Source organism: Protopterus annectens, chromosome 9.part0, assembly GCF_019279795.1.
Source record: "Protopterus annectens isolate FY-2018-M chromosome 9.part0, PAN1.0, whole genome shotgun sequence".
Taxonomy (NCBI): domain Eukaryota; kingdom Metazoa; phylum Chordata; order Ceratodontiformes; family Protopteridae; genus Protopterus; species Protopterus annectens.
The window spans coordinates 106,172,498-106,244,586 of NC_056743.1; positions in this window are offsets into that span (position 1 = coordinate 106,172,498).

The following is a 72,089-nucleotide window of genomic DNA, read 5'->3' on the forward strand; positions in this document are numbered from 1 at the left end:
CCAGGGATCCATCGCCCCAGGTTTCCCCACTGGGAATTTCCTCCTCTTCCGAGGTTTCTCCTGACCCTGCAGAGGACGTGTAAGAGGAAACACACAGACTCCCCTGAGTCTACTAAATCTGATACCGACTTAGATGAGTCGGAGGGTTCCCCACGGACCCCCTCTGAGGATGTCTCTTTTTCAGACATCCTTGAGCTCCTCAAACAGAGGGGGAATTGGCCAGCCGTTGATCCCTCCGAGGATGAGTCGGTATACCTGGAGGCTTTTGGATCCCGACCCTCCACCTCCTGGGTGTCTCCGCCTTTCGACCCACTTATGCAGGTAGTGGCTCGGAAGGCGTGGGCGGCTCCAGATTCTGTGGAACCTGTCCCCAGAAGACCATCCAAGTTCATTACGGCCCTTGGATAAACAGTTCCTTTCCAAAGGTGTCTCTGTGGATGATATGGTGGTGGCGGCCACTAAGAAGGAACTGGCGGATCCTTCAGTACCTGTCCATCCTCCTAACAAGGATTCTAGGACCATGGACAGGTATGGAAAGCGGATGTTTTCTTCAGCGACCTTTGCTATGCGTCGCTGAATTACCTTTGTCACTTCACCAGGCTTCAACGAGATATTCTCAAGGAACTGGGTGAAGTAGTCCAGGATCCTTCTGCTGCTGGGGCTCAGGAAAAGATTGCCTCACAGCTTGCTATCCTGAATTCCATATCTAACTCCTCCATGCGGCTCATATCTTATGCGGCCGATGGAGCGAGCAGGGCTGCAGGCACAGGAGTTGCTCTTAGACGCCAAGCCTGGATGCGGCTGTGTAATTTTGCGGACCCCTTTAAGGCGTCCTTCACTAATACCCCCTTTGATGGTTCGGCTTTGTTCGGACCTCAAGTGAAGGATACCTTGACCAGGTGTGAGCAGGACGGTAAAACTCTTTCTGCCGTTGGAGTCCAATTTTCCGCTCCTTCTAGACCATATCCCAAGGGTCAGAAAGGGGGGAAGATGTGGTTCCGTAAAGCCCAAGGAGCTACACCAGACACACATGGTCAGTTTACCCCCAGAGGCAGAGGGGTAACAATAATAGACGCCGCCCTAGAGGCAGGGGGGGTCCTCAGAATCAGGGCAACAGGGAGTCTCTTCCTGAGAAGCCCTTTCAGCATCCCTGAGGTGTTGCCCGACTGTCCACCCTTGGAGGCAGTCGGGGGAAGGATTTCACTGTACCCCGTAGCCTGGCAATCCCTATCCCAAGAGAAGTGGGTACAGTCGATTATATCCGAGGGTTACAAGATCCCCTTCGTAAGGTTTCCCGTACCTCCACAATCCCTTCCAGACATCTCACCCAGTCAAAGGGATTTGGCAAAACAGGAGGTTTCAAAACTCCTAGAAAAAAGAGCCGTCCAGACAGTACCGACAGACCAAGTAGGATCCGGCGTCTACTCAAGATTCTTTTTGGTCCCCAAAAGGACGGGAGATTGGAGACCAGTATTAGACCTGAGCAATCTGAACAGATTTGTCAAAAAGGCAAGATTCGGATGGTCACGCTTCAGTCCATTCTGCCTTTTCTGGGCAAGGACAACTGGATGTGCTCTATAGACCTTCAGGATGCGTACTATCGCATAAAGATTCACAGGCGCTCCAGGAGGTTTCTCCGCTTTTGGCTAGGGACCAGTCATTACCAATTCAGAGCCCTGCCCTTTGGCCTCACTTCAGCCCCCAGAGTGTTTACCAAATGCATGGCAGTGGTCACAGCTCACCTGAGACGTCTAGGATTCCAGGTGTTTCCTTATTTGGACGACTGGCTCCTCTCCGCCACCACCAAGTGTCAGCTTCTTCAGTGCAGTGACTACACCCTTCAGCTTTGCAAGAATCTGGGAATTTCAGTAAATTTCGAAAAATCTTCTCTGCTGCCTTGCCAATCTATCACCTTTATAGGTGCAGAGTTAAATACCGTCAAAATGTTAGCCAGACTAACAGATCAAAGAATTCTGGACATCCAAAAATTTGTTCGGCTTCTGTTACAAAGCAACAAGATCAAAGCCAGGTTTGTCCTGAAGGTTCTAGGCCTAATGGCTGTGGCCATTGTTCTTCTACCACTGGCTCGCTTTCACATGCGTCTCCTGCAGTGGATGCTATTCACGCAGTGGTCGTATCACAATCTTCCGATGAGACACGAAATCTTAGTAACACAGTCGTGCAGGGCTCATCTGGGCTGGTGGATATCTTCCCCTCTTCTTCATCAGGGCCGACCCTTTGTTCCCCCTCCTCCAGTTGCCACAGTCACCATGGATGCCTCTCTGATCGGGTGGGGGGGCATTATCAGGGCAGGATGGTCCACGGGACGTGGCAACCCATAGAATACCATCTGCACATAAATGTCCTGGAGATGAGAGCAGTGCTTTTAACGTTGCAAGCCCTCGACGACTTTCTTCCCACGGAGACTATTGCAGTACAGACGGACAACATGTCCGTGGTCTGGTACATCAACAAACAGGGCGGAACCAGGTCCTATCCCTTATGTCGAGAAGCTCTCAGACTTTGGCAATGGGCGATCTCTTCTCAACGGTTTCTGATAGCAACGCACATCCCCGGCAGGTCCAACCTATTGGCGGACAGGCTAAGCAGATCTATTCTGATGCCTCACAAGTGGTCTCTCAATCAATCTGTAGTGGATCAGATTTTTCTGAAGTGGGGCACTCCTTGTTGCGATCTTTTTGCTACCCCTCAAAACAACAAGTGCCCAGACTATTTCACTCTATTTCCTTCCAGGCCAACCCTGAGAGACTCTCTAACCCAGGATTGGCCTCGGGGACTTCTTTATGCTTTTCCTCCCTTTCCATTGATTCCACAAGTCATTCAGAAAGCCACCATTTTGAGAGCCAAACTGATCCTCATTGCTCCTTTTTGGCCTCGACAAATTTGGTTTCCGTCTCTGCATCGTCACCTTCTGGTGCAGCCCTGGCATCTGGATCCAGTTCCGGATCTTTTGATCCACCAGTCGGGTCAGCAGCACCGGGCCATTCATTCTCTCAACCTCACTGCTTGGTTGCTCCACTTCCTTCCCTAGCCAGGCTACCAATGATTTCTGACTCTGTCAGAGACATTTTAGTGTCTTCTTTGAAGTCGTCCACTAGGACTATTTATGCTAGCAAGTGGCGACGGTTTTCGATTTGGGCAAACTCCAGAAATATTGATCCTTTTACTGCTCCCGTACATTCTGTTTTAGATTTCCTAATGGAGGTTTTTCATTCAGGATCCTCGTCATCTACAGTCAAAGTACAACTGGCTGCCATTTCTAAGTATCATGTTGGCTTGCATGACAATAACATCATGTCTCATAGATTATGCAAGGCCTTTTTGAGAGGAGTTTTTCTCCTAAAACCACCTATAAAGCATCCTCCTCCGCAATGGGATCTAAACTTAATGTTAGCATCCTTGATACTACCTCCTTTCGAACCATCTGTTTCATGTTCTTTGAAGTTATTGACGTGGAAAACTATATTTTTACTGGCTGTCACTTCTGCAAGAAGGGTTTCCGAGATTCAAGCTCTCTGTATTCGTTCACCTTATTTGGTTTTTCATAAGGACAGGGTATCGTTAAGAACTAACCCTTCCTTTCTCCCCAAGGTTGTATCTCAAACCAATATTAACCAATCTATAGATTTACCAGTCTTTTTCCCTAACTATTCTGACAGAGCTGAACAGAAATTGCATTTTTTGGATGTCCATCATCAGCTCAGGTACTACTTGCATAGGACCAAACAAATTAGAAAATCGGACCAATTGTTTGTCTCTTATGCAGAAAACAGGTTAGGTCTTCCAGTTTCTAAAGTGACCTTATCCAGATGGTTGACTTCCACCATTTCCTATGTGTACTCTCTCAGAGGCAGACAACTATCTTCTAAGCCAAAAGCACACTCGACCAGGAGTCTATCCACTTCTGCAGCCTTTCAGGATAGACTTCCCATTGATACCATTTGTGCAGCAGCTACTTGGGCCACGCCTCATACCTTTGTTTCTCATTACAAGTTGGATTTGGCCTCCAGAGATAGGGCCAGTTTTGGTTCCACAGTTCTCAAGAGTCTGTTCCATTGAGCCACCCGGGATACAGGTGCTAGGACGGTCCCATCCAGCAAGAATGAAGGCGAGATTGACAACTTAACATTTAGAAGTTATGTACCTACCATAACGTTCCATGTTAGTTGTCTTCTCTTGCCTTCTTTCTTGCGTCCCTCCCTCCTTCCCCCTGGCCTGGACAGATCTTGAAGAGTTCCTATTAGTTTGTTTCCTCTGGATCTTTGTTATGAGGACTTCTTTAGGAAACTTTGTTCCTAATTTGGTTAGGATAACCTTTAGCAGGGTAAGTTAGCTGCCAAACGAGATCTGAGGTAGTTCCGCCTTGCATCATGGGATATAGGGTTGCCTCGAGCTGGTAAAAGGAGTTCTCGAGCTAAAGCAAGTGCCGAGTCCGAACCATCCAGCAAGAAAGAAGGCGAGAGAAGACAACTAACATGGAACGTTATGGTAGGTACATAACTTCTAATTTTGTGCTTATTCACACAAGCCAGTAAAAGCAGAGAGGAAATGAGATATATGGTCAAATTAACATAAGGGGCAGGCAACTAGAAAGACAGTGGTGTTTAAGAACACAACAGTAACTGGGTGGGAGAGAAGGAAAATTTATTTATGACTGACTCACAAGAGACAGAGCTGTGGTCTGTCCATTTTAATATCTAGTTAAAAGCAGAATACAAGTAAAACACAAGGTACAGAAAAAAATCACAGTATTCAAAATAGAAAAAGACCATAAAGTAATACAAAATACAACAAATAAAAAGCAAACTAACCTTTCCCCTTACAGCAAAGTGTAGCAGAGTTTGGGTGAGCCTTTCTAGAATTGATACTTTGCAACTACACCATAGTTGGAGATGCACAAAAATTTGCATTTAATATTAAGACATTGTTGAAACAGTAGATGTTAAGTTGTCTATCTCGCCTTCATTCTTGCTGGATGGGTTCGGAGCCGACCTCGGCTCCCACTCTAAAGCTCGAGAGTTGGTTCCACCGGCTCGAGGCTCCCCTTATATCCCACAATGCTAGGCGAGAGTTACCTCAGATCTCGTTTGCCGCTACAGCTTCGAGGTTGGTTATTCTACCGGTTCCTGGTAAGTTTTAGCTTTTTCTATAAAAAGTTACTCTTGTTCCCCCTTTTTTAGTTTAATTATTCCTAATTTAGTGTAGTTCATTAAACTCTATCCCCGAACCTAATTTTCTCCCGTTTCTTGTTAAAAGAACTTTTAGTTCTTTCCTTTGGGCCTTAGGCCTTCCCTTCCCTAGGGAGTGTTTGTGTAGTGTACTACTTTTTATTGTACTTATTTTTAGTATATTTTTCTAAAGTTTGTTATTCTGACAGAATATAACTGGTGTGTTTGAGTGTGTGTTTGTGTTCACCAGTTAGGCTATGTCTAAAGAAGCAAAGGTCTCTGGATTCAAGAAGTGTGATGCGTGCTGTCAGAAAATGTCTCTGACAGACGCTCACACTTCTTGTGTCTGTCTGGGGCCTTTGCACCTGCAGGACTCCTGTGCTGTCTGCCATGGCTTCAGCCCCAGGGTCCTGCAGGAAAGAAAAAACAAGCTCATATTGAGAGGCTTGTTGAAGCCTGAGGATTCCCTGTCTGTCTCAACAGGGAAGCCCTCAAGGCATCGTCTTCGGCTCCGGCTTCTGAGCCGAGACCTCAGGTTGTTCAACCTTGCCTTTATCGGCTCCGGCTGGAGCCGATAAGACTCAGTCCACAGTTTCTGTGGCTTCTCGGCTCCGGCGGAGCCGAGGTTATCGAGTACCGTGTCGGCTCCGACAAGATCTTGAGCCGACAACCAGAAAGAGGTCTAGGTCACCTTCTCTTGGCTCCGTTCATTCGGCTCCAGGATCTCCTGCTGTCTGAGCGGGCCAAAGGTCTCATTCCTCTAGGTCATCGAGGTTGTCCGATCATGACCTTCAGAGGGTGGTGAGTCGACTACTCAAGTCTGAGGCACTAGCCCAGATGCTTCAGAGCCCGACTCATCAGTCGGTGCCTGTCCCGTCCATCAACTCCTTCCTCCTTCGACTCTCTTGAGCTAGGAGCCGGGTCGTGTCGGAACCGAGACTGTGGTCACCTCGGGCCGAGACAATTGTCTTCGGCTCCGTCGTCGGCTCCGTTTTCTTCCATGGAGAAATCTCGCCGGACTTCCCTCGTCGGCTCCGAGGGGTGAGTGGCATCGGACCCTTGTCCGACCCCTCTCCCTCTCGGTGCTTCGGCTGGTGAGTTCGGCTCCGACATCGCCTCGGAGCCATCACTGTCGGTGCCGAGGGGTCCTTAGCTCGGAGCGGGGACCTCTGGCTCTGCCTGACAGGGGTGCTTTCGAGGTCATGCGGAGTGTGTTAGAGCCTGGCTCTACTCCACAGTCGGCTCCGTCAGCCCCTCCCTCTATGTTGCCTCAGGGTAAGTCGACTCACTCCCTCATCCCGGACCGCAGAGAGCCAACTTCTCAGGAGCTCCCTTTAGGGATTTCATCCTCTTCCGAGGCCTCTCCTGATTTGGCAGAAGAGCCCCCTCGGAAGAGGAAGTGCAAGAGGAAGCACATTGACTCACCTGAGTCTATCACGTCCGACACAGATCTGGATGATTCTGAGGGTTCCCCCCGTTCCCCTTCTGAAGATGTCTCATTCGCAGACATTCTGGAAATCCTTAAACAGAGGGAAATTGGCCAGCCCTCAACCCTTCGGAGGACGAATCTGTGTATCTTGAGGCGTTTGGCTCTCGTCCTTCCACCTCCTGGGTGTCCCCCTTGACCCCCTCATGCAGGTGGTTGCTAAAAGGCATGGGCGGCCCCTGATTCAGTGGACCCCACTCCCAGGAGACCCTCCAAATTCATCACAGCTCCATCAGACAAGGAATTTTTATCAAAAGGAGTCTCTGTGGATGCTATGGTGGTAGCTGCCGCCACAAAGAAGGAACTGGCTGATCCTTCAGTGCCTGTCCATCCACCTAACAAGGAATCTAGGTCCATGGATAGGTGCGGAAGCGGATGTTCTCCTCAGCGACATTTACTATGCGTTAAGCTGAATTACCTGTGCCATTTCACTCGTCTTCAAAGGGACTTGATCAAAGAAGCGAGTGAAATGATGAACAGCTGCGGGTTTCCAAGAAAAAATGAACACGCAGCTGGCTATCCTAATTCTATTTCCAACTCCTCCATCGCCTCCTCTCTTATGCGGCTGATGGGCGAGCAGAGCCGCAGGAACAGGGGTGGCCTTACGTGGCACGCCTGGATGCGGCTATGCAATTTTGCGGAACCTTTCAAGGCGTCTTTCACGAACTCCCCTTTTGATGGATCATCTCTTTTTGGTCCACAAGTGAAAGAAACCCTGACTAGGTGCGAGACGGATGGCAAGACCCTTTCTGCCATCAGTCCGTTTTTCCACTCCTTCTAGGCCTTACCCCAAAGGCCAGAAGGGGAAAGATGTGGTTCCGTAAACAATCTCAAGGGACTTCGCCTGACGACAGAGTCGGTTCCCGCCAGAGGCAGAGGGGGGAACAACAATGGTAGACGTCGCCCTAGAGGCAGAGGGGGTCCGCAGAACCAGGGCAATCGAGAGACGTCCTCCGATAAGCCCTTTCAGCATCCCTGGTGTTGCCCGACTGCCCATCTCGGAGGCAGTCGGGGAAGATATCACTGTACCCAGAAGCCTGGCTATCCTTGACACAAGACAAATGGGTACAGTCCATCATTTCCGAAGGTTATTCTATTCCCTTTCTTCGTTTTCCAAGTCAGTCAAAAAAATCCCTTCCAGATGTTCCACCCGCTCAAAGGGATATAGCAGCTTTGGAAGTCTCAAAACTGCTTGCAAAAAGAGCTATTCAGCCAGTGCCAGCAGACCAACTTGGATCCGGAATCTACTCAAGGTTCTTTTTAGTTCCAAAGAAAACAGGGGACTGGAGACCAATTTTGGATCTCAGTATCTTAAACAGATCGGTCAAGAAAACAAGATTTCGGATGGTCACGCTGCAATCCATTCTTCCCCTATTGGGAAAAGGAAACTGGATGTGCTCTATAGACCTTCAGGACGCGTACTATCACATAAAAATGAACAGGCGCTCCAGAAGATTCCTCCGCTTCAGGCTGGGAACCAGTCATTTTCAATTCAGGGCCCTGCCCTTTGGTCTCACCACTGCCCCCCGGGTGTTTACCAAATGCATGGCAGTGGTAGCTTCTCACCTGAGACGACAAGGATTCCAGGTGTTTCCATATTTGGACGACTGGCTCCTCACAGCTCCCACCAAGCATCTCCTTCTGATGGCCAGAGATTACACTTTTCGCGTCTGTCAACAACTGGGTATCTCAATAAATTGCGAAAAGTCTGTTTTGTCGCCTTGTCGTACTATTACCTACATAGGCGCAAATTTAGATACTGTAAACATGTCCGCAACACTAACGAACCAAAGGATATCGGACATCCAAAAATTGGTGTCACTTCTTCTCAACAACAACAGAGCCAAAGCCAGGTTAGTTCTAAAGGTGTTGGGAATTATGGCAGCGACCATACCTCTCCTCCCATTGGCCAGATACCACATGCGGATCCTTCAGTGGATGCTCTTTTCTCAATGGTCATACCAGGAACTTCCAATGTCTCACACCATTATGATCACGCAAGCGTGCAAAAAGCATCTCATGTGGTGGATGTCTTCCCCCCAGCTCCTGTTGGGGAGACCATTTGTTCCACCTCCTCCGGTTGCTACTCTGACAACGGATGCCTCCCTGATCGGGTGGGGGGGGCATTATCAGGGCAGGACTGTCCAGGGCACATGGCAACCAAACGAATGCCACTTGCACATAAATGTTCTGGAGATGAGAGCAGTGTTTTTAGCGTTGCAAGCCCTTCAAGACTCTCTTCCCCTGGGAACGATTGCAATCCAGACAGACAATATGTCTGTAGTGTGGTACATCAACAAACAAGGCGGAACCAGATCATACCCCCTGTGTCGAGAAGCACTCAGACTGTGGCAATGGGCGATTTCTTCTCAGCGTTTTCTGATAGCAACGCACATCCGGAAGTCCAATCACATTGCGGACAAGTTGAGCAGAGCTATTCTCATGCCTCACGAGTGGTCTCTGAAAGACTCTGTAGTGAGAGAGATTTTTCTCAAGTGGGGTCAGCCTTGCTGCGACCTTTTTGCTACTCCCCAAAACAGCAAGTGCAGAGAATACTTCACTCTATTCCCTTTACCAGGCCAACCCAGCAGAGACGCGCTAGTCCAAGTTTGGCCCCGGGGACTTCTGTATGCATTTCCTCCTTTCCCACTGATATCTCAAGTAATACAGAAAGCTATCGCTCAGAAGGCCTCATTGATCCTCATTGCTCCTTACTGGCCTCGACAAGTGTGGTTCCCCTTTCTGCATCGATTTCTTTTGGAGCGACCGTGGAATCTGGACCTAGTTCCAGATCTTTTGATCCATCAGTCGGGTCAGTTTCATCGCTCCCTCCCCTCTCTGAACCTCACTGCTTGGTTCCTCCACTTCCAACCGTAGCCAGGCTTCCTCAATTATCTCACTCTGTTAGAGATATTTTGATAGCTTCCCATAAATCTTCCACTAGAAAGATTTATTTGAGTAAGTGGAAACGATTTTCATATTGGGCACAAGGAAAGGACATAGATCCTTTCACCGCTTCCATCCAACTAGTCCTCGATTTTCTTGCTGAACTCTTCCATGCAGGTTCATCTCCATCTACTCTTAAGGTTCAATTGGCAGCTATTTCTAATTTCCATGTGGGTATTTCTGAATGCGGCCTAATGTCCCACAAACTCTGCAAAGCCTTTTTGAAAGGAGTTTTCTTCTCAGACCTCCTGTAAGAAATCCTCCTTCTCCTTGGGACCTAAATTTAGTTCTTGCTTCTTTGATTCTTTCCCCTTTCGAACCTGCAGCTTCATGTTCCTTAAAGTTATTATCATGGAAAACTCTCTTTCTGGTGGCTATCACATCAGCTAGAAGAATTTCAGAACTTCAAGCACTCTGTTGTCGTTCTCCTTACCTTGTGTTCCATAAGGACAGAGTTTCCTTATGAACTAACCCGTCCTTTTGCCTAAGGTGGTTTCAACATCAAATCTAAACCAATGCATTGACCTCCTGTCTTTTTCCCGAATTCAAATAGGTCTGAACAAAATTACACTGTCTGGATGTTCATCGTCAGTTAAGGTACTACTTGGACAGGACGAAACAATTCAGAAAATCTGATCAGCTGTTTGTCTCCTATGGAAAGCAGAAAGGGACTTCCAGTTTCAAAGGTAACTTTATCCAGATGGCTAACATCTCTGATTACCCTTGTTTATGAGATTAGACACAAGAAACTGCCTAATAAGCCTAAAGCCCATTCCACCAGAGCTTTGGCTACTTCTAGCCTTCCAAGACAAACTGCCTATTGACACCATTTGTGCAGCGGCTACTTGGGCTACTCCTCACACTTTTATTTCCCATTATAAGTTGGATTTAGCTTCTAGGCATAGACCTAATTTTTTTTCCTCTGTTCTCAGGAGTCTGTTCCGTTAGGCCACCGGGACAAGGTGCTAGGGGCGGTCCCATCCAGCAAGAATGAAGGCGAGATAGACAAGTTAACATATAGAAGTTATGTTCTTATCATAACGTTCCATGTTAGTTGTCTTCTTCGCCTTCTTCTTCCTCCCTCCTTCCCCGGCCTGGACAGACCTAGAGGAGTTGTGATCGTGACCTCTCTTTCTACCACCTCTTTCTTAGCTATATGCTATTATGCATATTTCTTGTTCAGGATGTAGGTCACCCTTCTTCTTCCTGTTGTTAGAGGTGGATTCTGTTTTTTCACAGTTATACTGTTTTCTGTTATAAGCTGGGGTTAGCTTACAAACGAGATCTGAGGTAACTCTCGCCTAGCATTGTGGGATATAAGGGGAGCCTCGAGCCGGTGGAACCAACTCTCGAGCTTTAGAGTGGCGGAGCCGAGGTCGGCTCCGAACCCATCCAGCAAGAAGAAGGCGAGAAGAAGACAACTAACATGGAACGTTATGGTAAGAACATAACTTCTATTTGTCATCCCCAATTAACACCATAAGGTGCATACAGTACCCAAAGAACAGGTACTGTCCCATGCACAAAATTCTCTGTCTATAACTATATATATACTGCAGAAGTGTTTGTACAACCTGTGACAGAAAAGCAATGTAAGACAGAGCTATTTCTTGATTGTGATGGCATAAATGAAGTTTATTTGAATACGTGTAAATTTTGTCAGTCACTACATGTAGATAGAATAGATAGGAGACCGTGAAATTCAGTTGCTGAGCATTTGAATGCTATAAAGAAATATAACATTAATAAGCACTGACTAAACATCATGTTGCCACTAATATGAAACACTTGTTTATTTTCCGTGTCACAACAGGTTTGTTTTGAACTCCAGGGCAGGAATATTGTTAAAAAAATGAATATACTGAATGTAAGTGGATAGTTGTTAGATGCTACTTCTGCTCCCTGCTCCAGTGCTCCAGACCAGAATAAATCTTGCAGCTTAGTTCCATTTTTGTAGTAGAGACCATTACGATACTATTTGACATCTTTATGCTTTAAGTTAACTGCTATATACGCATTCTCTGTGTGCTTTTTTTTTTTTTAAATTATTGGCAACATGTGCACACAAGCTTATATTGTATTCCTAAGGCTTTGATCTACACCTTCAGCAAGCCATGAAGCAGAGACACAAAAAGCTAGGCTGCCTCTAGGAGAAAAGCACTACCTTACTAACTCTGCTATACAAAACTTTGCCATTTCTTTCCTACTCTTAACCATATTATACAACTCTCCTATCATAACCAATCTCAGCTCCTCTCTATCAGCCAAACTAGAGCAATGTTGTAAAAGAGTAGCCAAAGTCACAACCAACCAGCCAGCCAACAATATAGATCATATCACTACTTCTTTCTAAAATAATTAAACTGGTTTGAACTAAATTTGCTATTGTACTCGCAATTAATTATAGCCCTGAAAACCTCATCTCTCTTCCTTCCATCATTCAGTTATACACGACTAAGAGACCTCTACACTCTACTGACAAATCATTACTCTTCATAAGTAACCAAAATGCAGGACACTCCCTGTATTCACACTGCATTGCTGATAGCTGGAATACCATTCCACTCCACTTAAGAACAGTATGCAACCTGAAAGACTAAAAATGCCAGCTGGAACACAACACCTGATAGATAAATGGTTCTGTACCTACACCACCCTTGTTTAAACTTTCTGCTGTACAAATCTTAATGTACTCTTATCACAATTATACCCTCTTCTGTTACCTCATGTTCTTCATCTTCCTTGTGCAGCCTCCCTTCCTTTTCTTTGGACTGCTCTCTCTATCTTCAAAATGTATTCGTAAATAATACATTTAACTGTTGTTTTTAATCAAAACTGGAAATGATGCAAATAATGTCAGGGATGTCTGAAAAATGGAATTGCTGCTCATGAATGAAATTGACTGTAAATAAGGAAACAATGTAAATGATGTCCACAATGTCTGTATATTGGAGATTTTCTTCCTGGGCCTCTGCCGAAAAAGGGCAGACTTTCCTAGCAAACAAATGCCGATAAAGAAATAAAAGATTCTGACTTTATGACTAAGCAGCAAAATCTGGACAGAGGAATAACACAATACACCAGAGTAACCTTAAGATTAATAAATATATATAAAATCTGCTAATATACAATGACTGGCCATTAGTATTCAAAAAGTAGTATGCTGATTGGCCAGCCCAACCAGCGTGTCCATTGTAAATCCGAACATATACCAATGGAAAAAGATCCAGTCACCTGGACTTTCTTCCATTAATATATGCAGTAGAAATGTACTTTTCTTTTATTTAAAAAAAAAAAAAAAAAAAACGGTCAAAACTGGAGACCCAAATGAATGAGACAGGGCACAGAAAAAAAACGATAATCAGGTAAGTTATGCAAAATTAAAGAAACATACCTGATTATCCTTTTATTTTCTGTGTCCCGTCTCTCCTGTATTTTACATCTCCCAGTTTCTTTTTTTTATTTTCTCTTCTTTTATTTTAATTGAAAAAAGCAATGGAGATTTTCCTTTCTCCATTGTTTCCTTTACAAAGCACTGGTGTACTGCAAAAGCGTGGGAATGCAAGTCCCATACACATGTGCAGTACATCAGCAATGCCCCAGGATACCAAGAGAAAAGTGGAAGAGTACCACGATGCCATTATACAAAGACATTATTTAAGAAAAGTAAATAATTTTTTCTTAATGTCATTGTATAATAGCAATAACCAGCTCTGTGATGTGGTATATTTAAGATTTACCCATGTTTGGCTTTATTTATTCACTCGGGCTTCACCCTCATGATAAAACCACATCAACCATGGGTAAATCTTTAATATACCATACCCACATCATTGGTTATTTCTATATTAATTACTAGCAACCAAAATCCTTCCATTTTAATGGCTTCCTGAATATGCATTGCAAGAAGAAAATACCAGAGCATGTGTGGTGGAACCTACAAGTAGTTAAAACATCTTACATATACAGTAATATCATGGTTGAGTATATTGCTAATTTTCATACTAAATCAAGACAAAGAAATGGAAAACACGGGGTTTGAAGCGCTTAAATGGGTACCCTCTCTTACGTCAAGCTGTTTCATTACTCCCAAAATAGCATAATAATAATTAAACTGAGACTAACCATGACTAGTGCAGATTTGAAAGTATTAATTCATTATCCATTAGAATCCAGCTACTCAGTTAATTTCTACAACTGCATTACTTAACATTATTTATGTAGCACAGAGACACACTGCCAGCAGTCAATAATCTTTTACAGTTGTCAGCTTCCATTGATAGTTATACTTACCAGATTCATGCATTTATAGTTGATTTACGTTCACAGATTACAACCTAAATTCAACCACAAATTAGCAGTATGGAGATTCAATTAAATCCATTGAAGTACTCAAAGTAAATATCAAAAAAACAGGGCTTACATGTTCTTAGAATGTATGGATATGTTCCTTAGATCCAAGTAAGCAGTACATCTATCAGATCAATAATAAAATTGCCAGCAGATAGACACTTTGTATGCATACTGTGCAAACAGGGCTTTCTCTCCCTTTATCCACGTGTGAATGTGCATATGTGTGCAAAAATATTTTAAACATACCTTTGCACTTTTGTGCACACACATGCAATGCTTCTCAAGAAATGCTACTTGTCAAGTCAGGGAATATATAAAATGCCCAACCTACTGGTTTAAAACATGGAAAAAAGGAGGGTGATAAAAAAAATTGGATAAAAATAGTGTTCCGGGGGGGGGGGTGGCAGAAAGGAATATGGATGAGTAGGACCAGAGAGGAACCAATAAATGGGGCAGTTATGCATTTGTTTAGAAATGTTATCAGAGTAATCCAGGATGCGAGTTCCCCGAAACAGATAAAACAAACACGTGGAAAGGCTACAAGGAAAGTTGCAATATCTGTAGGATGATAAAACTGCACTTAAAGCTGAGCTACAATAACAGATTCAAGTAATATATGAGCTAACAGACATAAAAAGTCAGCAAGAAAAGTTAGAAGATCTGGAGAATAACACTAGGACTAACATCAGAATAATTGTAATAAGAGAAGGTGTGCAAACGTGAACTTGAGCAGCTGGTAATGCAGCTGTTGCACAAGAGATTTTTGTGATACCAGGTAATTAAGAGACTAACACAGAGGGTTCCCAATGTGGGAAGGCAGCAAGCAGCAAAAGGCAGACCCAGATATTTTTAATATTTTCTAATTCTTTCTTTTTTTTAAATGAAATAAGGCAAGCAAAAGGTCTTATTCCATTTGCAGAAATGCTCATAAAGCTGGTTGAGGGTTACTTAGAAATGCTCTGTAGAAAAAGGAAAGCTGTTCTGGTGGTATTAAATTAAATAAGAATGAGTGAAGCAGCTGAATGGTTGAAATGCCCTGCAATTCTGGAAGTACAGCAGGAAGGGGAATGGATCAGTCTGCACAATATGGAGGATGTTCAAAACTTTAAACAAAGGTATCACAGACAGATAATTCCGAATTTTACTGCTTTGTCTGCCAGATGTGGACTAGGAGAGTAATCTTAGATATAGGAAAGGAGACAGATACACTGAGAGGATGTGCAACTTCAGATGTTTAAACCCTGAAGGGACGAGGACAAGATCAGGAACTGCAGAAGGTCACATGCAAGACAACTATTTGATCAGGAAATAAATCCACAAAGGTTACCACAAGGTAATGAGAGACAAAATGGTGGGGGGAAATGTGTGAAAGAGTTGTATCACAGGTACAAAAGAGTGAGAAGCCTCTCCCAAGGCAGAGACTGTCAGAAAAAAAAGAAGCAGAGAAAGAAAGGAAGAGCTTTAAGGTGGTAAGAGGGTTGTGCTTCAGATATTTCCATTGGCTCAAGTGAAATGCTGTACAAATGAGGAACTAAAGCTGAATAAAATCATTTATGAATGACAGCAGGGGTAAAGAGGTGGAAAGTGAGACTACAGAAAGAATGAAAGTGACCACAGAAAGAGAGAAGCAAGTAAGCAGAAGGAATGCTCACTGAAAGGTAAGTGATTGTGGGCAGGTTAACTTGTGAAATATAACCCTGGGAATACAATATTAAACTTTACAAAAATGGGAGGAATTGAATTAATCCCCATGACAATGACGGTTAATGCAGTCAAGGAGGCAAAGGGGTAAGCCTCCAGACTAAGAGATATTTTTCATTACTGCCTAATGATATACAATAAATTGCAGTAAACATGTTTAATATCTAATCCTATAAAAGAAATGAAGATTTGCTGAAGCAACTGCTGGGGGCATGAAGAGGAATGTTTGGAAAAGCAAGAGAAAAGTAAGGGAAATGAACCACAGACAAATTCAAAATAAGGGAATGGTGATTGGAAAATTTCACAATAAGGAGCTGTAAAACTGCAAACAAAACAAAAAACAAACGGTGTGTTGCATAAATGAAACTGGCTCGCCAGACCAGTGAACGACGGTGGGGAGGTGAGAAAAATGAAGGGGAATGCTGTAATATAAAAAGATTGTGACATAACTACTGGATCACTGGGTTAACAGGCAATGTACTAGTGTGAGGAACACTGGAAGAAAACAAAATGAAGTCCTAAGACCTATGGTCAGAGCATACCGAGGCACATGCAAGAGCCACAAAAAGGCAGAGGTCCAGAAGTCTGGATGGGAAGGAGGTTTCTAAGAGCAGACTACTTCCGATGTTCAGCCCAGAGGGTACACCAGGAAGGATTATGCCAGATGACTGTAACTGAGAAAGGGGGAGGAGGTGAACAAAAAATAAAAAATAAAAATAATTGCATTAAAGCTCATGGGCAGAGGCATTGTTGTGTTCTAGGAAACAAAGCTGAAAATCAGTGATGGGAAGATGATACTGAGTTGTAGTTACCCAAAGGAAGAAAAGGACAACAAGGCCCCCTGGAGGGGAATTAAAGTGGGGACATCAAACAACCATGGACAGGTGATAAACAACAGTCTAAGTAAGTGGATCACCTGACAGGGATGGTGCATATGCAGTACAATACATGCAAACAGGGATGGAGGAGGACTCTTTTTGCTGATGACTAAAAAAAAAGAGATAATGGGGGGACTGTGATTTCACCATAGTACTGGAAATATATTGTGAGAACCCAGCCACTGGGGATGCACAAGCCAGTGCATTTCTTTGTGCCGGTCCCAAGCCCGGATAAATGGGGAGGGTTGCGTCAGGAAGGGCATCCGGCGTAGAACTTCTGCCAAAAATTACTGATGCGGAGAACTTTTCATAATTGCATACCGGATCGGTCGAGGCCCGGGTTAACAACGACCGCCACCAGTACTGTTAGCCAACAGGGTGCTGGCGGAAATTGGGCTACTGTTGGCCGAAGGAGAAGAGGAGGGCGCCGAAGGCAGGAAGATAGGAGGAAGGTTAGGAGTGTAGCAGTGAGGGTAGGAACTTTGAATGTTGGCAGTATGACTGGTATAGGAAGAGAGCTAGCTGATATGATGGAGAGAAGGAAGGTTGATATATTGTGTGCGCAAGAGAACAGATGGAAGGGAAGTAAGGCCAGGTGTTTAGGAAACGGGTTCAAATTGTTATATCATGGTGTGGATGGCAGGAGAAATGGGGTAGGGGTTATACTAAAGGAACAATATGCCATGAGTGTTTTATTCGTGAAGAGAGTGTCTGACAGTTATGTTTTATGAAGCTCGAAATTGATGGTGCAATGATGAATGTTGTTAGTGCATATGCTCCACAAGTTGGGTGTGCGATGGAAGAGAGAGAGAAATGTTGGAGTGAGTTGGATGAAGTTGTGGTGAGTGTACCCAAGGGTGAGAGACTAGTGATTGGAGCGGACTTTAATGGGCATGTTGGTGAAGTGAACAGAGGGGATGAGGAAGTGATGGGTAGGTATGGTGTTAAGGAGAGGAATGCAGAAGGTCAGATGATTGTGGATTTTGCGAAAAGGATGGACATGGCTGTGGTGAATACGTATTTTAAGAAGAGGGTGGAGCATAGGGTGACGTACAAGAGTGGAGGAAGATGCTCACAAGTTGATTATATACTATGTAGGAGGGCCAGTCTTAAGGAGATTGGAGACTGTAAAGTGGTGGCAGGGGAAAGTGTAGTTAAGCAGCATAGATTGGTGGTATGTAGAATGACGTTGGTGATCAAGAAGAGGAGGAGGAATGTGAAAGCTGTGCCAAGGATTAAATGGTGGAAGTTAAAGGGTGATTGTGAAGTGGAGTTTAGGGAAGAGTTAAGACAGGCACTGGGAGGCAGTGGAGAGTTACCGAATAGCTGGGTAACTACAGCAGAACTAGTAAGGGTGACTGCTAGAAAGGTGCTTGGTGTGACATCTGGACAGAGGAAGGAGGACAAGGAGACCTGGTGGTGGAATGAGGAAGTACAGGAGAGTATACAGAGGAAGAGGCTGGCGAAGAAGAAGTGGGATTGTCAAAGAGATGAAGAAAGTAGACATGAGTATAAGGAGATGAGGTGCATGGCAAAGAGAGAGGTGGCGAAAGCTAAGGATAGGGCATATGGAGAGTTGTACGAGAGATTGGACACTAAAGAGGGAGAAAAGGACCTGTACCGATTAGCTAGACAGAGGGACAGAGCTGGGAAAGATGTGCAGCATGTAAGGGTGATAAAGGATAGTGAGGGAAAGGTACTCACAAGAGAGGAGAGTGTGTTGAGTAGATGGAAAGAGTATTTTGAGAGGCTGATGAATGAAGAGAATGAGAGAGAGAGAAGGTTGGATGATGTGGGGATAGTGAATCAGGAAGTGAAACAGATTAGCAAGGAGGAAGTAAGGGCAGCTATGAAGAGGATGAAGAATGGAAAGGCTGTTGGCCCAGATGACATACCAATGGAAGCATGGAGGTGCTTAGGAGAAATGGCAGTGGAATTTCTAACTAGAATATTTAATGAAATTTTGGAAAGTCAGAGGATGCCTGAGGAGTGGAGAAAAAGTGTTTTGGTACCTATCTTTAAGAATAAGGGTGATGTGCAGAGCTGCAGTAACTACAGAGGGATAAAACTGATTAGTCACAGCTTGAAGTTATGGGAAAGAGTAGTGGAAGCAAGGTTAAGAAGGGAGGTGATGATTAGTGATCAGCAGTATGGTTTCATGCCAGGAAAGAGCACTACAGATGCAATGTTTGCTCTGAGAGTGTTGATGGAGAAATACAGAGAAGGTCAGAAGGAGTTGCATTGTGTCTTTGTAGACTTGGAGAAAGCATATGACAGGGTGCCTAGAGAAGAGTTGTGGTATTGTATGAGGAAGTCGGGAGTGGCAGAGAAGTACGTAAGAGTGGTACAGGATATGTACGAGGGTAGTGTGACAGTGGTGAGGACTGCAGTGGGAGTGACAGATCCGTTTAAGGTGGAGGTGGGATTACATCAAGGATCAGCTCTGAGTCCTTTCTTATTTGCAGTGGTGATGGACAGGTTGACAGATGAGATCAGACAGGAGGCCCGTGGACTATGATGTTTGCAGATGACATTGTGATCTGTAGTGAGAGTAGGAATCAGGTTGAGGAGACTCTGGAGAGGTGGAGATATGCTCTAGAGAGCAGAGGAATGAGGGTCAGCAGGGCTAAGACAGAATATATGTGTGTAAATGAGAGGGAGGGTAGAGGAATGGTGAGGATGCAGGGAGTAGAGTTGGTAAAGGTGGACGAGTTTAAGTACTTGGGATCAACAGTTCAGAGTAATGGTGAATGTGGAAGAGAGGTGAAGAAGAGAGTACAGGCAGGGTGGAATGGGTGGAGAAGAGTGTCAGGAGTGATTTGTGACAGACGGGTATCCGTAAGAGTGAAAGGGAAGGTCTACAAGAGTGTAGTGAGACCAGCTATGTTATATGGGTTGGAGACAGTGGCATTGACAAAAGGCAGGAGTCAGAGCTGGATGTGGCAGAGTTAAAGATGTTAAGATTTGCAATCGGTGTGACTAGGATGGATAGGATTAGGAATCGGTATATTAGAGGGTCAGCTCATGTTGGACAGTTTGGAGACAAAGCAAGAGAGACGAGATTGCGTTGGTTTGGACATGTGCTGAGGAGGGATGATGGGTATATTGGGAAAAAGATGCTAAGGATGGAGCTGCCAGGTAAGAGGAATAGAGGAAGGCCTAAGATAAGGTTTATGGACGTGGTGAGAGAGGACATGCAGGCGGTTGGTGTGACAGAGCAAGATGCAGAGGATAGGAAGAAATGGAAAGAGATGATCCGCTGTGGTGACCCCTAATGGGAAAAGCCGAAAGAGAATGATGACTGGAAATATATTGTGAGGAAGGGAAATGTGGCATTATACTTTTTTTATTTTTCCTTGTAGAAGGCCTTCAATATGGTGGAGTGAAAATTACTTTGGAAGACACTGCAGCAGAAAGAAGATGTGGAAAAGTTTATGCACTGGATAAGGCTCAGAATTTGACATACTTTTAAATGAAGGAATATCTGTTGAGATAAGGCTAGAGAAGAGGGGTCATAAAGGGGGTGCCCACTGTCTCACGGCCTCTGTTCTTGCTTGTGCCTGGAGAGTGGTAATGGAAGTCAGACCTCATTTTTACTGATGGTTGAAGAAAAGGTAGGTATAAAATCTCAGTCTGTGTTAAATGTTAATGATTGCATGCCAGTGCCCGAAGATGCAGTTGCAGCAATAGGAACTGTGAGAAGTTTATGGAAGTGGCAGGACTCAGGTGCACCACCCCAAGGCAGTAGTAGTATGATTAGAAAAAGGGAAGGGGGAATAGTGAAATAAGAGTCCCAAGTAATGAGGTGAGAGAGAGAAAATACAGAAAAACTAGAGGAAGTTGCAAAAACAAGGGATACTCTAAAGAGATGGGGAAGTAAACTTTTATATTCCTTGGGAAAATGAATGCATCAAGGATGATACCACCATCAATAATCACTCACCATCTCCATAACATCTGAATTAACCCTTGAGAGAAAAGGCTCCAAACAAATGCCAAAGGAAACAGAGGTCTGTGTCAGTAAAGGCAAGGGTAAAATGAACAAGAAATAGGAAAAATGGAGAGTAGAGATTCCTGCATATTCATACATGTGCACTGACATGTATTATTCACTAGACAGAAAAAGAAGAGAAAGAGGTTAAGGAAAAGAGAACAAGGGACAGGAAGCCATGGAGAAGCTTATTAGAAGACAAAACAAGTGCCATTAAAATAACTTGGATGAATGAAGTGTGATGAGAACTTCAAAAACCTATGAGAACAGAAGGATGGTGGGCTATGACAGGGAAGAAAGATGAAATCTGTAGGCGAGGTGGAATAGCTCAAGGGGAAGATTTGTTAAACATAGAAGAGGAAGACTGGAAATAATTTTAAAAAAATGGAGGAATTCATACAGAAAGTCTGAATACTATAGGCCTAGTGGTGGTATTAAATGAGGGGATAGCTAGAAAAAAATACAGAGAAGGCAACAGGGGACAGGAACAGGCAAGAATAGGGTAAAGGGAGAGAGAATAGCATGCTGGAGGGAAATGGAAGATATTAGGAAAGCAAGGGACCAAACAGATCTATTATGTACTAAAGTAAACAAGAGACAATGTCACATAAGAATGCAAAAGAATTGGGCAAAGAAAGGAAAGATGGCAGGGAGTTACTGGATATTGGAAGCGGACTCTTCAGGCAGTAATGCCTATGCAGGAAGTACATGGAGTAGGAGATTAAAGCCCAAGGATACTTTAGCGATGGTATCTAATTGCTGAAGAAAGGATAGTAGATTATGGAGGTGTCAGAAGGAAGAGGCAGGGTGGTAAAAATGTTCTGGAAATGTAGGTGGGCAATAGGTGTTGGGAAGCAGTCACAAAAGTTTGAGGAACATACTTCAAAAAGAGGCAAAGCCTACTTTGGAATTCTGTGTATGTGGCATAAGTAAAGAGGGCCACATCTGGAAAGAATGAGAAATGAACACTTTGACTACTGAGTGCCAAACTTAAAACCTTCATTGCTCAATTAGAATGGGACAAAATAATATAGGAGCATGAATTGTAAGAAGCTCCTGGGCATGGGGAGAAAATGCTAGACACTGACTAGAATGAGGAAGGGGAAATAGAACTGAAAGTTAGTAGTAGAATACTGTAAGAGTGAACATTTTACCAGCAGGAAGGAGAGAGTGAACCCATAGGAGAACTGGGGGTTGGGGGTGGAAAATACGGAGAGTGTATGAAATGAAGCAACCATCCTTTTATCAGCTACAGTCCACTAAGCATGATGATTGCATATGAATATAATATAAAGTATGGCGTTAAAGTTAAAACAAAACAATGTAATGTGCTGTATGGAGTTAAAAAATTGTGGAGTTGACTGCAAGGAAAACATTTCACTACTATAAATAAAAGTAGCAAAGCATTTTCCCCCTCAAACTATATGCTCAAGCAAAATAAGAATTACTTATTCCAATTTAAAGTATATATATATATATATATATATATATATATATATATATATATATATATATATACACATATAAATTTTAGTAGTGAAACCGCAGCTGAGATATTCATGGCAGAAGTATAAAATACTTGTCTCAGACAACAATTTTACATTCAACACCTGTAAAATTCAGGATAGAACACACAATGACAGTTGTACAGTTCACAAAGTGCTAACATATCTGTAATAAACTGAATGCTCATGGTGAAAATGAGAGAGACGACTCTGTCATTTTCATTTGGTGAATATTCTGCAAAAAAAAATGCAAAAGGGGTAAATCTCTTCCCAATGTGTTGCAACAGCTTAAAGCACACCTAGATAAGACATAACCTGTGAAATACAATCTAGATGAAAAAAAGACTCCAGTGGAAAACTGCACCAAAAGTACATTGAACTTTCCACGTGGGAGACTGCATCCTTTTAGAATATCTATATTAGGAGAGTGTGTGTGTGTGTGTGTATATATATATATATATAAAGAATACAAGGGATCTTCTGTATGATGTTATAAAAGATCTTGTACTGTAGTTTTAAAAATGAACCGCACGATGCGGTGTGAAACACTGAGTCATGGAGGCATTTCATGTATCGCACAAACCAGACCCCAATATTTCCACTTTAGTACTGTCATGTTTTTTAGGCTACAGTACAACCCACTGACTTCAATGGACTTTAATTGCCTAAGTAACTAGTGAGCAGGACTTTTATGAGTACACTCTTTTTCATGCATATCTTTGCAGTCTAGTTCTGAGATAATTTATAACTTTGTTTTGTAGTATCAGTTCATTTCAAACTGCGGTTTAGTACTGCAGTTGCTGTCATATTGGGTCCCATTAGCTTTATAGTTTGCTTATCCTTACTAGTCACAGTTAGTTCAGACGGTTAGAATTAAATCCATTTTGCTGATGATTTTGTTTTTCAAACAGTTGTTCATTGTTTTGTCTTCACAGTTTTTAATATTTTTATTTTAACAAACACACTTTTGTTTTTAGGAGGTTGATTTAAGTTGATAGCGCTTTTTGGTTGATATATACATTTTGTGTGCATGTAGGCACTCTATTTAAATGCTGAGTCCTGATATGCTGAAAAAAAATTGAAAATGCAAGAGAAGAGCAAATATTGAAAAATCACTTTTCTCTCAAACTTTTTTTTTTCTTTTTTTTCAGGAGGGCACTCCCATGATGTGGGAAGCAAGCACCCACCCCCATAATGCATATATATACCAACTTTGACATTCCCATATGTCAGAGAAAAGGAAATATTCTGAGAAATGGCAAGTTTTTGATTTTGTATATGTAAGCCCATTTTGTGGCGGTTCAGTCTTCACATCTCATAACTTGGAAAAGTGGGTCCCAAGAGTTCAAACATTTCTCATGCATGTGCTTTGCGTGTAGTATGTGAACTTATATTTACACTCAAGTGAATGGGAACTATGTTTTGATTTTAATTTACTACTTTGCTTTGAATACGTGTAGATACAGATCTGGGATGTTTTAGGTGAGGTTATACATCCGTTTATTTTGCATGTGGTGTTTGTGAAATTTATTTTGCATTCTAGCTAGTTAACATAAGCCCATCCATCCACAACTCCTTTTTCATGTTTGAATAGCTCTGATCCCACAAGCCCCCCCCCCAACCATCACAAGGGCATATGTCTTTAATGAACTTTCCAAGGCCAAAAACACTGCATTGATGGGCCCTAATAACATCCCAGGATGTTAACTAAATATGTTAAAATGTGACACCCTGGTTCACTTGAATCTCGAGCCTACAGTCAGGTTTTGTGCTCAAGGAATGGAAGATGGCTACAGTCATCCCCCTGCTCAAAGGAGGTCCAACCACCAATTCACGTAACTACAAACCCATAATTCTGACCAGCCTCATATGTAAGGACATGGAAAGAGTAATCATGGACATAACTAAGGACATAGATGACCTGTAAGTTCTGGACCCATCGCAGTTCGGCTTTGTTAAAGGAAGCCCATGCCTATTAAATTTGATGGATGACTTAGGGGGTCACCAAAGCAATGGATGACGGCAAGACTGTTCACACAGCTTATTTCAACATGGCAAAGACTTTTGATAAAATATCCCACTCAGGGATTATAGACAAGCTCATTAAATTAGGTATAAACCCTTTTATCACCCGATGGATAGTGAATTGGCTCACTGATTGGACCCAGGAGGTCAGAATAGTTGAGGCCACCTCAACCAAGAGGTCAGTCACTAGTGGAGTCTCCCAAGGCTCAGTACTAGGTCTTCTCCTTTATTGGCATCTATTTCTCTGAAGTGGAAGAAAATGCAAAAAGTTCATGGCTGTCTAAGTGCAGATGATTGCAAGCTGGGAGTTGTTATAGACTGCCCTGCAGACACTTGCATCCTTCAGGAAGGCCCGTCTCTGACAAATGGTGCCAAAACATTGGCCCTAAACTAAATGCTAAGAAATGCATAATTGCATTCTTTGGGAAGACAACAATCCCGGCTAATTACCATGTTGACAAATCATCCCCAGAAGAGTCGATCCAGTGGTCAGGGATCTAGGTGTGTACATAGATAGTAATTTTAACTTCAACCACCACAATGGTGAGGAAATCCTTTTGTGTTGCACAACTTACAAGTAAGGGCATGGCATCTAGGTCCAAAGAGGTCATTATCCCAGTGTACTCTGCCCTTATCAGACCAGTCGTAGAGTACATTGCTCCCTTCAGTATGTACCTGACTAGGCATCATGGGCAATGACTCAACTAGAGTGAATTCAGAGGTTCCTTTCAAAAAAAATACAAGGTACAAAAAAACTGCTGTACACTGAGTGTTTGAAAGCCCTTTCCCTCTAGTCAGTCTCCTGTAGTTTGCAGTGGTGTGATCTATGCTTGGCTTGCAAGGCATCTGCAAACCCCACACTTTTGAATCTCCTGCATATTCGGAAGTCAAGCAGTACTAGAAATAAAAGGTCTAAGGACCTGAATTTTGTCTGTGACTTAAACAGAACATGCTGGAGAGACAGATGTGTCCCAGAGACTGCCCCTCCTATACAACAGGCTTCCCGTCCATATGAAGCTGCATTCATCTATTACCCAATTTAAGCACAGATCAATGGATGTGGAGTAGGAAATTTACATGGGCCTGGCACCCATGTCCATTTGGACAGAGATAACTTATAAATGCCTGGCCCTCAATGTCTTATTTGGATACAGGATGCCATTTTTCTTTCAGGAAAACTTGGCTAGACTTCAAAAGGCACCCCTGGGGTTGTTGACCTAGTAATAACCCATGAATCTATGATACTGCACCAAGGGTATAGATAAACTTGTAGTGATACACCAAGAATTGAATTTAAAAATCTTTGCACAGTCCACCAATTACTCCTTTATCTGGGATATGCCGTTAAGATATATTTGTTGTCTCTATATCAATAGAACTAATCAACACCAGTACAAGTAAGGCCATAAAAAAAATGTAAAAATGTTTTTTTTTAAAGATAATATAAAAAGAATATACTGACACTCTTGCATATCTGTATTGCAGTTGCAGTCAGATGCCCCAGAAGCTGTTGAAGACTGGGGGGGGGGGTGTTGACAGTGGCACTTCATGGTATAAAAAGGGCAATTTTTTAAAACTATTTACTACAGCAACATAGGTTTATTTGGAGGACATTTTAGGCTTAGCTAATTTCCATTTTGGTGCTTGAATTAACATTTCCTGATTGGTCTTACCTATCATATGGCTGATAATTGTATATTAGCCCTAGTGAGAATAAATGTGATCACAGTGTAGATAATTTGAGGGGACCCATGTAAGGGATGCAGCATTTAGGAACTTCTCTATCCATTAGTTGCATGAGGGGTAATCCTGGAGTACATTTTCTATTACCCATTCTTAGATCCAAGTTGCATTTGAATATGGACAGAGATGAGCTTTGTTTTACTTGAATGGATAGTCTGTTCTGGATATATATCCATCTCTCCACAACATTGTTTATATACCCAGACTGAGTCTTTCTGATGCCATTTGACTTGCTGATGTTCAGTAGGTCCATCTTTATTAGGTCAGAGGATGCCTTGTATGCCAGACACATCACCTCTAAGCACTCTGTAGGATACCGAGTATAGTGATAAATCTTTGAGGTGGTCCATGCAAGACTTACTGCTTAGGACTTGTATCCTTTTAGTAAGGTATATCTGTGGGTATTACAATTGTTGCATGGGTCTGGACAGATACATGCCAAAGTGGGCATTATACAAAATGACTGACCCAATGAGGGCATTGTAAAGGGGGACAATAACATCTGTAGATCTAGTCACAATACATTTGTTTATAAGCTGTGCAATATAGAAAGACTTTATGACTTTGGGCACATGTTGGTCAAAAGTTAGGTCACTGTACACACAAGTTCCCAAATGCCAAACAACTGGATCATTTCTCAGGGGGCATTGCCAATTTGGCAGTTCCCTGGAGTAGATGACTTCCCAAAGGATACAATAATGTATTTCTTGGAGTTTAGTTTCAATTTGTGATTCTGGCACCAGTTACTGTTTGGGGCAAACCTTCCTACATTTGGGGATTTGTCATTTGGGGATTCAATAACTACTCCTAGCTTGCAGTCATCTCAAGCTTAGTTGGCCAAAGCCCTTTGGTATTTCCTTTTACATTTGAGATGTATATGCCAAACAGAAAAAGTCTCACACCGAACTCTGGGGGACACTATCGGTGACTGGTCTCTTCCCCTATTTTGATCTCTTGCATCCTGTGAGCAAGCGTACATGTATATGTTGTTTGATTCACCTTCCTGATTGTATTAACCTAATTGTATTAAATTATATTCCTTGTATAATACAGCACCACTTGTCAGAATGTGTTTTAAATTTGAAGTTTGGAACAAAGTGTATGAACCAATAATGACAAAACTACCCATTTCAGAAAATTCTAACCATAAAAGGCCACTCAAACCTCTGTCATTACAATCCACCAATATCAGTAAATATGCAAAATCTCTGCAGAGGTAAGTCATCTAAAAAATTCCACATTGAAGGAATCTGTAACTAATGAAGAGGTTTCTGCTAGCAAACAACTTTATATTTCATTGTTTCATCTGCAAATAAAGTACCTATTGCCCTTGAAGAATAAATTGCCTAAAATGATAAGCTAGTAATTTTGCAATGAGGAATGGATGGCAAACTGATAACAGGTTCATAGTTACTAAGTAACTCCTCCAAAAGAGGGCATTCATAGGACTGTAGCATCTACTCCCATTAAAGTACAACACAGTATAGTATCAGCGATCCATCTACATACTGTGGCAGTAGTACCCAGAGCCTTCTGCATCAAAAGCAAGTATACTATCTGTTGTGCTACTAACAATGCAAACAACTTGGCAAAAGTAGCATTAAACTTCTCTTCCCCAAAGCTCTCAGTTCCTTGTAAAATTGGGTTCATATTAGAATGACGAAAACACATTTTGTTGAATGCGTTTTCGTCGACACATGTAGGGCAAACAGGCAAAACAGCGAAGCAGCTGTTCAGCGAATTCTTTCCCTGGGAAAGAAGTCGCTTGACTGCTTCGTTGCTTTGCCTGTTCTGTAGTGTAGTGCAGTCCCTTGTCCGGTATAACTCCCGAGCGTGATTGTGCAACAGTTACTGACCTTAGGGTTAGGGTGCGCGTAAAGGTAAGTGCATATGTATGAAAGTGTTTACTGTTTTTTTATTTTGCATTAGATGTATGGTTGAGTTACGTGTGTGTGTGTGTGTATGTTTTTAGCTGTTTACTTTTGTTTTGGTGAGATAGGATTAGGGTTTAGGTAAGTGTGTTTGGAACTGTTGATGTAAAGTGTGAGAGTTACTGACCTTAGGGTTAGGGTGCAGGTTAAGTTAAGTGCATATGTTTTAAAATGTTTACTGTTTTTTTTTTAGTTAGATGTATGTTTAGGTTACGTGCATATGTGTATTTAGTTTACTGTTTTTTTGGGGGGTATAATTAGGGTTAGGGTATGTGTGTATATGTTTAGAAGTGTTTAATGTTTTTTTTTTGGGGGGGTTTAGAACAGCGATTTCTTTCCATTTTCAGCGTTCACTGAATGTGTGTCGATGTAACACCGGTTGGTGTTATATGAACCAGTAAAATCCACTTGACGATCAACTAAATCTCTAAACTTCGCAGAACAAGAAATCTGGAAAAAGCCAACATTTATTTGGGTGGGGGGGGCAAAGGCCCAAAACCAGGGGCACATTTTAAATATTGCTTGTATAATCTTCGAAAGTTGCTAAAATAGTGTTTTTTGTGTTTCCATGTGTTTTCTGAAAGATAGGAAGACTGAAACTACAACTTAAAGAGCTATCATTATTTAGGGAATTCAGTTCTCACTGATTTGCCATAAAAACACAAATTTTAAGAGGAGCAGACCAAAAGCATGAGTCAAATATTCTGTGAAAATTTGGACAGTTGAGAGCTATGGACTCAACTCCCTGAATCACAATTGGTGGTATGGGTAGAGAATTCAGGCTCTTGTTTGAGCTTAAATAACACTAAACCACCAGGTATACCTAACAGGCATTTTACACACACACACACACACACACACACACACACACACACACACACACACACACACACACACACACACACCACCTGCAAATAAAAGAACAAAAGTCGTCTTACCAGCATGACTCTGGCAGCACCAATGGAACAGCGGCAGCTTGACTCCTGTAACACAGATCAATAACAGAACAAGAACAGTTAGTTTAGTTAGTTTAACTTCCCCATGCAAATCCATGTTAGCGTGAAAACTCCACTTCAGTAATTTTTCCCGACAGGTCTTGCAGCTCTAAAAGTGGGGTGGGCTCCACCCCTGGCTCTCTGGTTCTGGCACCCATGATTGCAGTAGAACCAATTAGAAAAACAGAAAAAAAACTCTAGCTAGTTTGTTGAAGAAATGCAAAACATGCGTGTAAGTATGATACAAAGACTGGCTTCACAGAGCAGCATCTTCAATATAAAAACCACTTGGTCACGTACCGTGTTCATATTGGGTGTTGTTATAATGATTAAGGTGTTCACCTTACAGACATAAGGTACAGAGTTTAATTCTTACCTTTGGAAGAGAAACTGGTTCGACTTAAATTGGCCAATAAAGGCAGTTAGCCTGGTATTTACCTATGAACCTAGGCAGTCAGGAGTGCTTATAATCATATGACAGTACGAGGAAACCATCCAAAAAGTCTGACCATAACTCTTGGAAGAAACCATCCACAGTCTGTTTATAACACTAAGGGAATCCCATAACAATGGGAGGAAACCAACTAAAACGTCTGTCCATAACACTAGAAGGGAAACCATCCAAAGCCTGTTCATTGAACTAGGAGGAAACCATCAGAAAATTATTTCCATAACACAAGGAAACCATCTGAAGTCTCTCTCCATAATGCTCGGAGGAAACTGTCCCAGAAGTCTGTTCATAAGACTAGGAGGAAACCACCTGGAAGGTCTGTAAGCATAATCGTATGTATGAATGGAGGTGTTTGGCTAGTGTATTGTTAAGCACATGAGCGGATTGAACAGATGGCATAATGTCTGATAGACTGAATGTAAAGATCCACTTAGAAAGCCTCACAGATTGTGAATGCCAACAACCTGACAGGTGTGTCCTGTGGATTATTGTTACCAGGGACCTTTTGAAGGAATCCCCATAAGATACAATGACAATGAAGGGAAATGCTGGCAGTCCCATCAGAAATAATGCATGTTGAATACTTAAAATGCTAAATATGTAGTCAGGCAGAGGAAGATGGGCAGAGAAACAACCATATAGGTAAATGGATAAATTAGCCAAATCAGACAGACCGATAAAAAGGCAGGTGTAGATAATGCATGCAGAAATGTAACATGCAGACATAAAGCTAGCTAGGTCAAAAGACAGAAGACGGATAGATAGGTAAAGCTACAGACAACCGGAGTACTACATTTAAAATGCTCACTTGGGCATTGTTCCATAGATAACTGGTAAGTTAGAATAGGAAGGAGCCTATGAATTCTTAATAAGGATGTATAAATAAACAACAGTGTATGAATTCTACTCAGTAAAGTGAAACACAAGCAGCTACAAAAACATATGCATTATAAGCCTTCATACATACTGTATTTTTAGTAGCACCGTCTCTGCACATATCATTTTAGGACATTACAAACCTAATTGCAGTCCTAGTAATCCTTAGCAAACTATATAGTTCAGTAATTTGTGGTTATCAAAGTAAACAGGATGATTGTTTTGTTGAGTAAGCTATTACTCATTCAGTGATGACGTATTTCAGATTTGCATCAGTTGCTATCCTGTCTCTTTCAAATGTATGACTCACTGCAAGAAAGAGTTTGTGATGCCAAGCATTTAAATATTTTTCAAGTGGCCATTTCACCCAGTACAATCACAGCTGATTTTTTTTTTTTTTAAATGTACAGACTTCATGCACAGGGATGGGGGGGGGGGGGGGGCATTAAACCCTTGTGTGTGTTTTTCATTATTTTATGTATTCATTTATTTTGTTTATATTTATGTGTGTTTATATGGGTAGGGTACTCCTAAATATGACCAAATGCAGACCCAGTCCTGGTAAAAAAGTACAACAAAGCAGGCAGAATATATATATGAGCTGCGAACCAACTACTACTTGACACCTATAGGCCTAAAAAAGCAATAGGCAGAGCCAGAGCATTTGCTCTTTATCACAACCCTGAAACAAACTACCAACCAATATACATTTTATTCAATCCTCACTTCTTTTTAAAAGAAACCTAAAGAACTACCTTGCTAACTCTTCGTCTTGTACATGTCACCACCTTACCTATACATACTCACCCAATTGTTTAACCATAACAATTTTCCTCTCCTTACATTAATATCACCCTCTTATTTGCTAGTTCTGGAGCCCCCCCCCGAGCGCTGCAGCTGAGTAATACTCTACTTAATCTCATCTTTGTCTTCCTTACCATACCCCCCCACCCTTCTTCACCTGGCTTTGTCACTCTCTGGACTTCCTTTACCTTTTTCCTCTTGACCCCTCTATTTCAGCCCTTCTGTATGTTACACATTTTGCTTCCTCTCTGCCAACTCGATTTACACATTAAATATGTTTAAAAGCTTTTTTCTACAGTTCTCTCCATTGTATTTGATGAATTTTATGCTCTGTTAATTTTTCCACTACCATATGAATGTACATTTGCTATGTGCCCATGTTTCATTTATGGGATGAATGCATGTAGTTGTGTACTTCTCCTTACTAGTCATGTAAACTTTATTATCTGCTATTGTTGTTATCATTTTTGTTATTTTTGTTGTGGAGCTTTTCTCCTCAGGTCTCCAATGAAAATAGCCCACCAGCCCAGTGGACTAACCCAGTTAACAAGGACCAATAAATAAATACAAGTTCAAAGTATGATACATGTTCAAATGTTTATATAAATAAAGCACTATTGTTGTAGTTATATTTTGTGTTTAATATTTTGTCTATTCTTCAACTTGCGTTTGAATGCTGGTATCTTTCAATTCCATTGGAGTGGGTGGAATTACATAAGTTATATGCAGATGTTATTTTAATCAGCATACAGATTTTTGTCCAGTTGTAGCTACTTTTCTAGGGGCTTTGTCCTGATATTTGATGTTTCCAGGTTGAGAGGTAAGGCTCGTATGTAGTACAGTGAACCAGATGATTCCATTTCAGTTTGTAGCCTGGGTGCTGGATAAACCAGTTTCAGAGGTGGGAATAAGAAACCAACACAGACTGACCCATCCTGGAGGAAGGAGCTTGGGGAACAGGGCTTCTACAGAGTGTCGTGGGAGTTGAAAAGCAGTGGCACCAGGGACGGACATGTGCTTGATTCTTCCAGGCTAAGTGCTGTAGCCATCAATGAGCATGTGGGTAGGAGAAAATGCACATAAGGGTAGGGAATAGCAGGCCCTCAAAGTGATGCCTGTGCCTCTCAGCTGACTATGCTTTGGTTATGGCTAGTAGAAATGCCCTTCTAGCCTGCACTGTGACTGATGCAGAAACTGAGGGTGAGGATGCTGTGTTGCTTCCCAGCTTGATGAGTTTAGGTCTGCTCGTTAAACATAAATAGACTCAGTCTTGTGGCTGTAATGTCAGAAAATTTGGCAGCCTGGATGAGGGCATGTCACCTCAGTGGCTTGTGCATGGCAGAAGTCCAGGCATGCGACTCGTGTGGTGGTCTCACACCTATCTTGTACATATGATTCCCTTCATGGAAGGAATGAATATGCTCAGGACGGGTCTGTATCCCATAGTCAAAGTTAAGTAACTCTGAACACCTAATAGTCAAACCATTGTTTGAAATTACAAAACTTCGACTGCATAAAAAAAAAATGGACAACAAAATAAATTGTAAGCAGGGGGGCAAGCCACCCTGCACCCCTCACATGGGGGACTGCACTCACCCCACCCCCCTGCTACTTAAATATGCCAACTCCGAGATCGCACCACATTGAACAAAATGAAAACCTTTGCTTACAGAGATTTCCATTCAAACGCTCAAACTTTTACAAATTCAAACTTATGGTCTCGACCATATGTGGTTCGAATTTGTAAAAGTTCGACTATGTGATAGAAACCCACTCAGGACCAGTTGAGGGGGCTTTAATGGTTGATGACCTCCGAGGGAAAAGTGCACAGAAAAATAATGCAATTACTTGTGCACTTCCTGGTAATTGCTTTTAAAACAATTTATAACTTTAATAGGAAGTGCAATACTTTGAATATTTATAATTTCGCTTATGACTAGTTGATACCATCTGCTTGAAAATGTTTGAGTGCTTTTGCAGATACTTTAAGTATAATTTGCCCCACCCCATAAGCAAGGGTGCTACTTCAATGTCCTTTGATTTGTATTTTCTGTAATCCTGAAGTTGGCAAACCTTATAAAAGGATGTAATGAGTAAAAGCATTTCAAATTTTGCTGAAGCACTGTTCAGGCATTTAGGGTCAGCGTTCTTCACCTACTGTCTCATTACTAAAATATCCACTTCCTAATCTACAAAGGATGACATTTCTACTGCTGTGATTACACATTATAAATATGGCTCCTCAAATGTAATGGTTTCCAGTATCCTTTAGATCCCTAAAAATTTCAAATAGTATGTTTCTACACATCATCTGCATTTCATGCTAAAGCTTTGTCTTGTTTGTAGTTACAGTGGATATAAAAAGTTTACACACCCCTGTTAAAATGTCAGGTTTTTGTGATATAAAAAAATGAGACTACAATAAATCATTTAAAAACTTTTCCCACCTTTAATGTGATCTATAACCTGTACAATTCAATTGAAAAACAAATATCTGTTAGGAGGAAAACATAAAAAAATAAAAAATGTACAATACGCTGGTTGCATAAGTGTGCACACCCTTAAACTAATATTTGTTGTGTGTGCACACCCTTAAACTAATACTTTGTTCTGCATGCCCTTAAACTAATACTTTGTTAAAGTACCTTTTAATTTAATTACAACATTCAGTCTTCTTGAGTAGGAGTCTATCAGCATGGCACATCTTGACTTGGCAATATTTGCCCACTCTTCCTTGCAAAAGCACTGCAAATCTGTCAGATTGTGAGGGCATCTCTTGTGCACAGCCCTGTTCAGGTCACCCCACAGATTTTCTATTAGATTTAGGTCTGGACTCTGGCTGAGCCACTCCAAAAATTTAATTTTCTTCTCGTAAAGCCATTCTTTTGTTGATTTGGATGTATGCTTGGGGTCATTGTCGTGCTGAAAGGTGAAATTCCTCTTCAGCTTTTTAGCAGCCGCCTGAACGTTTTGGACCAAAAGTGACTGGTATTTGGAACTGTTCATAATTCCCTCCACCTTGACTAAAGCCTCAGTTCCAGCTGAAGAAAAGCAACCCCAAAGCATGATACTGCCACCACCATGCTTCACTGTGGGGATGGTGTTTTTTTGGTGATGCAAAGTGCTGTTTTTGTACCAAACGTACCTTTTGGAATTGTGGCCAAAAAGTTCAACCTTGGTCTTCTCGGACCATAATACATTTTCCCAGATGACTTTGGGAGACTTGATGTATTGTTTTGCAAATTTAAGCTGGGCCTGGATATTTTTGTGTATAAGAAAAGGCTTCCGTCTTGCAACCCTACCCCATAGTCCAGATATATGGAGAATACAGGTGATTGTTGTCACATGTAGTACACAACCAGTACTTGCCAGAAATTCCTGCATCTCCTTCAGTGTTGCTGTAGGTCTCTCGGCAGCCTCCCTGACCAGTTTTCATCTTGTCTTTTCATCAATTTTGGAGGGATGTCCCAGTTCTTTGCAACGTCATTGTTGTCCCATATTTTCTCCACTTTGTGATGACCGTCTTCACTGTGTTCCATGGTAAATCCAATGCTATGGAATTTTTTTGTACCTGTTTTCTGACTGATATCTTTCAACAATGAGATCCCTTTGATGCTTTGTAAGCTCTCTGTGAAACATTGACTTTTGCTGTAGCAGGCAACTGAATAAATGTCAGTAAATTCCTACTAGGACAGCTGAACTTTATTTGGAGTTAATCAGAGTATCTTTAATTGATGGCAGGTGTGTACCCAAAAAGACTGAATGTCGTAATTAAATGGAAAGGTGCTTCAAGAAAGTATTAATTTAAGGGTCTGCACACTTATGCAACCAGCATATTGTGCATGTTTTATTTTTTATATTTTTCCAACATATTTATTTTTTTTTTCAATTGAATTATACAGGTTATAGGTCACATCAAAGGTGAAATGATTTATTGTGGTCTCATCTTTTTATCACAGACAGAAAAAAACGCCAGCAACAAGGATGGACTGTAGATAGTAGTTTATTGATGTATTAATAAACTACCAAAACACCAAGTAGGTCCCACATACCGGTTTCGGCCCAGGTTCAAACCCAGCCTTCTTCAGTGTATACCAACAGAACCCATTCAAAAAAATAAGGTGTTTATATATAACATACAATTCAATGATTGGTTGTATAAATCAATCAATCAAGCTCATGAATATTAAACATAATAATATTTCTAGTATTTCAATAATAAATGCAACAAACATATTTATGAATACAAAAAATAATAAAATGACATATCATGTGTAGAAAATTTTGTGAAATCCATGTTTATTATATTTATTATTGTATTCTATAAATGTTCATTTAATCCTGGATTTAACAAAGCACCAAGCTTGGTGATCCACTTCTTTTCTTTTAGATCAAGTTTAGTGTGCCAACCCCCTTTGTTACTTCTATCACCAATAATTTTATCAATTATTGTGAAACGGAATTGAGCTTTATTGTGTGTCAGTGTGTGTTTGAATAATGCATTAGATGTTTTTTTACATCTAATGTCGCTCAAATGTTCTGATATCCGTAGCTTAACTGGTCGCGAAGTTTGCCCAACATAAAATGAATGACAGTTACAATGTGCCATATAAATGGCCCAATCCGTGTTGCAATTGGCAAAAAATTTTATGTTGAACACATTATTACTGTTTCTGCTGGTGAACTCTTTTACTTTTGCTATGAATTTACAGTTAACACAATGACCACAAGGAAAACAACCAATGAGTTTATCACCCAAAATGGTTGTTTGATATATATTGGATAAAGAGGATTCAAAATGGTGTTTGTAATGATTAAAGTATCCCGCTAAGTTTTTACCCTTTCGAAATGAAAACAAACATGTGTTTGGAACAATAGATTTGGTTTTAACATCTGATTCCAGTATATTCCAATTTCCTTTGATGATGTTAATAAAGGTGTTGGTATTTCTACCATATGTGGTGGTGAGACGCAATATGCTTTTCGTGTTTGGTTTTTGTTTGTATGTTAACAAGTTTGATCTGTGTAACCCTGAGGCATGATTCAAAGCCATTGTAACAAAACCTGAGTTGTAACCCCTGTTCTTAAACCTGGTACACAAATCTTGAGCATGATGACCAAAACTAACATTATCAGAGCAATTTCTTCTCATTCTGATAAATTGCGATTTAGGAATATTTTTGGCAATGTGTTTTGGATGAAAGCTGGAGGCGTGGAGAATGGTGTTGTATTCGGGAAATTTTCTGTAGGTCTCAGTTTTTAAAGTATTGTCCATATTCCTTGTTACCAGGACATCCAAAAAAGTTATCGATTTTAGATCATAATTGATGGTGAATTTAATTCCCCATTTGTTATCATTCAGATATTCTACAAATTCAAGGAGATATGGAATATCCGATCTCCACACCATCCAGCAGTCATCCAAATACCTCAGCCAGATGTCTATCTCAGGCAAAAAAAGGTTGTGAGTAACATCATAGATCATAATGTCTTCCAAATAAGCCATAAATAGGTCAGCATATATGGGGGCAAAAGATGCCCCCATAGCTGTACCATTAATTTGCAAAAAACATTCCTGATTATAAAAGAAAACATTTTTGGTCAATACATGCTCAGTTAGGTTTAATAATAAAGTATTAAATCCTGGTTGATACATGTTGGATTGATGTAACCAGAATTCAATAGCATCAAGTCCGGCCCAGTGTGGAATACTTGTATATAGTGAGCTCACATCCAAAGTACAGAGCCACCAATTTGAATCTAGCTGCATATCATTGACAATACTCAAGAATTGGGTAGTATCCTGTATGCGAGATCTTACATATGGTAGTAAAGGTTTTAAATACATAGTCAAAAATTCAGAAAGTGGTTCTGTGAGTGAGCCCATGCCTGACACAATAGGCCTACCAGGTGGATGAAACAAATCTTTGTGTATTTTGGGTAGAAAATAAATGTATTGTCTAATGGGGTCAGAAATTGTTAAATGGTCTAATGTTTTCTTCGATATGATGCCATTATCAAAGGCTGATTGTAAAAAATCATCAATCTGTTTTTTGAAAACAGGAGTAGGGTCAAGTGGCATCTTAGTGTAATACCGAGCATCATTCAACTGCTTGTAAGCTTCATTGTCATAATAGCTCCAATCTAACACTACCACTGCCCCTCCTTTATCTGCATTTATAATCACCAAATCCTTGTTACGTACTAATTCTTCCAAACATGATTTCTCAACATCTGTCATGTTATTGGGCATAGATAAAGCATGATTATACTGGAAATGTAACTCATTTAAGACACTGCGTAAAAATAAATTAACAGTAGGATGCATAGGGGGTGTGAAGGATGAACTGTGGTATTTGAAGGAATCCAATTGTGTTGAACCACCATCTTCTTTATCCTGAAAAAATAACTTAAGATTCATTAACCTACAAAATGAAAATAAATCCTGTGTAAAATTATCCTCAGACACAAAAAATCCGGGAATAAAAGACAATCCTTTATTTAGTAATGATGTTTGTTCAGCTGTTAATGTAATTTTTGAAATGTTATGTACATTGTTTACTTGTTCGACAACATTTACAACAAGTTTTCCAGACTTGTAACTTTTTTTGTGCTTCCTACCACCCCTCCTCCCTCTATGTTCCCTAAAGGGGACATATTATTTTTCCGTTTGGGGTTAGGGGAATCTAGAGTGGACTGTGTCTCCGTGTCTGTCCCAGATGATGTATCATAGTCTGTTGATTCTACATTGGTACCCTTAGTTTTAAGTATAGGCCTCGGGCGTTTACTTTTAGGATTGGATGGAAACTTATTGTTAGTTTTAATATGTCCCTCTTGGAATTTGACATGTCTGACATGTTTGAAAGGTTGTCCTTTCTCATAGTCCATAAGATCACGAGAAAATTTTTTAATTTTTCTCTCCTTCAAAATAGTTTCGAAACTCAATAATTCACTACTTAGTTTCGATAACAAGGCAGGAAAGAATGTCTCATGTTGATAATGATTACATTCTTGAATAGATTCTAGGACTGTGTTGGTCTCTTTATCAATGATGCTAGTGTAGTAATCAGACAAAGAACTAACAAACTTCATTGAATATTCCTGTTGAATCTGAGCCCATTCAGTCATTAAATTATCATCAGGATCTCCCACAAGTGGTTGGATTTTGACTCTGAGACCTCTCGGACAAATGCCCTTAGCCAAATAGGCCTTCAATAGTTTGTGGTGCCAAACACTAGATCTTAAAGTTTTCATATTTTTATTTAAATTTAAAAAGAGTGTCTCACATTTTTGCTCTGGTTTAATAGCAGTAGTAATGCCAGAGACCGTAGCTTCATTACCAATTCCAAAGGGTGCAAGGTCATCCTTGTCTGCTGATAGATCCAAAAGTATTTGGTTTAGATCCATAATATTTGATTGATTTAAATATAAGTTATTACCACGTCCTGTAAATCCTAGACAATAATGGTCATATATTATAAATGCATAAATAATGCAAAATATTGCCACGTCAGCTACAGGACAATAATGGTATAATGAAAACAACAAAAAATACAAAATGAGAATAATGTTTGGCACCCAAATTCAAAGATAGACTCAATTCAAAGATTCTGAGATATATTTTTTTGGGGTCCCAAAGTATCAATATTCAACTGTGTTTATAAAAACTGAAGGAAATTCAATGAAGTTTGAAAAGGTGTAACTTAGACTTGTGTCAAAAGTTATGTTTAAAAAATATATGTAGTGGACATATCACACTATACTAATTGAATAACTATATCAAAAGTAACAGGCCTACTTGCCAGTCCCAAAAATTATGGATGAAACAATCTAGTCCAACCCCTTTATCAATATTGTAAAACAAAACTTGATGTTATGGAATGCTATATCCAATTATTTTGTATGAAAATGCATTAACTGGTCTATCATGTATGAACAACAATATAATAGAGGCAATATTTATAACTAACAAAATAATAATTACCTAATATTCAACAGCTAGATATTGGCATTGGCATACTTGTTCCAATTGCCAGAACACCACTAGTCCCTTGTTATTATAAACCCAAAGAATGGATCATCATGGTCTGTATTGTTGGATAGTGTAAACAGTCTGCTATATGAAAAAAAGGGGGGGGAAGTATATGTATAAAGATATATCTGCTTCTTTGTTCCAAAAGTGACACTATTGGGTCATGGTATATAGTCACTGATGTAATGACCTTAATGCTTGTAAAAAGTAAGATGATTTGTCAATAAACATCAGCTAAATGTTTGCATAAGCATGCACATAACAATGTCAAAAGTACTGCTCTGCCAATATAATAATGACCTTAATGCTTGTAAAAGGTAAGATGATTTGTCAGTAAAAATCAGCTAAATGTTTGCATAAGCATGCACATAACAATATCAAAAAATACTGCTCTGCCAATATAATATTAAATTGTTATACAAAGTCGTTACACTTATAATGTGTTACATAAAGCATAGCTAACACGTAGTTTTCAATTACGCCCAACAGTTTCCAAAAATAATCAGCTGACTAGTTAACGTTTCTAAACCATTACTAAAATAATGTCCAATGATACATTTGTCAAAATCAGAAACATGCAATCAATATAGTTGCATGAATGCACTAGATATTCATGTATATGTATTCCAACAATAATCGCAGATGCATAAATCAAAAAATGCACTATTTTAAATTGTTTTAAATTATTTTAAATTGTGACTACCCTGAACAATGTTTTATAACATAAATCGCAGTACTGCAGAAAAAACATTAGTTAAATAATAAATACTTATAGATGCCATTGGTTACACAGATAGTAAAACGGCCATTGAGAAAAGTCCAAATCTTCTGGAAAAAAGTTCGCAATATATTAAATGCCCATGGAAAGAGTTCACCCTTTGACATCAGCCCGGTTCATAATGTGCCCTTGATTTATAATAGGCAACTGTTTGCTGTATTGAAGACCAGAAAGCTCCCAGTTACATTAATCACTGAAACATAGATGAAATTAAATGTTTGAATAACTGTATGCCAATAATGACACAAGTTATAAACACACACATCGAAGAAAGGCCAAATGTTCTTGATACACAGTTATGACTTAATAATTGTCCACAAAAATATAACCATGGGCGTTGCTCTATGCGACAAGTTCCATTTACTGTTATTGGTGTAAAAAACAGATAAATGTTGTCATACCACTGTGTATATTATGGCCCCTCAATGATTGATCACGTCCACGAAGTAATTGTAGACAGTTAAACCAAGATGGCGTATCATACAAAATCTTTTGTAACTCACTTTGTCCAAAAGAAAAGAATCCGGTCAAAACCTGTAGACCGACCAATGTTTAAACATGATATGTCCCGAAGTCACGAAGCTCAAGTGTTAAACTGAGCCAAAAAATGAGCTTGGTTAATTTAGAATCACATAAAGACCTTAACGGTAAAGCGAACACGCCGACACAGTCCAAACGATTCCCCCAGCAGGAAGTGAAGCAACGTACATCCAACAAAGTATATCCTGCACGCAAGGAGTTGCACGGCTACAAGGCAGATCAATAACAGAAAAAAACGCCAGCAACAAGGATGGACTGTAGATAGTAGTTTATTGATGTATTAATAAACTACCAAAACACCAAGTAGGTCCCACATACCGGTTTCGGCCCAGGTTCAAACCCAGCCTTCTTCAGTGTATACCAACAGAACCCATTCAAAAAAATAAGGTGTTTATATATAACATACAATTCAATGATTGGTTGTATAAATCAATCAATCAAGCTCATGAATATTAAACATAATAATATTTCTAGTATTTCAATAATAAATGCAACAAACATATTTATGAATACAAAAAATAATAAAATGACATATCATGTGTAGAAAATTTTGTGAAATCCATGTTTATTATATTTATTATTGTATTCTATAAATGTTCATTTAATCCTGGATTTAACAAAGCACCAAGCTTGGTGATCCACTTCTTTTCTTTTAGATCAAGTTTAGTGTGCCAACCCCCTTTGTTACTTCTATCACCAATAATTTTATCAATTATTGTGAAACGGAATTGAGCTTTATTGTGTGTCAGTGTGTGTTTGAATAATGCATTTATAGAATACAATAATAAATATATTAAATGAACATTTATAGAATACAATAATAAATATAATAAACATGGATTTCACAAAATTTTCTACACATGATATGTCATTTTATTATTTTTTGTATTCATAAATATGTTTGTTGCATTTATTATTGAAATACTAGAAATATTATTATGTTTAATATTCATGAGCTTGATTGATTGATTTATACAACCAATCATTGAATTGTATGTTATATATAAACACCTTATTTTTTTGAATGGGTTCTGTTGGTATACACTGAAGAAGGCTGGGTTTGAACCTCAAACCGTATGTGGGACCTACTTGGTGTTTTGGTAGTTTATTAATACATCAATAAACTACTATCTACAGTCCATCCTTGTTGCTGGCGTTTTTTTCTGTTATTGATCTGCCTTGTAGCCGTGCAACTCCTTGCGTGCAGGATATACTTTGTTGGATACTCATCTTTTTATATCACAAAACCTGCCATTTTAATGGGTGTGTAAACTTTTTATATCCACTATATATATATATATATATATATATATATATATATATACGAACACCCTGGACCAGATAGTATTTACTCCAGCCAGGGGATCAAACATACTGAACCTAATACTCGCCAACATGGGAGAGCATTGCACCTTCTCCGGTGATGTTGGACCACAAAATCCATTTTTTTAAGATAGAAATCGTCTCAAAAAAAACAATTAACCTGTAACAGTTGGGAACTATTCTAAAGAAAACTACATCCTGTTAAGCAGTAGTTTGTCAAAATTCATTGCACAAACCAGAGAAGACAGTTACCTATGCAAAATCTTTTACCGGAACCCAATACAAGCATGTAAATGGCTGCACTGGAGCTGACCTACCTACCAGAAATAAGTTCAAATCTAACACTAAAAAGAAACTTTAGTAGTGGAATACTTATCTGGGTATATAACAAAAGAAAAAGGTTCATGGCCAAAATCAAAACAAGCAACTCTTGTAGAGACGAGCTGTCTGATTCACCTAACAAACTAAGTTTGGAGTGGGTTGGGAGGATGGCCTAATGGTTAAGGTGTTTGCCTTGCAAACACAAGGTACAGGGTTTGAATCTCACAGGGGATAATTGGCTAGGCTTAAAATGGCTCGCAAGGGCAGTTAGCCTAGTACTAACCTATGAACCTATGAACTAATAAAATCCAACAAGGCCAATCACAAAGTCAGGATAGCCTCCTAGACCAAAGACAATCATAAGACTGCTTTCAGCTATGCCAGGAACCTTGAAGGTAACATTCAACAGTCTGCAGAACTGATCATAAATGGTTTAACCTTCACTGACCAGGGTGATGCAGTGAATCTACTGACTGATAAATTTAGCTCTAAATTCAACCCCCCACTACCCTCTGTGAAATCCCTCCTAGCATATCGCCCTAAGTATAAACATGAGCAGGTCCTAGTGATGCTATCTTAGTCAAAAAGCACTGCTTCAGTGGGCCCCAACAATATCCTTGCTTACCTCCTAAATAGTATAAAACATGACCTAGCAAGACCACTTGCACTCAACTAGACTCTCAAAACAGGTTATGTACTATGTGAATGGAGGGTCAAAACAGTCATCACTCTTCATAAGGGTAGACCATTACCCAACCCTGGGAACTAGAGTTCCATTAGTCTGACAAATCTAATATGTAAAGCCATGGAGCAAATTATTATGGAAATTATTAAGGACACCAGCAACCTATAGACTCCAGATCCATCCCAGTTTGGCTTTATGACTTTGAGAGAGTCGCAGAAGCTATGGATGAGGGAAACACTGTGCATACCACCTTCCTTGACCTAGCCAAGGCTTTTGATGCAATACCCCACTCAGGAATTATTGACAGTCTCAGAACTAGGCATAAATCACTACATGCCTTGCCAGATTGCTGTCTGGCTCATGGATAGGAACCAAGAAGTCAGGTCTGCGAAACCACCTCCTACAGGATATGAATCATTAGTGGACTACCCAAGGGCTCTTTGTTGGGCATCTACTTCTCCAAAGTCAAGGCTAATGTCAGTAGCATTTGGCTTACCAGGTTTGCAGATGACTCTAAATTGGGAGTTAGCATCCTAAAATGGGGTCTAAATCAAACAAATGCCTGGAATCAAAAACATGGATTAAAATTAAGAGAAATGTATTATAGTGCCCTTTGGAAAATCATCCACCAAAGCTAATTACTCCATTGATAAAACACTGTTAAGAGTTGACCAGGTACTTAAGGATCTGGGAACCTATATAGACCGTAAACTGGCCTTAAGCCAACATACAGGGGAGAGAGTAAGAAAATCATGCTATGCTTCTTAACTCATAAGCAGGCGTATGGCATCCAGATACAAGAAAGTTACAGTGCCAGTCTTCTCTGCCCTTATCAGACCCATCATTGAGTACAATGCCCCATTTGGCATGTACCTAACTTGTAAAAGTCAGAATGCCCTTAAAAGGTTCCTCACCGGGATAATCCAGGTATGAATAACTAATACCCTGTCCTACAAAGATTACCTTAAGGCCTTATCTTTTGACTGTGTTTCTTACAGCTTACTGGGAGGCAATCTATACCTGGCCAATAAGGCATTCTCATTTCTAGCTCTGATGGATTACTTGCACACATGCTCGACAAACAGCAGCAGAAAATCTAGATCCAAAAATCTGAACTTTGCCTGCAGCATAAATAGAACATGCTGGACAGACCAATATGTGCCTCAAAGGATCCCGACACTATGGACTAAACTGCCCATCTATGTGAAGCAGAGTTCATCCCCTGACCTTTTTCAAACAGAAGCTTGATTACTGGATAGAACATTACAAATTCACCCTTGATCTTGCCCACGTGTCTCTGAAGGACAGAGGTCAAGAGTAAGTAAATGGATCCCTAACATACCCCACCCACATAACCATTGGCTACCTCCTTACTAAGATTCTCTCACTATATAGGTCTCCAGGGAACTCTGGAAGAAAACTGGGTTGGATTGCATGGCTAGGCTTCTAAAGAACCTGTTGATCTTTAGCCTAGTATAAACGTATGAACCTACATAAATCTGAATTTACTAGATAGTGAAAACTCAAAATATGATGTACATACTTCTCCATGTTTCACATACATAACAGTTTAGTAAGCTAAATGAGAGGTAATGAGATTTTAAAGTATTTACTGTCTATGGTGTATGGGCCTAACTGGTGGTGTGCAGGTTGCAGTTCAGCTACAGATGCATATCTGGGAATGTAGTGATGATAGTGTTCCTGCCACTACCAGGCATGAAAAGCCCATGGCATACAATGTTCTCTACATGTTTGTGCATGTAGATATGTTACATTGCTTTACAATAGATATTTGCTACATCACTGCACATCTGTCCATTTAGACACGCTAGATTGTTGCATGTCTGTGCATACAGATAGTTAAGATTGCTGTGTGATTGTGCTACCAGAGACAGGTTACATTGCTGGATGTCTGTGCATACAGGTGTTACATTGTTGCACGTATGCACAGTCTTTGTTAGAACAGGCCTTGTGGATGCACATGTAGTCCCACCACGTTACTGTTTGATTGCCTGTATATTATGTAGTATGTCTTGTGCTGTGTGCCTGTTAATCCGTTACTAAACTGCACTAACAGCCACAGCTAAGTTGAAGTCGGGCATGTGAGAAGTAGCACATCAATAAGGTGGCCAAAGGTTGAGATTCTATGTGGATTAATATTACATTAATACATTACACTGACCTCCTCAAAAAACTCCAGTTTTACTCGGTAGCATATCGCCTACTCTGAGGTGATCTCTGCCTAACATATAAAGCTATGTCAAACCCAGAGCTGTTGGACATGCTACACCTAAAGGAATCCCAATCCCTTTGAGCTACACGCTGTAGGGACCTAAACCTTGTCACCACAATAAACAGGACATGCTGGAGGGATAGATTCCTCTCCCAGAGACTTTCCATACTCTGGAACAGGCTACCCATGTATGTCAAGCAAAGTTCTTCATTAGCACTCTTCAAGAAAAATTTTGATGAGTGGATAGGAAATAGGAAATACATCCCAGGGATCACTTCTGTCTCTCTGCTCGACAGTGGCACAGGAAAATAACTTTCTTGGGTGGCGTAAGCCGGGGATTCTTGTTGGCTAGGCTTACTTAGGCCCTTGTGCCGATAACCAAGTACCTACCTATGAACCTATGGTTACTAATGCCACTGGATACCATGCAGTGCAGACTGGTAGAATAATGACAAAATAGATGAATAAATAAAATACATAAAAATGTATCCTTTTTATTTTTGATGTGTGATAGTCTCCCAGATACCTCTCTCACATGTACACACACACACACACACACAGTCCTCATTCCTTTTATTTATTTTTGTCATGTTTTGACCTTTGCAGTCTAACCTAGTTTTAGTATACAACTGTGACAATAAAAAAGCAGAACAATGCTGATGATACTGTATGCTAATTCTGTTTTTTTTTTCACATGTATTTCTCAACCTCAATGCAATTTGTACAAATACAAAAGACTGCTGCTTTGTTCTGTCAGCACTATAGCCAAAAAAGTTGTTGGTTACTCTTCTTCACTTTTTGAAATGTCACTTTGCTCCTATATTAGACCTAATATAAAAGTGTGACCATAATGAAACAGAATAAACATATAATATGCTAATTCTGCAACATTATGGTTACACTTTTATTTCTCAAATTCAGAGCAATTTGTGCAATTAAGATTGTTGACATCACACTTTGTTTAAAAGAATTGCATGCAATAGCATGCTGAGGAGTATATTACCGTTTCCCAGCATACCCTGCCTGGAAGACTGAGGAAAGTGCAAGGTTGTGTGCGTGTGTGTGTGTGTGTGTGTGTGTGTGTGTAAGGATGATGATGCTTAGTTTGCATGACTGGGGCCCTCAAATTTTGCAACTTTAGTTTTCTTGTTTGAGCATCAGGACAGTCTCTAATGTTTAAAATTTAGTGTGTGGTATAAAACAATACCTTACTCTTATATTTTGTAACTGATGGATAAACATGCTGCAACCAGTTGCCAGTTCTGGTAAGTAGTGGAAGACTGTGCAATAAAACAAGTTTTTATAAGTATAAAGTGATTTTTAACCATCGTGTCAGCTTCCACACTAGCTATGAGTAAATGTTCAACACTTTCTCCATTTGTTCCAGCTTTTGGAAGTAATACATGTTTTGAAGATGGAAAGTTGACTGCGGCTGCTGTGTCTTTAGTTTGTTGGTGCTGTGGATGTTACAGGCAACATCAAACCATCCTAAACTGTTTAAGAATGAATAAGTCTTAGTATAAGAATTTAAAGATTTTTGTAATTTTAATGCTCTGTCATTAGAACTACTAATGCTGGGTTTTCTTGTTAATAGAATAAGATTCAGAAAATCATAACTGGACCATTTAATATCCTGCAATCCCCAGAAACATATTCAAATCTTAGAATTGGTTATAGTGACAAGCCATTCTTCAAATCCTAGAATGGGTTATAGTGATCAGCCATTCTTCAAATCCTAGAATGGGTTATAGTGATCAGCCATTCTTCAAATCCTAGAATGGGTTATAGTGACGAGCCGTTCTCTTTTAAAGACTACCCTCACTTCTCAGCTGTTTTTTTTTTTTGCAGAATATTTGTGATTTTCCTTAAAATGTTTGCCCTGCCTTTCATAAAATGTTTGATTTTCTATTAAATCACTAATGATTACAGTCAATAAATTGCCCTCTTACTCTATATGCAAATATGGGAAAAAGCAGTTGTGGAAGGATGGATGAAATAATGTCAGCTATTATAGATTATACTTATGATTTTCAAAAATACATGTCTCCCCAGTATGCAACACACTTCGGAAGGTTTAAGAGCTTTACCTCAAAGTATTTGTATAGGAATTTTTATACCCTAAGCCGACTTTAATGAATTTTTCCTCGGGTAGATAGCAAATGCTGCAGGTATTGACAGGAGAAAGACATAATTGTAAACTTGTTTTGGGAGTGTAAGATAAGTTTTGTAAAGAATACTGTCTCATGGGCATAAATAGCTATAAGAAAGAAAATGTTTCTTTTGAGCTGAGACAGGTTATAAATTGTCTAGACATAGTAAGACCTTATTAAGTTTGTTTTGGCAGCCTAAGAGCAGTTACTAGAAAATGGAATTCAAAATCTAAACCAGCTGTATTTGAAGTAGTGAATACTGTAAATGAACTGAAAGTTGGGTCTTTATAAAAAGAAAATAAATTGCGTAGAAATGGAATTTGTGGGAACAATACATATAGAATAATGTTCAGGAGGAGGAGTGAGGTTCACGAAGACAGGAATTGAACAATTTATGTAATGTTGGAGTGAGTCAGTTATAGAGAAAGAGCAAAAAATGTTAATATGATTTGTTTTCTTTATATTGTATGTGTGCCTATGTCTTAAATTAATACAAATGTCCAGAATTATTGAACCAATAGTTTCAGAGAAGTGGTGATAACCCAAAATTTCAGATCTAAATTTCTATCACTGCTTTTCAATAAACAAGAAATTGAGTATTAGGCAGATATTTTTCCCTAAAATCCACTCCAAGCTTCCTTTGAGTCATACTGAACAATAAAGATTTTTTTTAAACTTTCATTCATATAGAATGGCAGCAGGGTGAATCACAGGTGTGCTGTTTCAGCCTGTGTTAGTTAAATTTTACTACTTCTTATTTAAGCACCTATTCTGTTACTGTAATGTGTGGAAACTGATTTACTATAATTTTATGTCCTGCCACCATGTTGCTCAGTTCTGTTGGCATACATTACTAAGTAGCAGCAAATAGATGGAAAAGTTCACAGGCAATGAATTACTTTGCATTCTATGAAATTAAGATGCTGATGGACTGAATTTCATATTACTGAACAGGGCGACTTACTTATCACTACTTGTTCCTTAACTAATTTAACTACTGCTTAGCTAAACTTATTCCCACTTTATTTTAGTTTTACTTTACCCCTTTTCTGGCTTCATATTAACTTCTCTGTCTCTCTCTCTCCTTACAGTCCTTTAACCGCATTCAAAAGTCCAAAAAAAAAAAACAGAAGCAACTGCCTGCATGCAAAAACGCAGATATTGGAACTCAGTACAAACCAGTAAACGGCTACTGTAAGTCCTACGTTTATCAACAGGCTTGAGCAGTGTAGGTCTAATATAATGTTCTCTCTGTGATACTCCCATTGGTGGTTCTGCTGTGCACACTACTGGACCCCTCCCCCCTTTTCCTTTCGTTTATTGTAACACAAAAATACAGTTTTCCAAAGCTTTGCTTTTATTTTATATTCTACCTCCCTGATGCTCTACTAAATATGCTTTTGAGTTGGCATAGATAAAAAGATGCCTTTAGGTACTGACCTCGGATAGCTGGTTGGTTATTTTTCTAATCTCACAGCTTTCTCCAAGTTTTGTTTCCCTCCTTTCAGTCGAAAAATGGCTGACAATCAGCTACTACTTAATCCTGAATATGGGTTAATTATTTTTTTCTTTCTGCTGAGGCACAAATTTGTTTATACTTGACATTTTCTCTCCTCTGTTGTATTGGTAGCTATACCCTTGACTTATTATATTCTATTGTGCCAACGCTTTCTCCAAATCATGATCCTTGAGCATGACACAAGTAGGTTTTCTTTGTTGTTAACATTGCCAGAATTTGTAAGATTATGCATTTACTGTTTTTTTCCATTGGGAAATGGCATTTTATTTTTATTTTTTAACAGTGGATAATGGGTGATTTGTAGCATATTTCATGGATTTTACACTTTGTTGGTATGATATTTTAGTTTTTACACATCTTGTATACCCAACCAGACAGCTACTCTGTTCCTATTGTGCCTCAACAAGAAAAATGAAGCTGGAGCCATCACTAGTAATTACATTCTGGGGTTTTGTATTAAGAACTGTTCGTTAGGATTATAAAATCATTACATTTGGTTGTTGGAATATGGAGACATTAATTTTCATTTATTTCCATTTGTAAAAAGGTTGGATTGCTCTAGCTAGTTTATTGTTTTGTAGAACAATGCTCTACAATGGTTTGAATCTTTGGACTTGGTGAGTTAATTCTCACTACTGTATTTGACTAAAGTGCCCATTGGAGTATGTTTGTTGTGTTTGAGGTCAAATGCATTTTGCTTATAAAAATACTAGAGTAGTAGGCCCAAGAGAGAGCCTTGAACAATGCCTGGATTTATTAACTGGGACATTAGAAATGCTTTATTCTAGTGTACATTATGGGTTCACTGACTGAAACAACTGGTAAACCATTTTGACTTTATCATTGCTGAGGATCTTTGAGTCTATGATGCTGTGTCAAATGCTTTCAATAGGTCCAAAATTTCCGATGAGACTATGTTTCTGTTATTCTGTTTAGCATGGATATAATGTTTGAAACCTAGTAACTCAGTTTTTGTAATGTGGCCTGGTATAAAACCATATTGTATTGTTGCAGGTGATTTAATGCTGGTCAGATAATTGAACAGTTGTAATTTAACACATTTTTGAATATTTTGTATAGGTGCGACAGAGTGGCTATGGACCTATAATCTGCTAACATAGTTTTTTTTTTTCCTTTGTGCATGAGGATGAAGCAAGTTGACTGTAAAGTCTTGAATGGAGTAGTTTAAATTAAAAAGTATTGGGTATGTAATGGCTGCTATAGCAATGCAATGACATTTGGTTTATAGGTTGTCAGGAAGACAGGTTTGACTTTTTATATACATGTTTTTATTTTATTAGTTGGAGTCATTCTGAGATCAAAGGTAGAGCTTTTATTACATGAATTTTATTAAATGTATATCCATTATGCTAGTAGTATGAGTTGAATATAAATACTACCTTGTTAGGTGTTACATCTAGAAAGATTTTTTTTACCATACTCAGTCATTGAATGTCAGCCATTGTTTTTTTTTGCCATAAATTTATTGAAGATTGATACAGTAGACAAACTGATAAAAACATAGGACACAAATGACCAACAACCAAACCTGCATGTGAAGAAATGACACTACGACCATGGATCCCTGAAAAATCCTTTAACATTGACAGTCAATTCCAGTTAAACACTTTCATTTCCCAGACAGAACTTCATCAAAACTAAAGAAACACCAACACTTTACTGTTTAAATACCCTCTCATTCACCACATTAAACACTTAGACCAATACAAATGGACAATTAATTTAATTATATATTGTTAAGCATGAGTGTCTTAATCTTAATACAGAGTTAATAGACATGCTATCGTTCAACCCTGGATAGCTCGTAGCTTCCAACCTCAATTGCCATTCCAGGTCCCGTTTGTCAAGATGCTCATTTTCATAGAAACCATTTACATTGGAAACTGATCAATAACTACAAATTTAAAAATGTGTCTAGGATGTAGTTGAATATGCCTAAACCATGCGTTCACTTCTTTTTTATATTTTACATCAAACAGATGTTCATATATTCTATTATTTAACATCCTGGTAGTTTTTCCTACATAGAATGCCTTACAAATATCTCAAAGGGTAAGTAAACAATGTTAAATGTTCTATAGTTGTAGTGATTTATTAATCGTGTATTTTTTTCCATTTTATACAAACACATCAGTAACGTTTCATAAATAAAGCATTATCCATCCTGAATGCAATCCAATTGACGCAGTATTAATTGGACTTCTGGGTGGAGTTTTTCTTTAGGTTTTACAAATCCTGTGATAGTGTGCTGTTTCAATAAATTATGCAATTTTATTGAAGAAGTTAATATAATAGGCTCTTCTAATATGAATTCAAATGAGACAGAGAATGTTAATTACCTTTATTGTTCTGGGTCGTTTTGGATGAGTGGTCACATTCTTAGTAGTCCTGTATTTCTAGTGGCTCTGGTACCCCCTTTTTATTTAATTTATGCATTTGGAATATCACCCAAAGGTTACAGAAAAATCAAGAGAGTTAAAAAAATTTAAATATTCTTTGAAAAATTGTCTTTCAGTGTTGTGACATATTTCATTACAGGTTAAACAGTACAATTTGTTTCATAAATTTTAATAAACAGAGTTTAAGCCCTGAGGTAATCTAAAAACACTAACACCTTAACAAATGGATTAAAAGTATCATGACTTATTTTAGGTCCTATTTAAATGCATTTGTTGTAGCATAAGTTGTCTGATGAAGCAACATTTTTTAGTTGTGAAAACGCTTACGTTTTGTTGCAATAAATGATTCTAGTGTGTAAGGTTGGGTGCAGTTTGTTTTTCACAAGTGTTTCTTTTCCACACCATCCTGTACCTTAAGCCATTTTTTGTTTTTATTTTGTTCCTATTTATTCAGCATAAAGGGCACACCTCATAACAACTGATGGATAAATTTACTCATGAAGGATCTTCAGGGAGTAGCAATGATCGTTTTCTTCGGATTTTGACTGTGAAAGATAATCCATTGATGGACATTAATTCTGTGTGCTCTATGGATAGCAGTTCACAGATGAACAACCAAGCACCTGAATTTTTTAAGTGTTATAGAGAATTAGAAAATAAAATGTATAAATATAAAAGACTGCAGTGGCAGCACTTGCATTTGCAAGCCTCACTAGAACATAAAATTATTCCTAGAGTGCTGAGAATCTTGACTATGCCAAGTTATGGGGAGACATATCCTGATCCTCTCAGAAAGTGGCAAGAACTGAACTTACAATTCAGCGCCCAGTATATTCCACCTTTTAACTGATTTCTTCTCACCGATGTAACGCGAGTTAAAGGAAGATATTATTGCCACTGAAAACAAGATTTCCACTGGTTTCTCGGTTGATACCATTAATGATAGAATGGATCAATTACAAGAGAATATAATTTTATATGAAAAAAGACTGCAATCAGCCAAACTTAAAAAAACTTCAGAGTGACAAGAAAGATTTCGTAAATAATGTGTTCTCATGGCTGAGGGAACAGGCAAGGCCATTGGCCCAAGATAATGCTCATCAAATGAGTAACCAATTAGGTACTGCTGCTGGCAACTCTAGTCAACCGTTTACTCGATCAACTTCAGCAGTACAGCAGGCAACTTCGCTGTTGGCTTCTAATACAGCAGATGTAGTTTTGAAAGTGAATATTGAGCAGGTTCATGTTGTGAAGGAGCCTTCAGATATAATGAATTGCATTTCTGACACAATGAAGGAGCCAGTTGCTGGCCCATCAGATCAACGACGAGAAAATGTAAGTTCGGAGAATAATGGTTTTTAGGCAGCCATATGGCAACAAGTTTTACATTAAACAGTCCACTTCCTATCAAAATCCATTTGAGGAGCCTGACGAGACAGGGCAAAGTACAGAGACAGCTGAGTGTGGAACAGAACCCTCAGTACATGAAATGAAGACGACTTTGAACAAAGGTCTGATTTTTTAATATTTCTTCTTTATTGTTAACTGAAGAACAAACTGGACTTTTGAACAAAGGATTATCCTTTGTTCCTGCTAAAAGGGACAATCATGTCACAATGTTGAAGGATTTGAGTCTGCTAGGCAGAAACATTTAAAGAACATTTTTTCTACGAAGAGTGCAGCTAATAATGTTAGCCCTGTTTGTTTTCGATGACCAAGTACTTTTATTCCTAATATGCATCCTGCTATACAGACTTTCATTAATGTATGTGAACGTGATTTTAGACTACTGTTTGCTCAAGGTACTAAAAATAGCTTTCACAATTTGTCATCACGTGAGTATAGGGCATTGCCTGAACTTATTAATAGACATTCTGTGGAGATTACACAAGCAGATAAAGGGGGGGGCATTGTTTTACTTGATAAAGACCTCTATTTGAAACAAATGAGAGTTTTATTAGAGGATGTAAATACATATCAATCTGTTTCTAAAATAGTTGTTAATGGCATCATGGAAAAAGTATATTTTATGGTATTTGACTTATTGATGACAGGCATGATTGACAAAGATATATTTAAGTACATCACCACCCATCACCTGATAGTTCCAAGACTCTATGGTCTACCTAAAATACACAAACATAGCACTTTACCACCAATGAGACCTATAGTATCAGGTGCAGGGTGGTGTACTGAACCACTGTCCATTTATGTGGAGGGTACTTTACATGCTTTGCTTAATGATTGTCGCACTATTTTAAAGGACACTAAGACTTTTTTGAAGAGGTTATATAATAGGATAATGATTGTACAGGGCAATTACATGCTTGTCACCATGGATATTGAATCTCTGTTCACATCTATACCAAATGAGTGGGGAATTGAAAAAATCAGAGTTTCTTAACTTAAATAGATGCTTTGAAAATAATAAAGTTGAATTTATCTGTAGCCTACTTGAAATCATACTAGAAAATGTTTTCCTGTTTGAAAAGGAGTTCTTCCTTCAGAAGATTGGCATGGCTATGGGCACTGCTTGTGCCAACAGCTACGCCAATCTAGCTTTGGTCTGTTGGGAACAGTGTTTTCTTTTGTCAGAGTCTAGCGAGTTTTCTGACCACATCCTTTGGTATGTCTGTTTTGTGGACAATATTTTTCTTTTGTGGAAAGGTAATAGTTATGAACTTGAGAACTTTAAGGTACATGCAAACTACGTTTTTTTTTTAAAGTTCACTTATCAATGTTCCACAACTGAAATCAGTTTTTTGGATGTGTTAGTTAAGAAGTCAGATCTTAATGAGTTAACTAGCAGTATTTACAGAAAACCTATGAGGAAAAATGCCCTTTTACATAAAACAAGCATGCATCCTAGGCATATTCCTAGGAATGTTGTGAAAGGACAAGTATATAGGGTACTTAGATTGCACAACGATGACACAGAAGCACAAGTAGCATTTTATATTCTCAAGAAGGATCTCTTGGATAGGGGTTATTCTAAGGAAGAGATTAGCATGGCTATTGATGAGGCTTGGACACACAGGAATAATAGATGTATGCCTTACTTTAGTAGAGTCCCACAAGTTGACCGCAGTAGTGAACCTGCACATATTGCTGATAAGTTTAGGTTACTCTCCAATATTCTACTGATGTGAATGGATATGTTTCCGTTATCAAGAAACATTGGAACATCTTATACGAAACACCGGGTTTAATGGATAATATTGGGAGTACCCCTTCATTTTCTATTAGGAACAACAGCTCCCTTAAACAATATTTTTGTAACAAAGGGTGTGCTAAACACTTAAATGTTTCTGCACGAGTTGGTATCGTTAAATGCAGACATTGTTCAGCTTGTCAGTTTATTTATACGAATACTAGCTACACACATCCTTTAGTATGTTTTACTATCAAAAGTGAATGCTATGCCGATTGTCGTACTTCAAATGTGGTTTATTTTTCTTTCTGCCAGACTTGTCATGCATTCTATGTGGGTAAAACCAATAGAATGTTTAAGGACAGGATTCTGGAGCATATCAGAGATATTAATATACAGAAAGAATGTAATGCCTTAGCTAACCATGTAAGACTCACAGATCATACACATACCTTTAAGTTTTTTGTAATTCAAGTGATATACCCCAGTGTACAAGGGGGTGACATTGGAAATCACACTGAGAGCATAGAACAAGAATGGATCCTCTTATTAAATGCTGAGAGACCTCCAGGTTTAAATGGAGTTGCATCTCTCAAACCATTCTTGAAATCACGTTGCTTAAAGCATTAATGAAGGTTTATTTTTAGTTTATTTTAAGTTGCATTTGTTTTTGCAGATGTATATTTTATATATATATATATATATATATATATATATATATATATATATATATATAGATGTTTTAATTATTGTACATATAAATAGGTTCTTTCATAGATGCTGTCTTAGAATAATTTTAAACACTTTAATATTTTTGTTTTAACATTTCCTGATTTTTAATGAGATGCAGATGATTTAGATTGTCAGCTCACTTATTTTAGACCCTATTTAAATGCATTTGTTGTAGCATAAGTTGTCTGACGAAGCGACATTTTTAGTCATGAAAGCGCTTACATTTTGTTGCAATAAACGATTCTGGTGTGTAAGGTTGGGTGCAGTTTGTTTTTCCCTAACTTTAAACATAGACTTTATATCAAATTCTAGGGGATATAAGTTTTCTTTCTGCTCAAACCAACAAAATTTGAGCAATACCTTTTTATTTTATTGATTCACCTGCTATGCAAGACGTTCTGATTTTGGGAGACTGTATATTAAAATTTACTTGTAGTCTATTAACTTTTCTTAGTAAGGAAAGAGTTGTAATATTCTTCTCTTTGACAAAACTTGATGTAGTGTGTTTGATTTTGAGGGTCTTGTTTTTACTAGTTCTCTTAGAAATAACTAGTTATCCATGACAGGGTTAATGATTTTTGATTTTCCTGTTTAAATCACTTCCTGATTGATGAGTTTTTGTCAGGACTAGGGATAGAGTTGTCTTCAGTGTCTAACAGTTACTGCCCTGGTCTTGATCTCTGAGCTAATAATGAGATGCTTCCTGTGCCTAAGATACAGGGTTTGATTTCTTTTACCTCCATTTGCCTGCTGTGACTCTAACCAATAACGTAACCAGAAAGTATTCTGGCATCACTTATGAAAAGACAATTGTACCCAGTTGGCTTACCCAGTCAAAACAGGCAAAATAAAAATACCAATAAATAACCATGTTTCTAACCTGTAGTATATCAAAGTCCATGGTTTAATAATTGTTTGCTTCATTATGGATACTTATGTTTTTGCTGTTGGGACAGAACTGCTTTCACCAGACATGCACATTCAGCTGAATGTTGTCTATTAAAAATAGCTTTGTATCCTGTATTCAGTATACTACAGATAAAATCATTAATTTCTGCTTTTATAAAATTCAGATTCACTGTGTCCCTGAACCACATGCATGCCACAAAAATGATGCCAGTACAGTGTGTGAATACTTTTACTACAAACTGATAACTTGCAATGCAGGTTAAATAAATATCCAGCAAGACAAAAGCATTAAGATGATTTCAACCATAAATCTTGAGCTGCATATCGGAATGCTTACGTCAGTTATTTACTGGAACCATCAAGACAAATCAGCAACCAAAACTTCACTGTAGCAATGTGGTGCAGCACTCACTCCCATTAAATTTCCAGTAGCAGTCTAATGCAACTGCCCAATAAATATCAAACAAACCCATTTCTAGAGCAGTGTAAAACCACTGGTCATTGTCACTGGAGCAACTGGAAAGGAATCTGGGAAAAGGACCTCCCTGCTTAAAAGGCAGGGCATCCTTCAGCCCACCAGGCTGTCAAAATAGCCTATTCCCTCCCTTCCAGGCCACTATTAACTTACCAACCAACCACCCAAGAAACATTATGCCAGTACGTCCTTCAAAACAATGACACATGCACATTAAATAGGTTCAGCCCCTCTAAACTACAAGAGGTCTCTCAGTGAAATCCAAGTGCTCAAGTACTGAAAAATGCAAAGCCAACCCTACTCTTGCCACCCTATGATTAATTAATAAATCTCTTGATGGTCTCTACCACCTTAACACTGACGGGCAACCTCCAAACCAGCATTGGAATAATGGTCAAGCATCAAAGCAGAACATCTCTCTCTCAAATCCCTAATGATCCATGATAGGAGCCTATGTTTGGATACTCTCTCAACCTCTTAATACAATTAATCTGGACAAAGCCAGACAAAATGGGAAGACAAAGCCCCAAAATAGGGACATATTTTAAATATTGCTCTTATAAACTTAGAAAGTTGCTAGAGTGACAGGGTTTGTTTTAACATATATTTTCTTACGGATTTGAAGTCTGAAACTTAAATGTATGTCATTATTTAATGACTTCAGTCCTCAGGTCATCCCAGTAATTTGCTGGAAAACCACAAATTTTATGAGAAACAGACCAGAAATATGAGCCAAAAATCTGGACATTTGAGAGGTATGTACCCTACCCAAATCATCCCCCCTTAAGTCTGTCACTCAACATGAGAGACACCAGATTCTGCTTGAACCTCATTGAGCATGCCCACCAGATATTTCCACTGCAGACCTCTGAACCTCAGCAAATAACTTCAAGCTTTACTGTATTAAGGCATCCTCAATTTTTTCTTACTGCTCTTCTGGCTGCCCAGTAAATGAAGAAATGTCCCAGTAACACAACCCTCTTTCTACTTGTAAAAGCAAACAACAACTAGCATACACCACAGGTCCAAATGCTTTAAACTAGCTACCTTATATAGTGCAAGACTGCATTAGACATCCATCTGCCTACCATCTTAATACATTCAATAAAGCTAACTACTCTTGCTAAATCAGATGACCTGTCAGTTCTGAACAAGTGAGAAGAATAACACCAGAAGTACCCATTGACTATAGAGCTTTGTTCAGTGTGACATTCCAGTTCTTCTGTTTTTGGAAAGCCAGCTCTGTTAACTTACATGAAACCACCCCCCTCCAGGTCAAAACCGAGCGAATGGACACAAAATCCTGTCTTTGGGTAAAACCACTTGCAGCCTTTTAATAACCTGGTCAACTATAGATTTGATTAATCAACAAAAATGTCTGCATTCATAAAACAAACGTGTTTCTATCTGAGGTAATGTAACAGGTCATTGACCTGAAAAGCCCTTGGATACATAAAAATGGCCAGTGATGTCCATAATAAATTGCCAAAGCAAAAAACTCTCTTAAACGTATAATACATGCTTACCCAATAGAAGCTCATCACCAAGAGACAAAGCTCAACATTTTTTTTTCTATGCCTCAACATCCTTACAATACACCATTTAATGAAATTGTTAATCCTCACAAATCTGGTGACTACACTTAGTGCAGCCGAATGAACCCTAATAGTTTTAACTGCCTCCATTAACTCTCACCTGTAAACTAAATACCTAACCAGCACTCTCACAGACCATCTCTGTGGTACTCCTAAGAAATCCATGAAGGCAGAAAATAACATTACAGCATATGACTTCCTGGTGGTATTAACCCAAGATTGTTGCACTAACCAATGAGCTACTTTTACCCAACCACCTCTGTTGGTACTGACACTGGACTCACCTGTGCCATTAGGGAAGCTTCCAAAACCTGCAGAACTGAAATTGGAATAAACTGTCATTAAGTAGATTAGAATACCCTGCTCTTTGTTTATTTCTTGGATAATATGTGAAACACTAGATTGTCTGAGTGAAAAATCACCCTACTGTTCTTAGGCACCCTTTGACACACATCTGTGCTCCCCGAAATCAGCATAAGCTCTCAAAGGGTAATGTTTCTTCTCCAGTCTGGCAGCCACTTTTTTTGGCCATCTCTTAGCAAAATATTCATTGTTGCAAACACCTCCATACCAAGACCTCCCACCATATTCGAGTACTACTGCAACTCTTTGGAGGACTCTCATTCTCCCTACCAGAAAGAGACTCGACTGTGCTGGTGGAGAAAGTCCATACAAATGGTCATGCCTTCCTTGGTTAGCTTAGGTATCCTGATCACTCCTCTTTTCCCTGAGTAGTTTAGCTAAGGGCCTATCAAACACTCTCCCAGGACCTACCTCTTTGCGTGTGAAGTTCATCCAACCAAGAATTTCAATTACATTTCTGATTCATAGGTTCATAGGTAGGTAATAGGCTATTGGCCCTAGGGCCTATATAAGCCTAGCCAAAAAGGTACCCTGACTTTTGCCACCCTGTGCCCCTGTCGAGCAGAGCCAAAGAAGTGATCCCCCGGGCTGCATTTCCTTTTTCCCATCCAATTATCAAGATTTTCCCATCTAATCATCAAGATTTTTCTTGAAGAGTGCTAAAGTGGAGCTTTGTTTGACATAGATATGTAGTTTGTTCCAGAGAATGGGAAGTCTCTGGGACAGGAATCTATCCATCCAGCATGTTCTGTTTATAGCGGTGACATGGTTTAGGCCCCTAGAGCATGTAGCTCGGAGGGATTGGGATTTCTTTAAGTGGAGCATGTCCAACAGCTCTGGGTTTGACATAGCTTAGTATGTTAGGCAGAGACCACCTCTGAGTAGGTGATGTGCAATGGAGTAAAGCTGGAGTTTTTTGAGATGGTCTGCGTAGGGTATCTGTTTGAGGCCGGTAATCCTCTTTGTGAGGTATTTCTGCTGCCTTTCCAGTTGTTGGAGATGTCTTACCTGGTACATACTAAAAGGGGTGTTGTACTCTATAATGGGTGTAATGGGAAATGAGTAGTGGGGGAACAATGACCTCTTTTTTTCCTGGATGAGAAACCTTTTGTGATGAGATGTGCCATGTAGAAGGATTTCCTGACTACTGTGATGATGTGATTATCAAAGGAGAGACTACTGTCCACATGTTTCCCAAGGTATCTTATCATACTTTTTGGTGTTAAGTAGACTACTGCCTATGTGGTAGTTCATGGGTACAGAGTTTTTACCAAAGGGGATGACAATGCACTTTTTGGCATTGAGCTTGAGGCTATGGCTTTGACACCAGGCATCTGTCTCAGTGAGGCCATTTTGTAGGATGTCCACATCATTAGGAGTTTCGATTATGGCTCCTAGTTTGCATTCATCTGTTAACTTCATTAGCCAAAGACCTTCTGTGTTAGCCTGTACTTTAGAGAAGTAGATACCAAACAGGAGAGGACCCAGGACTGAACCCCGTGGTACTCCACTTGTCACTGGTCTGAAGTCAGATTTGGAGTCTGCTATTTTCACAGTGTGGGTTCTGTCAGTTGGCAACCCATCTTGTGACATAGGGATTTATTCCTAGTTTAGTGAGGTTATCTATAATTCCAGAGTAGGGGATGGTGTCGAAAGCCTTGACGAGATCTAGATAGGCTGTGTGAACCACCTTATCCACATCTACCGCTTTGGTGACTGCCTCAAAGAAGTCCATCAGGTTTAGGAGACATGATCTGCTTTTACAAACCTGAACTGGGTGGGTTCCAGAGTTTGGAGATTACCAATGTCTTCGTTTATAAGTTCTATAATGATACGTTCCATGGCCTTGCAGACCAGGCTCGTCAGGCTAATGGGGCGGTAGTTCCCAGGGGTCCGTGGTGGCTCCGCCTTTGTGGAGTGGGATAACCATCACTGTGCGTCATTCAGTGGGAACAGAGCCTGTGGTGAGGCTGTTATTGAACTTTCTTGGCATGATATAAACTCCAGTTTGCTTTTCAGCTTGGACAACTTTTCCTGAGGGAGGTGAAACACACCTGCCTCTCAACCAATTTCCATCTCCCTCAAGGTTAATCATTTTGCTGGCCTCTTGCTTACCTTTCAGTAGAAGTTCCCTACATATCTGAACAAAGACCTCCACCCCTCAAAGCACCGCCACTTTATTCCCACCCTCTAGCAGAAAATCATTCAGCTTGTGTACGCCCATCACATCTTGTCCACATGCCTGCCATAAACAGTGTAATGCTATACTGAACTTCTCAAAACTAGCCACTACACAGCCAGTTAGGATGGTTTTGTCAAATAGAAACCACCTCCCCAGACACATCCCCAAGGCTGGTCAGTCTTGGTGTCTAATAGGCAGCAGCCAAAATACTGTCTCAGTATCAAGCTTCACCATCCATGGATCTGCAAAGTGCCAGATTACCTGAACTTGCTTCATCCAATGAAGGATATTATACCGTAAACTCCTGTTTATCTGTGCCATCATTAACAGAGTGGCTGCCCTTGGGGAAGGAATGATAATGAATAAGGTGGAATTTACCGTGCCTCTTTTTTGTGACTTAGCCCAGTGATGAAATTCTAAATGCCCTGAATATGGACTGGAAAGGATCAAAGACCAAGGCATCCTTGTCTAACGATGACTGGGCTATGTCTTCCCTGCCCTTAATAAATTTCCAGTTACTGAAAATCTTCTTAAAACCTCCCACTCTTGATTTAATAGAAACAAAAAACCTGAAACCCTGGAAGATATCCTGCACCATGTCTCTGTGTGTTTAGTGTCACAAATGCATTAGCACCTCCAGTCTAATATGTCAGTGTTGCCTGTCTCTCCCTACCCTGCTCATCAGGACAATCTAGTCTGCTGGTGTAAGGTGCACTTGGGGTGCCTCCCCCCACCTCATAGGGAGCACCACAGGAAGAGCACGTATGTGCAATCCTGCATGTTGGCCCGCTGTACGTTCTTTGTGTAAAAACCCAGCAGACCCTACTTATACTGGAACTTTGACCAGTCCCCCAGCTCTGACCAGCATCATAGATAACCAAGAATCAGCATGCCTGCATTCACAAGATCATTTCTCATCCACTGCCTTAAGTTTCTGAAATAATTAGTTGTACCACAGCCATGCACCATTTCCCCTCAAGAGTGGAGTCTGATAGTCAGGAAATATACCAACAAAAACAGGCCTTTTTGAGAATCTTCTCTAAAATCGCTGCCATAAGATAAAACTCATGACCCAGTTGTTCCAGGTCCTAGACTGTCTGCATTTCTCTTACCCAGTGTCATGATTGTGGCCATCAGATCCCAAACCTCCAGGGATTTTGTGATTCTCTGAGCTGCCTCAACACTGATAAGGTCAAAAAGCACCCAAAATGTATACCTCCAATTTTTGTCCTTCACAGTTAAAGGGATATGAGGTGTGATGAACACACCCGAACCCCCAAAAAGGAAGCCCTGAAAACCTCTTTGACCCCTGCTCTTTATCTTACTGCTGTGGTGCCCTTACCTATCTGGGTTCAAAAGAGGTGCTGCCAGCTTCATTAGACAAATGGTTTTGCACTTCTGCTTCCCCTTCAACAGTCACAAAATTGTTACCATGCACACTCTGTGGTTCTGCCACCTATACCTCGTCCGCTTCCCTCTCCTTCCATGGGCCTCCATGGAATGGCCACTGTCATCACCCTTCTTCCTCTGCCTGCTTTTCACCAGTTACTCTTGGATGAGCTTGTCTGACTGCAGAGGCCTCTGAGCAATCTGAAAGAACTCTCTTGGTTGAGGCATTATTTCTTGCTACCTTAAATTTGGCTGATACACCCCCACATTTTATGAGTGACACACAACCGAAGTGGTTAGCATCTCCTATTAAAATGGATTTTCCTCCATCCCTAAACCAAAAGCTGCCTTCCAATTTTACTCTTTAACCTCCCACCTTTTGTATTGTTGTTTATATATATATATATATATATATATATATATATATATATATATATATATATATATTTTATCTCTTCACTATCTCTTTAATGCTGACACCTTCCCTTGGTAATCTTTACTGTCTTTCCACACTAACTTATCCCCAAACTCTCCCATTTTCTACTCTATCGCCCAGTCTTAAGCAACCTTTCTGAACATGGGGTTCTCTCAGGAATCATTCAGTACTCGAGTCATTAATAATATATATTTGAATTTTACATAGATAGCCTAAGGAGAATGTATGCTAATATAAACTGTTATTCCGGTAGTTTTCTAAACTGATGATATCAAAATCAACATGCGTCTGTGACTGTGCCTTTGAATTGATATCAAAATCAACATCTGTCTGTGACTGTGCCGTTGAGTCCTACTGTCCTTGCATTAACTCCTGAAATAAGGTAGTCTTCAAACTTCATATCCTAGATAAAGTTGTATTGTAATACTAAAGTGGTTCTACTGGCAACTTACTAAATCATAACAGTGATGATATCATCTGTCCTTGATTTTTGTGTTGAACAATCCCCCACCCCCCAAAAAAAAATCATACTGCTTTAACCAGATTTCTTTTGCTTAGAAGTTGAGAGTTTAAGCTGTTTGGGCTTGCAAGCCCCGAACTCTTACACCCGTACTTAGGAGTCCTGTGCCAAATCACCACTCCACATTGGCCCCTGAGCTGCAGCTGTACCCCCCTCAGTGGATTCCAACCTCACCTACTGCCCTTTATGCCTATGCTGCTGTAAACACCTCCTTAATCATTATGCACCAAGCTATGGAGGACACTGAGGCACATCATGCTTGTATTACTATGCCACTTCTGCAGTTTATTTTTTTATTCACCTACCACAGCTTCTCTTATCTGCCTATAGCCTACCAAATCTCCACAACTTCCTCATGCACCCACTGACCTTCAGAATATTGCCTCCTGCTCTAAGCTGTTTAACAATTTCTTTTTTTTCTCACAAAAAGGAAAACATTATTGCTATGTCCAGACAGTCATCATCTTTGCTGTGGTGAGGACCCAGCCTTGCCACTGGCAACTTGTATACGATGCTGCCTTGTTACTTCACCTCTCTGGAACACAAGTCCCTTCAGAAACAGGTACCCACTCATGGCTCCTGTTTTATATTGTATTTTAAAAGAAACTCCACTCCCTGACCATCCTCCTGGCTATAAGACTAGCTTATTACTGAGGTTTCTCCTCATTTCTTGACCAAAATGCACTGAAACATATCGATACAGTTAGCCTACCCCATGGCCTGTCAGTCAAGCCCAGCCCTGAACCTAGAGAAAAAGGTTTATCTCGACCTAGTGACCATACAGGATACTGTTCTAATTCCAGCGACAGATATCTGGAAGACATTAGAGGTACAAAGAATAAGTGGCATTAGCAAAGACTCATTATTATATGAGGAGAAATTGGGGGGGGGGGTCCTTTTTATCTTTTATAAGGAAAAAATTGGTTATTTTTTTTTTTCAATTAACTTACTCACCAAATATTGAACATTAGGAAATGGGTTTCATCTACTGCTGTGCTTTATTGGGCATCTGGCCAGGCTAATGGAAGATGTGTGTTGGGGGTGTGTGGACTAAAGTAAATAAAATCAAAAGGGGTACAAGGTAAGCTAATTTAATACCATGTTCTTCAAGTTAACTGACCCATCTTGAATCAAGGCCTAGTACCGGCCATACTGGTCCCAATGTTCCCAGAAATTCAATGCCAAAATAGGCTATATAGATACATACATATAAAGTGTATATATATATATATATATATATATATATATATATCTATAGAGAGAGAGAGAGAGAGAGAGAGTTTTGTCACTCATTCTGTATAGAATATCATTTAGCAATTGCCTTACACCTTCAAGCCAGCTATGATGACCATTTTGTATAGAATATATGTATATATTGCATTTTCTCTTTCACTCTGCTTACAGTGTCATGTATCTGTTGTATTTATCCTGGGCTAAGACTGCAGTAGGTCAAATGGGATCAGTGTTCTACCACTGAAAAATTCAAAATAAATGCATTTATCTGCATTATTGAAAATATTATCATCACATTTGTTAATGAGCATCTTGGTATTTCAGATTGTAGCATGATTTTTACTTAATTTTGACTTGTTTACGAAAGGTATTCAGTTTTCTGAGAAAGTTTGGCATTGATAATTGTTATACTATGATTCATGCTAATGTAGTAAAACCTAGACTTTTATTAATTTACAGATTGTTCAAGTTAAAGTGTATTCTGTAATGTCTGCCACCAAATCTTTTAACTACTGCAACATAGCTACTAGAAGACTGGCCATGCCTCACACACCAAGGAGTGAATACGAAAAAAATAAATAGCAAAACCTTGCTTTTTTCACAAGTTCTGTTAAACTGTCTCATACCTATCTTTTGTTTTCGAAATGTCACTGTAATAAACATTTCATACAACTGACCATAAACCTCATTTTTCATCTAAAAACATTGCTTCCTGTCAACATGCTGGTAATTACTTAATATAAATAAATGTTAAAATGCCAGAGGCTGAACAGGTAGCTCACTTACCTTTGTAAGTCTGACAAATTATTGCTAAAAATTATCCAGTCGCACAACTATTAGGGTGATTCCCTCTAGTCCAATAAAATAGCCAAGGTCTGGAACGGTCTACCTCAGGTTATCCAAAAGAATACAAACACCTCTTCTTTCAAAAAAAAAAAGACTATCTCACCAGCAGATGGCTCTGCCCCTGTACTTCACCTGGATAACACCCTACTATTGTCTTCACTACTCTGTACTATCACTCACCTCAAACAACTACAGCTGTTTGCTAGTGGAGTTCTGATAAACTCATTTGTACTGCTATAATTTGCTATAGTACATACCTAGAAATATTTGTTTTTATCAATATTGTGTTGTACTGTTTCATTTAACTACTGTACTGTTGCATTATGCTATATTAACTACTGTGTTCCTAATAATAGTTTTGCTTACCATCTTGCTTATAATTTGTTAATTTGTCTGGAGCTTTTCTCCCCAGGTCTCCACTGAAAATAGGCTACTGGCCCAGTTGACACTACCCGGTTAACAAATGTAAATAAATAAATAAATAAAATAAATTGTAGCTGAAAGATCAGAAAACCATGGGTTCTATTCCTAGCCTAGGTGCTTGAACTAATTTTTTAATACTGACACTTGGATGCAGTGTAAAGGGGTACACAATTCCCTAGTGTGCCATCTGTCAGATGAGCTATGAAACCAAACTGCCATCTTCCTGTGTAAAATATCCCAAGGCACTTACTGGGAAGAATAGGGGTCCCTTAATTATAGATATATATTTACCTTATCTACACATAATTACACATTTATATATTTAGATTTAATAAGATTCTAGCCATTAATTATATTCATATAAGCTTTAGTGAACCAAACTCCTCCTCACCATAATCAGATTATTTTTTTTAAATTTCTGACAAACACATATTTTATTACACAATCAGGACTTTCTGACTCTATTGTCATAACTTCTACCTCCTATTAAAACATGTCTCCATTCTAATGTTCATCCTGGGTTCTTTATCTTCATGAATCCTCACCAAACACCTCCAGTACTGTAACATCATTTCTCCTACTTTCCTCTCCTCTGATGTTTGCACTGAATCATCCATGTTTCATCTTTCAGCTATCAGATTGTCCTCCTAACTGCTACTCCTCCCAGTCAAAAAAGGAATAGGAATTAATTGTTCTCAGCATAGCCTCCACCCAACCTCAGAGTAGAGGTTGCTTTATTTTATTAACACTTTTCCAACTTTCATTTACACAGTCATTAGTTTTACACATTGTATCTCATTTTATACATTTTTCTAAGACACTTAATAAATTCACTTATCTAAATGTATTCAGCAACATTTTTATCCCCAATTCCTTCCCCAAAAGCATATTTTTATATCCCATATTACATCATAATCATTTATTTTGTGTTGCAACCATTCTTCACATCATATTTCTTATAAACACTATTGAATATCTTTCACTCCCAACCTTATATTTGCCATATAGCACAATGTCCATGTCAATGTCTTTAAAAACTTTCCATTCACAAATATATTTGAATGATATCCAACAACCTTCATTTTTTACAAGCCAAAACAATGTTGTGATACATCTTCAGTACTACAGGTTTTAACATTTTCTCCTATAATAATTGCCATAGAATATCACTGGCTTAAAAGAGAGAGAATCAAATCTTCCTTGCTTTTTCCTTATTGCTTCCTTGCATTCGCCCCATTTTCCTAATATATAGAGTTCTCTTTCATTATTTTAATGCCATTCTTTCCTTTATATAACTACTTGACTTTTTTTCATATTCCTTCTCTTCCAAATTCTTTATTTCTCTCTTCCCTTTTTACCCTATGCAACTGTACATCTTTATATTTTTAAATCATGTTTCCCAGTTTTGTCTTTTTATCAGACATTTTTAACACCCCGTGCAAAGAAAGTGGGATGTATTCTAGTTCAAGCCTTTACTTTTACATTATAAAATATCCCTCTCTTTATTTGATTCAGCATTGTACTCCACAAAAAAAGAAGCCCAATAATTCACTTTCCATTGCTGTATTACTGATTGCATCTTTCCAAACATAACTGTTGGAACATCCACCTAATTTCTAGTAAAACAAATTCCTGCCTTTCTTTCTAAAAGTGTTGCTTATTTAAATATAATCCTGCTCTACTCAGAATGTATTCTGTTATGTGTGTGATTTCTGGGAAGGCAGGGCTTGAGCAAGCTATGTAATGTTAAAATGAATAAGATGAAAATGACATTTGTAAAATGTGTGCAAAGGAAAATATTTCTCTTTTATAATTAAATGGGAACTAATGTCACTGTAATGTGTGATAATAAAGATGTTTAACAAACTTCCAGTTTTTTCAGGTAGTTCATTTAGATGAACCACAGTTCATTCTTTCATTTAGAGTTTGTTCTTGGTTATTAAAACCACATCATCTGCATACATTAACATTAATGATACAGTTATTCCTTCCTTAATCCCCCTCCCCCATCTGTCATCCTCTAACCCTGATCTACATATCAGGATAACCACATTTATTAATGTATATATTAATTGTCAAGTGTTTTTTAACAAAAAGTATGTCAACCTATTATAGTAGAACTGTATTTCTCCCCTGAAACTGTTAACTAACTGGCTTGCACACCGCCCGGACCAGCTGGCCCCCCTAAAAAACCTAGCCCTCATATAACTATTTACTCACCATACACTAGAGAGTGTGCTGTCTCTCTTTATCCACAAGATGGCAGTATAGTCCAGCTAACCCTCTCTCCTAGCTGCCCCCTTGTAAACGGGGAATCAGAATCTTAAACTAAAGGGGAATAAGAGTAATACACTTCTCGCTAGATATAGTCATAACTCTCTAAGACATAGTCGGGAAGTTACTATCAGAGCAGCTATCAAACCTCATTGAATTAGGGTACTCTACACTTAAATCAATTGACCAACAGCATTTCCACAAAGCTACATTAATAACAAACTTACCTGTGAAACTGATTGTTTTTGCTAGCGCGGGACTGGCTCGGTTCGTCCCTGCTCCGTTTGTCCTCGCTACGCTCGGGCTCACTTTGCTCCTCTACCTTACCCCTTTTCCCATCCACCCCCACATCAATTACATTTATAGGTATACACCACACCCCTAACCACACCCTCAACACACCTATCCTATCACATAGTACAGTTAGTTACTCCTCACATTACTACATCCCATCCCATCCGTCTCCACACCACCCACCCCTCACAGTATTACAGCCAATCACATCCTTCCCTACCAAACCCAAATTGACACCACACCCTACAATCTAACTCCATCTTTACACTTCCATAGTATAGAACACACCCCATTGTTCAACTCAACCTCTACCATATCTTAGCCTAATCCTAATCCATAACCCACCTTCCCAACTGAACAATATGGTCCAAAATTGAACCAAACACCTTCCACTTACCCTATTACACTCAGCAGTCCTCTCCTCACTCTTCCTCCTATCCCTGTGCTCATACTATCACACACATCTGTATATCAGCCCTCTACCACAATGGCAAACTGACTCTACTACAACCACCTCCATTACTACATCTTCACTAATAACTCTAAGTGACCTCTACCCTTCTACATCACCTTCTTATATTTATGGAATTAATACCTATAAACTCCAAACCAACTCTCACAATAAAATAACCAAATTAACAAACAAACTAAACAAACTCTTCATCCACATACTGCAAAAACTCTCATGCTGTGGTGACATTCACCCAAATCCAGGTCCCGACACCTGCAATAGCTCTTACCCAACTAACCCCAATCCAATATATATCCAGCCTAACCCATCCCTACTCCTTCTAAACATTAATATAAGAAGCATTCTCAACAAGACACATGCTCTACATTCCCTACTAGCACTACACAAACCAGATATCCTAGTACTCACTGAAACTTGGCTTAAGCCCATCCACCACAGTAATGAAATAACTGCCCCTGGCTATAATATACGCAAAGATAAGACAGACAAAAAAGGAGGGGGTGTAGCCATCCTTTTCCAAAGCCACCTCTCAATAGAACAAATTGAATACAACACTCTAGAAATCCAGAACATAGAACTAATATTAGCTACACTCAAACTAAACCCCAATAAGCAAATCGTATTAGCTGGAGGCTATATACCAACAGGCAACAACAATAATGAACTTGTAAACCTACTAAATTGGATGAAAATCACTCATCCACAGGAAACCATTCTGGCAGGTGACTTTAACATAGACTGGTCTGACTGTAACAATCACAACCCCGCCACCCATATAAACCTCCATGGTTTTACCCAAATCATTAATAGCCCTACAAGAATAGACAAAACCTCAAAGCGACAATCAGTCCTAGACTGGATACTAGTATCTGACCCCACTCAAGTCCATCTCGCAGGATGTCTCCCTGACATCCTTAGTGATCATCAGCCAACATACCTAATTAGGAATCGACCCCAAATAAAAAAACAACCAGTTATCAGAGTCATAAGAAACAAAAAGTACTTTATAGCTCAAAACTTAATAAATTCACTCAAATCATGTATATGGACTCCACTAAAATACTTACCACTAGATGAAGCTGTAGAATACTTCAACACAACCTTTCTGAACATCCTAGACTCCCATGCTCCACCTAGAACCACTAGAATTAAAACCAACCTTGTAGCATGGCTATCTAAAGACACCAGATCCCTAATGAAAGAAAGAGACAAAGCCTGGCTGCAATTCCATAAACACAAAACCCCAAGTCTAAAACAAAAATATCATGAACTACAGAATCTAGCCAAAAAATACAAAAATTGACAAAACTACATACTATAAAAAACTACAGGAAAAACACTCTCACAACCCTCAAAAATTTTGGGCATCAATTAACAACCTATTACACCCTGGAAAACCTACCACTCCTGCCCCTATACTACCAAACAATCTACATAACATCTCCACCCACTTTAACAAATACTTTACTGAAACCATCCAAGGCCTAGCCAATACCCAAACAACTAGCTCTCACACAACATCAACTACAACCCCCACCCCCTCCAACTCAGATGATAATACAAATAATTTTTCCCTAGAACCAGTCAAAACTACAACTATTACTAAACTCCTCAAAAAACTGAAGCCAACAACCCCAGCAGTAGACAAACTACCAGCAGAATTCCCACAAATCACTGCAGAGGCCATTGCCTATCCTGTATCCATTCTCATCAACAGATCTATAACTGAATCCAAAGTACCTAAATCATGGAAAATTTCACACATACCATTATATAAAGGGGTACAATCCCTTGAACTTACTAACTACCGCCCTATTGCAATACTATCACCCCTATCAAAGATTCTAGAGAGAGTAGTCCACTCACAACTAATGAAATTTCTGCTTAACAACAATCTATTATCACAATCCCAACATGGATTCAGACCATCACACAGTACAACCACAGCATTGCTATCCTTCTCAAATAATATTAATGCCCACAGAAACAGCCTGTTTGTATCCTCAGTATTCCTAGACCTATCTAAAGCCTTTGACATGGTGAACCACAGTCTACTACTAGAAAAACTTGCCACTTTTAACATAAACTCTTCCACCTTATCCTGGTTCAGTAGCTATTTATCTAACCGACAACAAGCTGTTCTCTGGGTAAACCAACTGTCGCCCCTAATCCCAGTAACCATTGGTGTACCACAAGGATCCATCCTTGGCCCACTATTATTCTCATTATTCACTAATGACATAGCACCATCCCTACCCTCCACCTCAATAGTCCAATACGCAGATGATATCACTATAATAAGTGCTGCTAGCACCCTTGATGAACTCCAAATTATAACACAAAATAACTTTACCCTTGACGAAGAATGGTTCACAAACATCAAATTGTTACTTAACCCAAAGAAAACTCAACTTATTCTTTTTAGCCCAAGTAGACCCCCCCCCATAAACAATAACTTTTCAATAATATCCAAAGACAACACTACCATTACCCCTACACCTCACACCAAGCTGTTAGGAGTAGTAATTGATAATAAACTTAAATATGACATCCATATCTCTCAAACAATTAAGAAAGTCAATAAAAAGATGGGATTCATTTATAGAAACCACAACTACATGACCCCAATCTTAACAAACCTTCACCAAGCAGAACTTTCAAAAATTGAATCATGCTACAACAAAATTGCAAAATTTGCTAATGAAGCCACATATAGGTCCCATCAGTGCCAATCCCTCAGACAACTCAACTGGCTTGAGTTACCCCAAATTCTTCTACTCAACCAACTCACCACTGTCCATAAGCTCTACTACCTTCCTAGGAAAACCCCAGCCTTGCAACAATTAACTCAACACTATACTCCCTCCAGAAACTTAAGATCAACACAACAAAACCACATAAAGGTCATTAAGCACAAAAATGAAGCTGGCAAATCACTCTACGCCTGCTGCATTGCTGCATTGCTAAAACCTGGAACCTCCTACCCAATCACCTAACCTCAATATCCTCACCTTCCCTCTTCAAAAAAAGCATAAAATCACATTTTATGCAACACTGGCAATGTCCATGTCTTCCCCCAGGCTAGACCAAACAAGTCACAACTATTAGTACTCACTTAAACACCACTGTCCTCAACCACTAATAGCTTAGTGACACAAAGCTATACCACCAATTATCCACAAGGTAGCAATTATGCCATCTTACCCCTTTTGCACACATTTTAGCAAATACTTCTATAAATCTCAGATCAAACTACTGTTTTGATCCATATTCAACAAACATACTGTACTCTGAGCCAAAATATCCTGTACCTTGCAAATATTACTATTGTAATGTAACTAACTTTGTAACTGTCTGCAATTTCTACTATTGTAATGTAACTAACTTTGTAACTGTCTTCATGAATACTGTCTCATATCATACTAATGTTAATTAACTAAGGTTCTGTCTAACTGTTAATATTAACCAAGATAATGTATTGTAATTATTTGTGGAGCTTTTCTTCCCGGGCCTCCACTGAAAATGGACCTGTGTCCAGTTGGACTATCCCGGTAAACAAATGTAAAATAAAAATAAAATAAAATAAATTACCATCACAACCTCATGCTCAGTTGACATCCCTGCTCTTACCCCTTTGCACTGCCTTATCCTTTTTCATATCCACCTATTCACTAACGCACAGACACATTTTTAGAAGTAGTCCTCTCTATTCTTGTTTCTCCTGCTGCATACTCTCTAAAAATGTTCATTTTTCCCTATGATCAGTGCTGTCAAATGCCTTAGACACATTATACATGCTTCCTTTTCCTTCCCCTTTGCTGTAAACTCAACCGATTCTTTAACCATCATTAGCATTTTCCCATTTACCCAATATCCCCCTTCATCCAGTTCTTTCAGTGACATCCAGCTTTCTTTTCTTT